We start from the raw sequence: 72,089 nt of genomic DNA on the forward strand, positions 1-72,089 counted from the left end.
GGGCTGATCTCCCACCAAGCCATTCGGCATCAATCCATTCAAGGGTTGTGGTGGTAGAACATCCCCCACAATGTCTACTACTACACAGGATCTGCGCTCTACACTATCAGCATCCAGATCTTCGATTCCACCTCAGTGATCAGTGGAACCTGGCCAGTCTCATTCAGGGAAACGTGTGTCAGCCTCCCCACCACCAAATCGGAAGGAGCTAACGCACGCCTCTTCCAGTCTGGAGCTTACTATGCGCTCAGGTTCACCTACTCGTTCCAGTGTTTCACGACTCAAACACCGTTCTAACTCACCAGGCCGCTCACATTTATTCAGCTTTTCCAGATCGCATTCCCGAACTGGTTCGCATCTCTGTAGTAGATTTCCTGTGCCATCTCGGTCATCACAGCGATCCATCTCTCACTGCAGTGAGTTATCATCCCGACTTTCCAGTTTTGCTGGCAGAACCAGTTCCCATCGCCATTCTGATTCACCACCCCACCGAACTTAATAACCACTTCAAACTGATTCACCCCTACACACTGATTCTTCAAGCCGAATGCCGAAACGATTCACACAGCCGAATCGATTCACCACAATGAACCGTTTCACACAGTTGAATTGATTCAACACACAGGATCGATTTACACAGCCGAATCGATTCACCAGAACAATCTGTTTCGCACAGCCGAATCGATTCACCACACCAAATCAATCCATACAGTCTAACTGATTCACCACACCGAATTTATTCCCATGGTCGAACCGATTCACCATCTCATCGCTGTGGTTGTATGAACCAGTTCGCCTTTCCGTACCAGATATCATCGCCTAACCAATTCTCCATGCCAAACCAAATCATGCCACCGGACTTATTGATTGATTCCTCAGGCTGAATTAATTCAACTGGATTGCATCAGCGTGTCAATTCACCCAACTGCACTTGGTCAGACCGTTTGCACTCACTGATTCTCTCTTCCTCATAGGATCGCCGCTCACCTACGCGTCGGCTTGCTATTTCTTCCGCTACCTCTAGGCCTGAGCCATCTTCGAACCCAGTGCTCTCTCATTCCTCGTTTAAACCCTCACATGATTTCTGAATCTTGGAGTCCAGCACACGACATCAGCGCTGGACTTGGACACAATGCTGTGTGCTATTACGGTTGCCAGGAATCAATGTCAGACTTCGTGTTTCTCGCAATCTGTTCCAGCTGCTTCGACTAGCCGTCTCATCTCATGGGGACATCCCTTCTCAGTCTTCTGGACATTCGGACATATCTACCCTGGAGGGTTGTTAAGATTTGGTTGAACCGTGTCACGTCTTAGCCTGGATTGTTGAAAAACTACATCTCCCAATGAGCAGATCACCGGATGATCTGTATTGTTCTTATGCCGTTAAGAATAGAGATTTGTGTACTATCACTCTACGTCCACGTCCGTGCATCTTACAGTTATCTGCCTCACTTCGAGAGTCCTCAAGGACGGGCTCTCAGTGCTTAGATATCCTCCAGCTGCTGCTCACACTCATGATATCACCACTCTGTCCCTCTGCTCCTCCAGTGGATGAAGATGTCTTCACGCTCTGTGGTAAACGTTCAACTTCACCAGTTTTTGTTGAGGATAGAGAATTAGTTCACATGGACTCTGCAGTGTGCAACACTCTGCTGTCGATCAACTGTCTAATCTCGATGCTGTTCCTGCTGCTTTTGGAGCATGCCTACATCAGGTGTTGTATGACGCTTATTCTGGACCAGATTATCCTCAACCAGCTGTCATATTTTTTCGGCAATACTCTATCTGTACGTCTCAATTTATCATCTTGGGATGAAAGATTTGAGGCGGAACTATTTAGACAACCTTGGTCTTCTGAGTAATCTGACTCCCTGTTTAGTGGCATGATCAGTCTGCACCAAGGTGGCCAAGGAGAACCATTTCCAGGTCTCTGTTGAACTCTTAAATTTACAGAAAACTCACCTCCAAAACTTGTTCAAGCAATGCAAGTTTCACCCCTACCAACCCTGAGTCGAAGGACCTTTTTCGTGGACCCCAAGGTCAAGGTCGAGGAAGGGGTAGAAAATCGAACCGTGGTGGACCATTCCATTGCCCTCCCTAAGCCGACCCCAAGGCTCGGACTTGCAGACATATTTGCACGACTGGTAACTCCCACAGCCCAGTAGGCGGGAGACTGAGTACCTTCGCCCCAAACTGGACCATACTGAACGATTCAGCACATCGCTATTCTGACAGCTGGCTACCAGATGCTTCTCAGTGGGAAGCCTCCTCTGACGTCCTGCCTGCCTCATCGAACCTACCTTCTGGACCAGTTGCAGACCCTGCGCTCGACTATAGGTACGCTCCTAGACAAATGTGCAATCAAGCCTCTCGGTCCGTTGCCTGTCACTCCAGGCTTCTACTCCCCTATTATTCTGGTACCAAAGATACATTCCAAAACTTCCGGCTCATATTCAACATGAAGCTATTCAGTGCCCAGTATCTGCAACCAACACCCCACTTCAGGATGGTGCTGATCAGTCTAATTCGCTCCATTCTGAAGAGTGGAGACTAGCTCATCAGTCTTGACCTACAGGACGCCTATTTTCACATGCCAATCCACCAAGGGCATCGGAAATTCTTCCGCTTTGAGTCCTGCCAATTGGAATTTCCACGGCTCTGTGGCTTTTCACCCATATTACCAAGCAGATCACGAGTTTCCTTCATCGGCAAGGTATTACATTCGAAAGTTACATTGACGACTATATTCAAGCTCCGCAGGATCTAGTCGTACTATTACATCAAGTCCAGTCCGCCACCAAGCTGGATCAGTAGTTAGGGTGGCTGTTGAACGTTGCAAAATAGGAGTTAACGCTGACTCAACGACTCCAATTCATTGACGCAGTGTTGGATACCCATCAGCGAATGATGTTTGTTCCCCTAGACAGGTGGGCCAAAATTCAGCAACAACCCTTTGCCAGAGGCAGGAATTGTTGGCCCTCTTGACGTCGGCACAAGCCCTAACCTACAGAGGCCAGCTACAACTTTGACCGATACAGCGGTTCCTCCGACCATTTCTTCAGACCAACAACCCTGCTGAGTTGATTCGACTTCGTCTGGTCCTTCACCGGTGGCTCGACAAACAGAATGTGTGCACCGGAGTCTCTATGATGCCCTTCTCTCTGACTCATCATCTGTTCGTAGACTGATTCGCCTTCCAGAACTGATTCGTCCAGTCCTTCAGTGGTGGCTTGACGAATGGAACGTCTGTGCTGGAGTCTCTAATGTCTCATCATTTGTTCGACAATGTATCCCTCATGTTTTGGGATGCTCACTTTTTCTACCACCAAGCTGCGGCCGGGCTGTGGTCATCCGGCGAACAGGCTCTGCATATAAACGACCTAGAATTCAAGGCTGTAATTCCCAGAGTGAAGAATGTAATGGGCAATACCCTGTCTCACTCCAACCAGGAATGGGAACTGCTACCTCAGATCTTCTAGTCGATGATCTACCCGTTATCATGGTCCCAAGTAGACCTGTTCGCCACAAGATTCAACAATTAACTACCAATTTTTGTGGCCCCAATTCCATATCCTCTAATGTGCGACCTCAACATGCTGTCAATATCATGAGAAGACCTAAGCGTGTACGGATTTCCCCCTCCAGCTCTACTGCTCTTCAAAGGTAATACAGAAACCAGACCACCAGCAAGATAGTCTGCTTGGGCTGGCCCAATTCTAATTGAAAGACTTTCATTTGGGGGGCACCTTGTAAATTGTGGCAAGGCTAGGCCTACTTGTAGAGTTGCATCCGTTGTCTAGTACAAGGTCGTGGCCGAACACCACATCGCTCGGGAGCACTCATCTCCCTGGAAGACATTGCGCTTAGTAAGCCAAGAGGTTCTGGAGAACCTATCACAAGCATAGGAGTTGTGTCCATGCATAACAGGCCTCCCTTGTGCATCGCTATCTACGGTTGTCATCAGTCCACACGGCTTGCTGTTCGTACTGTCCAGACACAGGGTAATCTGCGACCTGCCGCCCAACCGTGGGATAAGTGAAGTCTTGAGATAGGATAAGTTTCAGAAATTGAAAATTTTCACTATAAATTGCATATCTTGGTCGGAATCAATACTTCTATCCACAAAATGTTTATACTATGATCAATGGACATACATTTTGAAGACAATTTCGCAAAAATCGACGTAAAGAAGTTTCGTATCGCTCTTTCTCTCGTTTTCGTTGCTCTTCCCAAGCATTATTTATTGAAACTGGCAGGTATGCAGGTATATAAAAAGAAAACAGAATATGTTAATTATGTAATATGAATACTGTTGAGGATGAACTACGTTTCCTTCTAATCTGTCCTGTTCATACGACTCTACGAACGAACTACCTAAAGCCTATACAATAAGCTACCTAAAGCTCATACAATTATTAGCATCCAAGTGTAAGAACATTAATTTCACTATTAACAGGTACTACCACATCACTATTACAGAATCTGGCAATGTACATCTATTTTGCTATAAGTTTAAGAAAAAGTATTGTTACAGATAAGAATTTATAAATGACTTCTATCTACTCATGTAAACTCTAAATGTACTACAGGCCTGTGGCCTTTTTAAGTACTAAAATAAAGATTGATTGATATTTATATACTTATCCTGTCTCACGCAATGGATGCCCGCCCAGCCTTCCCACTACTCTGATAACGACATTGGCTCCAAGAACGAGTATAATGATTCAGAGGTAGTCACGTGGGCTGTTAGTGGAGCATGCTGCACGCTTTAATGGGGACGAGGAAGCAATCCAATAAGGAAAGCAGCATGGAGTGCACAGGCGAATGGACAAGGAGGTCTATGGGAAAAAGTTTACAGTCGAACCGAGAGAGAGAGGTGCAGTCGTGAGATGTAATAAGTATAAAAATATACCATTTATAGTTAAAATTTTCAATTTTGCACACATTGGTGTCAATGGAATTTTGTGTCTTTCTACAGAATATTTATCGTCATGCGTTCCTGTTTCTGGGCAGTCTGTTGTACCTGACCCATGAGTTTCCGCTGCCCAAAGAGATCTTCTCAGGCTCTGTGTGGACAGCCTTCCACACCTGCTGCAATGATGAGGGTAAGTTGTATAACAGTACAGGCAAATCTTGGTTAGCACCATGAAGCAGATTGACAGGGAAGTAGTAGAGTTGTATTAGTACTCCATGTTTGGGGTTAGTTGTGTGAATTTATAGGCAAATGTCAATTGACATTGTGAAGCAGATTGGCATGAATCTGTTACAGGGAAAAAGTAGAGCAAAATTGATACTCTTTGTTGGGAGTTGGTAGTCTAACGCTTAGTTTCTGAATATATGTATTTTTTATACAAACAAACAATTCCTTTTAAACTGAAAAGGAGCCCCAGTGAGAAGGGAGATTTAGAACCTGGGGAAATCCAGACTTTTCATTTAGCTTTTTAATATTTCTGAAACAGTTAGGCAGAAGGGAAAATAATGGAGCTCAAGGATCTGTAATAGGGAAGTAGTAGAACAGTACTGATACTCCATGTTTGAGGGCTGGTTGTGAGAAATTACAGGCAAATGTCAGTTGACACTGTGAAGCAGATTGGCATGAATGTGTTATAGGGAAGTAGTAGAACAGTACTGATACTCCATGTTTGAGGGCTGGTTGTGAGAAATTACAGGCAAATGTCAGCTGACACTGTGAAGCAGATTGGCATGAATGTGTTTTAGGGAAGTAGTAGAACAGTACTGATACTCCATGTTTGAGGGGTTGGTTGTGAGAAATTACAGGCAAATGTCAGTTGACACTGTGAAGCAGATTGGCATGAATGTGTTATAGGGAAGTAGTAGAACAGTACTGATACTCCATGTTTGAGGGCTGGTTGTGAGAAATTACAGGCAAATGTCAGCTGACACTGTGAAGCAGATTGGCATGAATGTGTTATAGGGAAGTAGTAGAACAGTACTGATACTCCATGTTTGAGGGCTGGTTGTGATAAATTACAGGCAAATGTCAGCTGACACTGTGAAGCAGATTGGCATGAATGTGTTATAGGGAAGTAGTAGAACAGTACTGATACTCCATGTTTGAGGGTTGGTTGTGAGAAATAACAGGCAAATGTCAGCTGACAATGTGAAGCAGATTGGCATGAATGTGTTATAGGGAAGTAGTAGAACAGTACTGATACTCCATGTTTGAGAGTTGGTTGTGTGAGGGCTGGTTGTGTGAGAAATTACAGGCAAATGTCAGTTGACACTGTGAAGCAGATTGGCATGAATGTGTTATAGGGAAGTAGTAGAACAGTACTGATACTCCATGTTTGAGGGCTGGTTGTGAGAAATTACAGGCAAATGTCAGCTGACACTGTGAAGCAGATTGGCATGAATGTGTTATAGGGAAGTAGTAGAACAGTACTGATACTCCATGTTTGAGGGCTGGTTGTGAGAAATTACAGGCAAATGTCAGGTGACACTGTGAAGTAGATTTGCATGAATGTGTTTTAGGGAAGTAGTAGAACAGTACTGATACTCCATGTTTGAGGGTTGGTTGTGATAAATTACAGGCAAATGTCAGCTGACACTGTAAAGCAGATTGGCATGAATGTGTTATAGGGAAGTAGTAGAACAGTACTGATACTCCATGTTTGAGGGGTGGTTGTGTGAAATTACAGGCAAATGTCAGGTGACACTGTGAAGTAGATTGGCATGAATGTGTTATAGGGAAGTAGTAGAACAGTACTGATACTCCATGTTTGAGGGCTGGTTGTGTGAAATTACAGGCAAATGTCAGCTGACACTGTGAAGTAGATTGGCATGAATGTGTTATAGGGAAGTAGTAGAGCTGTACTGATACTCTTTGTTGAGAGGTATTAAATGAAAATATGATTCACGAGTATTTGAGGATGATGTAACTGACATCCATTCTTTTGTTGACAGAATGGGATGCTGGCTGTAGACAGGTATCCCGAGATGCCCTGAAGCTTGTTCAGCACAAGATGGATGCTATCATCAGAGAGAAACGCCACATGATCAGATGCCTTACCGAGAATGTCTTCGACTTTGATGACAGTTACTGAAGTTCACCTCGTTAATGTCAGAAGATCCGACTTATGTTGTGTCACCCGGAAGCTCAGCATCCAAATACAGGTCTGACTACAGCTGCATCATCCAGGTGTATCCTGGTACTGTAGCGAGTGGAATGTTTGGAGTGAGCCCCTGGATTAAAAAAATGGATGCTGTTCTCAAAGCTTGATAAATATCTCATCTTCAATTACTTCCACTGCAAACGTCTGGAACTGGACAACGTGCCTCTATGTTGAAGAAACAACAACAAAAACAGGCCCAACTATGCATCTAGGTGTGGCAGGATGGATTCTTTGGCTTTTGTTTTGATGCTTGCAAAATGGTGACACCCTTAAAAAATGGATGCTGTTTAAATATCTCGTCATCAATCACTTCCATTGCAAATGTCTGGAATGGGACAACGTGCCTCTATATTGAAGACACAAGAACAAAAACTCCTTAATATGCATATAGGTGTGGCAGGATGGGAGTCTTTGGCTTTTTTTGTGATGCTTTAAAAATGGTGACACTCTTTGTACAGGATGATTGATTAGTTTGATTGAAGTTGTGACTGATCTCATTCACATTGTACATGCTTCTCCTTAAAAGTCATCATCAGCCCCCTAGCCATAAATTTTGAACGGTCCCTAAGACAACATTTTGAAATAGTGCGCCAATTTGGACACATTCTGTTTATGGTTGGGCTGGTGAGATGAAAGCACTGTCAAAGTTATCCCCCCTTGATTCCACCATTTGTTTTTTTTAAAGACAATGATTATCTGGCAGAAATGGCTGTGATGCTGCATTTTAACCACACATTGTCTGATTCACATAACCTCGTTCTTACCATCATCCAAGTTTAAAATACTCAGGTATTTGGGTACTATTTGATGATTGTCTTGTAAGAAGCAACATATTGATGAATGTAATACGTCGCTGTTGAAACTTATTTTTTGTTGTGTTGTCAATATTCTGTTTTGTTGTTTTAACAAGAAGTATCATTTAAACTGTTAAATAAGTGTGGTTACAGAATGTTTCTAATTACAAACTTATTCTTCTGCAAGTTCAGTAACTATTCAGAGAACCTAGGTGTTCATACAGCTGCTGTCCCTGGGAATCACGGATTCAGCTTGCTCAGCTGCTCAGACACGTTGACTTTCTGTTGCCCAGACTCCCATCACTAACATCATCATCATCAAACTTTATTATAGTGTGACCAAGTAATTAAAACACAACTGTGTATTGAGTTCGATTCAGTTTAGTTATTATCAGTGTGATGAGACACATGGAACATTCTCCCAAAACTAGCTCCTTTCACTTCTTCCTCTCACCGTTGTCTTTAACTCTCACACTATCTCTTATCAGTGGGGCGGTGGGGTAGCCTAGTGGTTAAAGCATTCACTCGTCATGCCGAAGACCCAGGTTCAATTCCCCACATGGGTACAATCACTGAAGCCCATTTCTGTTGTTCCCCCGCTGTGATATTCCTGGAATATTGCTAAAGGAAGTGTAAAACTAAACTTAATCACTCACTTTCTTATCAGAAGAGCTCTACCTCCAAACCAATGCTGGGTCAGTCTGTCTCTTATATGTAGATCTGTACCTCACAACCAAAGCTGGGTCTGTCCTTGTCCTGAGTGCCTTAAGCAAACCCCAGATGACAAGTATTTATTACTTTATCCCGATTGCCTTAAGTACTCAGGAAAATAAAGACCTTTAACACACTGGCTTTCCCCCAGTAATCATAATGTTATATTACCCTGTGACAATACTATAAAGAGACATTCAATATTTTCTCTCTCTTCAGTTTTCTTTGTTACAGTATATTTATCATTTGTTAATGGTGAGGCTCCAATACAATACGTATCCCAATAATATGGGTGCTATACTCTCCTGATACAGGATTTTCATTTCATTAAGTTTGTATTTGTGCATTTTTTTAAAGCGAATCACAACTCTGAATCATTTGTTTTCAAATCATTTGTCCACTCATCACAAGTTTCAACACGTCTACGTCACGTCACCACACCCGCGATATATGAAACAGATTCGGTCGAATAATGAATCATTTACAACATAGAAGTCTTCGGTACCACGCTGAATGTTTTTCACTTTGCTCAGTGTTATTGCTTACTACCTAGAAGATCACAACACTATCCTAGAGTCATGGCAACGAGCAGTACAAGCCCATCTCAGGGATGCACAAAGCAAGCAGTGGGTTCATCAGAAGAACAGAGAGACGATCGAGAGAACATGTTTCATATCGGCAGTAGTCGCTACATCAAGACCACCTGTTGGAGTGGAGACTGGAAAATAGACGTTCGTCAATACGAATGGAGTGCTGAAGGTTTACTCTATCCCACCAAAACTGGTATTTGTTTATCTCTCGATCAATGGACGCAGCTGAAGGTTATTGAAAACACTGTCTCAGACTGGTTATCTCAAATCCTAAACATGGAAGATTGTTCTGTCTGTCTAGCGTTAAGCCGTAACGTTTTCCTCACCATGAATTCACCCAACAAAGTCGTGGATATACGGCAGTGGTGGCTACCCGATGGTGAACGAGAATTAAAACCTACGCGTAAAGGCATAGCCCTTAAGTCGGAAGAATGGCGCCAGCTCCTCAAAGTCAGTGCTCTACTTGGATGATTGTATAGCATACAATCCATGAAGTATGTGTTAGTTATAGTTAACTCAAATAAGCTACAGAAAGTTATATTTTAGACATAGACTGTTTATGTTATTGTATTGATTATCCACAATACCACGCTTTGAGATAACAGTGGATTGAACTCAGCAATGTTATAATATAAGCGATGAACCATCAACGATCGCTTCATTAGAATGGAGGAGCGTGCAGAGGCACAACCTCTCACTAGGAGTAGCTCTGGAGAGCCTTGGAGACTATTCGGTAGGAAGACAGCCAAGCCAGAAACTGTATTTTTCTCTCAAATTTTCATTATCTATATCGTAGTGATTACCTGCATCGTGAATTTATCTTTAGACAAAGGAAACTCGAATTTATGGGCTGCGCTTTTAAGTTCCTCTCTCGGATATCTCCTTCCCAATCCGAGAATTAAGTCTCAACCGTCACGAGTTAGTTGAACAACACCTACAACAGACGTGTGTCGACATCAGATATCGAATAAACATTTAGGTGTACCCTATCCTAGAGCCATGCAAACGAGCAGCAGAAATCCATCTTTTGGATGACTGAAGAGCATACAATGTGTGAGTATGTTATAGCTGTGCAGCAGATGTTCTAAATATAACAGATATAAAAAGAAGGTACACCGTGCATAGCGAATCATTCAGGGATGAGACTTCCTTACGAGTCGCACCCATCCCTGCATGCTAGCCGAGAAAGAGAACTAGTATCCTATATAGAATGTCGAGTGAAAGAATGACTTTCTTCACCTGGAAGTATGTGCAACGCGAACCCGATCGTATCCACGAAACAGTCGTTATACAGTCAACTCAATGGTTTCACCATCGGGAACACTGTATACAAGATGCCGAGACGAAAGTCCCCAATGAGGATAAGAAGTTAAAACGAGTCATCATGAAGGAGATGAAGGCTATCGTCATAGAAGAAGTAGAATCTGTTGAAGTGACTGACTACATGTTGTCGTTACTGACGCTATGTTATACCTTGGAACTGTGCAAAATTATCAAACGTCTCAGCGTTCAACTGTGTTTTGGATGTATGTTTGAACAAACTGACAGTCAGTACCATACGTGTCAGGACTTGTCCGACCAACACAAAATACACCAATACATGCACACAGCCTTAGACGAAGCGAATGACGATCGTGTGATCGATCAATGGATACGACTCATTCACGAAGATCCGAGCCTAAACAGCGTGTCTTCCCATGTCATCTATCAGTATCGGTGTAAAGATTATCTGGACACTCACTTTAAAACAAGTGACTGGTTAAAAGACATACAAGACCGTGTATGGAAAATGTTGTATTTAGAAAGAGCATTCCGGTGAACTCACTGTATGTTGCTGTGTATCATTCAAAATTACAAGTTGTTATTTCAATACCTGTACAATCATGTTTGTCTTATATGTAATAAAACGATAGTATTGTACATTTCATGTGTCTGTTATCATCGACGTGTATATAAAAGAGAGTAGGTCTACACAAGGTTTACAGTTGAAATTACCTCACGAGATAGAAACATGTCATCGTCTCACCGGAAAGCCTTAGAGAGTTATTACTTTAACCCTAAGTCCCCAGGTGCGTATTACGGTGCCTCCAAATTTCAACAAAGTTTGAAAAGACTAGGGAATAAGGTTACCGCATCCAAGGTAAAAACCGAGTTGAGTAAGCACGATGCTTACACGCTTCATAAGCCGGTGAAACACACATTTCAACGCCTCAGAGTACTCGTTAACAGAATAGATCAACAGTGGGATGTCGATCTGATGGACATGAGTCGCTATGCTAAAGCCAACGACGGTATACGTTATGTGTTGATAGCCATTGACATATTGTCACGCTATCTGTGGGTAGCCCCTTTAAGAAACAAGAAGCCCGAGTCCATCGTGAAGGCATTCAAAGACGTTCTGTCACACGGTCGCAAGCCGCAAACCATCAGAGTGGATAAAGGTACAGAATTCAAAGGCGTTTTCAAGGATTTTATAGAGCGTCAGTCCATCAAACTGTTCGTCACTCAGAACGAAGACATTAAAGCGAATTACGCCGAGAGGGTCATTCGAACGTTGAGGTCGCTCATAGCGAGGTATTTAACACACAAGAACACACAGCGCTATATCGGTGTGTTAGCCGATTTAGTACATAATTACAATCACACCGTACACAGAAGTTTAGGCGAGTGGTCCCCTGCAGAAGTGAACCAACAAAACGAAGTCAAAGTATGGGGACATTTATACATGAATCCATCCACATTCATCACACACAAGTCCCGTTCATTTAAGTATAAAATAGGGGATATCGTGAGAATCAGTTCTTTGAGAAAGCCGTTTGCCAAGGAACACAACTTGCGATGGACGGAAGAGTTATTTAAAGTAGCAACGCGTCATCGCCGACAAACCATCCCATTATACACACTGAAAGATTTTCACGACGAGCTCTTAAAGGGGCGCTGTTACGAAGAAGAATTACAGCGTGTCGATAAAGATCTAGATGCCGCATGGGATATTGAAAAAGTGTTAAAGAAAAAGAAAGACAAAGGGAAAGTGTACTATTTGGTCAGGTGGGCAGGCTGGCCATCGAGTTTCGATTCCTGGGTAGAAGCAAGCGAAGTGGAGAATAAGTAAAATGGATAAATACATCGTGTTTAACAGTGCAGACTCACAGGAGTATTTCCCGGACAACACGCCTTACCGTTTCCGAGTGAAACTGTCTCAACATTTGAAACAAGAAGGCATGTGGATGGTGGCTCTGTTAGAAATGAAACTAGGCAAACTAGAGTTGAAAGATATCAATAATACCACCATTGATGTGATGTGTATCCTATGCGATAGTTCACACGTGGGCGAACATTATCCGCCTTTGTTGAGACGGCTCGATCTGAGAGACGGACCCAACTATTATTTTCATTATCCTTGGTACTTACCCATCATCGTGAGAGACACCTCGGAAATCGAAGTGTATATAAAGTGTGCAGAAGGAATCCCTCATTCATTTCTGAGAGAGACCGTGAACGTATCACTCGTGTTGCGACGGTATCCCTTTCTGAGCTAAGCACGATGGAACGGAAACTGTACATTCCCGACACCAAGAAGTTTGTGGACTTTTTAGTAGATCGCAAAAATAACCATGCGGGAAAACAGCTGATCAAAGGTCGACCCAGGTCGCGTATCATTCCCATCGCACCCCGAGTCAAAGTACCACCTAGTCGCGACTCTAACTTGAACATAACAATGACATCACCTAATCAGAACGTGGTCCAGAGAGCCGAGGCAGCTCAGAAGCGAACCAAGGCTATAAAACGCAAAGCAGGGGACAAGGTTGTCACTTCGAAGAAAGTACGTCGTGAAGGTAACAGCTCCAAACGATCCTTCATCGAGTTTAAAGATACTCCCGCTATCGACCCCAGAGACATCTTCAACCAGTAACCATGTCTGTACTGACGGAGAAAGAGTTTACCGAAGCCCTGCCAAATAGCTTAGATTTATTCGACTTGCCTCCCTATCAAACCAGCATTCTGCAACACTATTACGAAAACATTAGGCCACTGTCTGTCATCACTGATTCCAGTCCGGTGGAATTTCACATTCCCAACGGAGGGAAAGACTACATCGACTTGAGTCAGACTCGACTTCACGTCAAACTGAAGGTTACTCATATCGACAAAACACCCTTAGCCGATAAAGAAAAAGTAGGGCCCGTCAACCTCACTCTGCAAAGCTTGTGGAGTCAGGTAAGCGTGTTCCTACAAGGTCAACAGGTCAGCTCCAGCAATGGCGGTTACCCTTACAAAGCCCTCATGGAAACCATTCTCGACTATGGAACAGATGCTCAGACCAGCCAACTGACTACTCAGCTGTATTACAAAGATTCGGGTGTCACCGTAGACGAGTTCAACTCCGGGGACCCCTACGCCGGCGGGAATGATGGTCTCATCAACCGCGGAGGTTTTATCGCCGGAAGCAAGTCGCTCACCCTAACAGGACTGATCATGGAAGACGTGTTCGGTTTCCAACGTCAACTGGTGAATGGTGTGGACGTGCGACTCAAACTGTTTCGTTCCAGCACATCCTTTGTCTTGATGTCAGAAGAGACCGATAAGGATTACACCGTCGAACTGCAAGACGTGTACCTGAAAGTATGCAAACTCAGAATCAACGACGCTCTCATTGTGGCCCACAACAAACAGTTCGAGAAAGGTAATGCCATGTACCCATACGAAAGATCCGTGGTCAAGATGGCCTCAGTCGCCTCGTCCAGTCTGAGTTTTAACTGGGACGCCATGTTTCAAGATGAAGTTCCCAGTCGACTGATTGTCGCCTTGGTGAGGTCCAATGGGGTGAACGGATCGTACACGGCTAATCCCTTCTGTTTCCAAGGAGACATCATTAAAAGCATGGGACTGTACTTGAACGGTACCAGTGTACCAGGACGCCCGTTTGAGTCGGATTAACATGTTCCATGACATAACACGATCCTTGTTCCTGTAGAGTGGTAGATGAGCAAATAAAAAACAGAGAAAATGTCTAATGTGTTTCAGTTCTTTATGCTATGTATGTATGGATGGATGGGTGAATGATTATTTAAGACTGAAGTATCACGAGTAAGTTTCATTCTCGAGTGTGACAACGTTCGAGACAGTCATGGCCAGATATGTGCTGAGACATTACCCGTTTTACAGACAACTTCTTTCACTGAATGATTACGAAGAAACTTTGCGTGATATTCGTGCCATGAATAACGAACAAATCAAGGGTACTAAAGCCATTGTAAAGCGACTGCTCAATGCTCGCATACCAGTCACACGTGGAGAGCAACGCCGTTTCTTGCAGCCTAATCCCCACAATAATTATTTGAGGATGTTGCGACGTATCGCTCGAGCGGAGACAACGGGTAGAAGCATTAAGCGAACCCTGTTAAACCATACTCCCTTGATTCGGTTTATATTCAAGTATGAACATGTCAGACAGGTCAAAGACGAAGCCCAAAGAGCTCTCCAAAGGCTGGCTAGGCGTCGTCAGCAACAACAGCCACTCATACCGAGAGCTGCATAAAAAACCCACACCAGTGATAGAATGAATCAGTTTAGACAGGCACTCCGTGAGCTAACACTATGTCCGAGAAATGTTTGCTCCCTATCGTCACACCTACCACCTTATCCGTGATTGGGGGCACATGTAGCGGGAAAACCTATTGGACGAAACGGTTGTTACAGAATGCCAATACAGTGTTTGATAAGCCACCCAACCTAATCGTGTACTGTTACGGGGTGTGGCAGGATCTGTACGCCAACATGCAGCAATCGATCCCCAACATTCATTTTCACGAATCGTTGCCCAGTGAAAGCGATTTGCGTTTGTGGTCCAATCAATCGAGCAAAAACATGATTCTCGTGTTAGACGATCTCATGATGGACATATGTACCAGCAAACTCATGTTAAACGTGTACACCACTTTATCGCATCATCTAGGCATTACCGTACTCAACCTGCTACAGTCTGTCTACCCAAAAGGTCCTTGTTCACGGACCGTGAGCGTGAATACGCATATGTTCGTCTTAATGAGCAATCCCCGTTCCGCGCATGAATACAAGATTTTAGCCTCGCAAGTGTTTCCAGGTCAAAGCAAGTATTTTTCGGAATCCTATAAGGATGCCGTGGAAGGGAGGAAATACGGTTATTTAGTTGTGGATGCATCGCCGTATAGTGATCCGGAATACAGACGCTTACGCACCGGTATCTTACCCGGCGAACTTTGCACCCTCTATTTTCCCAAATAAAACCGATAAACACTCTTTGGTCGAGTTAGTCTTACAGCAGCGCTTATGAGCAAGGTCTACTTTTGGACGATCGTGTGTAACCCACCACCCTCTATCTTATCCGTAAGAGCTACCCCGCAGCAGGCTGAAGAGATCACCTTAAAGGAGAGCTCCCCCTTCTTTTCGTCGAAAGAGGCGTGCATAAACTCACTTCGACAAGCTTGGCGCACCGGGGTGGACCTAGCTTATTCATACGGGGGACCTACGTGCTACATTTACAAAAAGAATCGGTACACACCATGAGTGAGTGTATTCGAGACAATGTGGATTTTCTCCACGTACTGAGACAATCTAAGCCTGTACAGCGTAAAACGTTACTGTCTCATCTGACCAAACCCCAGTTTAAGGCGATCATCACGTTGTTACATAACATCATCATCGGTTACATTCCCGTGACGGATCAAGAGAAAAAGACCTTGTATCGGTACAGGAAGATTATTCGGCTACTGAACAGCAAACAAGGAGGATATCGAGCTAAAAGGGAGTTGTTGGTTTCTTTTCACTTTATATTACCACTTTGTGTACGAGCATTGGATCGATATTTCTATCACTCGGACCATGACGAAACCCATGATTCTGTTATCTCGCGAGACCTACCAACGTCTGATTCAAGCTGCTCCGAAGATGGAAAGCGGCTCCCATCCGATCCTGAAACCCCCACCAGCCCCTATCCCCCAGCAGGAGCAGACTCCAGTAGTCAACACTACAGCTGAGGAATCAGACGTGGAGCGTGACGCGTCCATCCACAATACCATAGCCTCACCACACGACCAGTTAACAGGAGGAGGAAATGCAACAGCAAGCCACCCCCTAAACGATGTCCTAACACCACTGTTACAACACGTCAAGACGGATGAGCAAAAGGGAAAATTAGTGTCCCTATGGCAGTATCTCAACCAGCAGAAAGAACTCGGTCGCATTAACTGGAATGCTAAACTCGAATGGTTGGATGAACATGGAAACCCTATAAAACATTCTAATGTGATTGACTGCATTCGACAGTTTGTGCTAAAGAGTGGCGATAGAAAAGATGTTGGATATCAAGCCTTTACCCGTCAACTGACACAACTACCCAACTCGCAAGCTTTTTACTCTTAGGTGGGAAAAGGCAAGAGAAAACGAACTCAGTCCATGTACGTGCGTGGCAAAGCGAAGCATGGTGTTCCCGGTGCGACGAAGCTCAAACCATTGGAAACTGCTTATTAAAATAGTATTGAATCTCTCATGTGATTACAAGTTGTTAGTTTCAAACGTGAATGGATATAAAGTTTGTCTCATGTTGCCACTGGAATGTATTAAAATGCCTATATTGTCTGAATATGTATCATCATGACAAGCTGTTAAAGTAATAAACACTGAATAGATAGAATGGTAGTCTCATGTTGTTTGTGTGAATGCTCTGCTGTAAGCAGAGTCGCAGTACGCTGAGGTCGCTCTTAAAGGGTCTGTCCCCATTGCGCCTACAATAAGCATCCTGCCTACACCCCAATTCATTAACAATAAACATAATAGCGCAAAGCATCGCTCTCGCGTCTTGGTACAGAATGGCTCCCATGAAACTTAGTCATAGCCTCGTTTCACCTACACCGAAGGGAACTAGTCTTATTTTCTCACAGTGTACTCTATACCGGAATCATAGACAGTACATTCCGTTCCAGTGGATATGGCTTGAATGTAAATTGCTGTATTATTATTTTTCTTTTTCATACACGACTTCTAGAAAGTAGACATACATATCATAAGACAGGACAACAAACACTTTCCAGAATAACATAGATTTATTCACGTATATACATTTGGCAAACATTAATTTAATTTATAGTAATATTAGAGGAAAATGGTTTGAGAAACCAAAATATCACAACTGGTAAAGAGAATACTTTTGATAGAAATACTTGATATGTTTAACACAATATGCTTCTAATAATAAATAAATAAAAAATAAATAAATAAATAAATAAATAAATAAATAAATAAATAAATAAATAAATAAATAAATAAATAAATAAATAAATAAATAAATAAATAAATAACTATAATATGTACACTACTGGAGTTGAGGGAACGCAAGAGGGATGACCTTTTCTTAATTTTCAGCTAAATTTTCTAAAAGTTGGGCTAAAAAGGTATCGGTGTCATCCAACCTATCATCGCGGGCAGGCCAGGGACAAAGCTCGAGGTCGAGAGGTGCCGTGTGAATGCCGTCGTTCAACACTCGACGTTTACAGTACAGATAACTCAACCCCTGACGTTTCTGTTGATAAGAACACATGATATTCCCCTTGAGTCGGAAACCTCTGTTCAACCCCTCGCCAGGTACTCGCGTACGTAAAACATCTCTAAACGCTCTTAGTGGTGTTTTCAATGTGCGTTTTGAGATGCCTTTACAGGAGAATTTTACCCTGCGTTCGAAATGACCGACGATAGGGGTGGTTGAACGGAGGCGTCGGACCTTGTTATTGACGGGCTTGATGCGACCGAGCCGGTGGCGAGCTCGGCATAGTAAACGTTGTGCCGTATGTACGCTCGAGCTCGGTGCTGGCTTGGAGTTTGCTGAAGACTGGACTGTGACACCAAGTACGTTTTACTACACAGTCAGATCATCTCATCTCCTTCGTACTCGAGTTTGAATAAACCCGGAGTACGTTTGTCGTGAAGGGCGTGGATAGAACAGCAACTGCGTGGAAACCAACGCGTGAGGTAGCTATCGTCCGGGTTATTGTCACCACAGAACCCCTTTAACTGGTCCTGGTACGCCAACTGTTTGCCGGGTTTAATGACATCGGACAGACATTTCGCGCTCAAAGCCATGTAAGCGCTGTCCGTGTCCATCTCCATGTATTCAAAATCGCTACGATCCACGTACACGTCCATGAAATCGTAGTAAAATTGAAGCATGCGCAGTTTAGCGTACTGCAGGATAAAATACTCCAGCTGCACGGGCGTATCGAGGTGTAAGACTTTCTTGGCTTTCTCTACCTCGAAATAACCCCCGCCCAGTTCCGTTAATTTCCTGAATTGAGGGAAATTGACTTGAGTGCTGGCCTCCGTTTGACCACACACGTACGAAACGGTCTGATGTTTTTCTTTATTGATCAATACCGAACCGTACGCGGAATTGCCCGTAAGTTTAGCCGTATCCCCGCGAATGGCTGCTGAGGGATCTCGGTCGGCTTCTCGTCTGGCTGAGCACACGTCCCGAACAAACTGTTGAAAACACGCGTTCGGGGTGTACTCGACGACTTGGTACACGCGATCAACCACCATGCCGTGCTGTAAATACCATTGCAACAGAGGGGTGGCGATCAGGATTTTCCACGCCTTTAACCCGCCAACGAGCATACGGCGCGGTTTTGTACTCAAGTCGTTCTCCCTGATGTACTCCTGCATGTGTTCCCCGAGAACCTTGAGAGGAACTTCTGCATTGCAGAATAGGGGAGTCATTTCTTGGAAGTACTCCCCCGGGGAGAGACGAGTGCCGTGAGGGTTCTGTCCGGGCATCCAGTGATCGGGGACGCGAATGTCCACTTCCACCATACCAAAGACTTCCCCCTTTTCCACAGCGTTCAACATGTCCCGTTCCGAGACCTGCTTCCACCCTTTCTTTTGAGAAAAAGGTGGTTGTCGACCTCGGATAAAGGACGAGAGCTGGGAATTAGTTTTACATTCGGCGCGAAAGTTACATTCCCACATTTCCACGACCGTGTAACCCAAATCACGGATATAAGCAATGCGCGCTCTGGTTGCCTTTAATTTTTGTTCCAATCATTCTCGTAATTTTTCCCGAGAGCGCGCTTTCGCCGTGAGGTGACAATAGTGGCCGTGGAAATAGCATCCATGAAACTCGTATACAGTCATGGAGCCAGGAATGAACCCATCAACCAAGTACGGCCCGACTCGTTTTTCCCGCCCCCAGTTTAACTTGTGCCCAATGTCCTGCCCTTCCTGCTCCCTCAACCAATCCATCCAGTCGTACATGCACGCGTACCTGTCCCTGCGTTCCGGCTTGAATCGATTCTCGGCTCTCCTACGCACGAAAGGACCGGTGTGCATGGGCTGATCTATAGCCCACAAGTTTAACGCGTTCGCGTCATACCCAACCACCCTTTTACACCATTTGTCGGGATAGTCTCTAATCAACGTTTGATTGGCTTTGTGGTACCTCGTGAATATAATAGAAGGACCGCCGACCACGTTAGCTTTTACGGTGTGATAGAGGTCTTCGTTGCGTTTATCGAACAGTGCAAAGGAAACCCCTTTCTTTTGACTCTCTCGGAACAATTTCTGTCGGGCCACACCGGGTACCGACATAGTGGTTTTAAAGAGGTCGATACCGTCCTCGAAATAAAACCGCTGCATGGCTTGTACGGCTTCCACAAAGGGACCCACGTCCAGATTGTTATACCACTCGAGGAAATCTCGAAACGTGGACATGCCTTCCAGTCTCCAAACTTCCTCGAGGTCGGCATAATTCTCCTCGATCGATTTCACACCATCGTCGAGGACGGACTTCTGTTTGAGACTGGAATACCATGCCTCACCCAGAGGGGGAAGCCGAGTCTCGTTTAGCTTTTCCGGAGTGTCGAGATACTCATACGGGAAAAATCCCTTTTTCTCTTGCACTCCGAATGCTTTCAGAAACTGAACATAACTCGTTCCGGGAGAGAGATATTGCGTGACGTCAAGAAATTTGAAACTTTGATTACTTTGACACAAGTAAGCATTGTTTTTCTTCACGGTGAAAGCCTGAGATTCCTTGTCGTCGAGAGAGAGATGTTTGGGTAGTTTCTCCTTAATGGTATTCAGGTCGTAACGAGCTGAATTAAATCCGAGGACGGGGACTTGAGAACAGTACCCCAGAAGCTTCCCGCAGAGATCGCTCACGTGCTTTCCCCACTTTGCCTCGGGTGTAGAGTGCGAGCGAGTAGGTTTGCCATGGGCGGGATGGTTGTCACCCTCCCTAATGTTGACATCATCATCATCATCGTCAACAGTCGTTTGGTCCTCCACAGGCAACGACTTTATGCACTCACGCAAGCTTTCTAACACCTCTTTATATTTTTCTTTGGCTAGCTTGTTAACGGCTTTGCCTATTTCCGTCATGTATGCCAACATGGCAGCAATCAATCGATCCGGATCGGAATCGACGATGCAGTGTGGTGAAGTAAACCCTTCCACATTGGAACACACGCTGACTGAGATGGGGTGGTGTTCTTGTGTCCATCTCAGTTTCTGGGTTCCGGTATTCATGGGTTTCAAAAAACACTCAAAATCAAATACCACGAACCACGGAAAATATCTGTCTCTAGCCTCGACGACGAAGTCGAACTCTTCCAGCTCGTCAAACACGGTCTTTGGAGTGTGGTGGAAACCACCCGGGAACCGCAAAGTCGTTTGACCCGTGCAACGACGTTGGTGTTCGTTGCAATGGTTTTGACGCCTGAAGAGACGTTCGCACATGGGACACTGGTAGCGTTTACAATAGATGTTCATACTGGTAATGAGGGAGAGGTGATTTTCAAATTGATTTAAGTGCATGTGTTCCTGATACACCCCTTGAGATTTATACACGGGTTGAGCTACTCCCGTCACGTCAAGAGTGAACACGCTCAGATTCACACGGAAACAGGTTTCAAAGTGAGGTAAGAGAGTTGGGTCGAGACCTTTATACTCTTCGGGACCAATCTTATAGAAAGACTGGAGATGATGGTCCCGACAGTACACGACCCACTGATAGTGAAGAGCTTTGGTAGGTTTTTCTAAAGCACCCCGACTTGTAGGATTTCGATGCAATGCCAAACACCGGAAAGCGCATAAGTGATCTTTATAAAGTTGTTTAGTCTTCTTGTTATAATCTAAAGAACGGATGGCTTTATGATTTTTAATATATTCAGGGAGAGGGGCTGGAGGGTGGCCGAGCGGAAAATTTGTTCTGTAAATAAAGAAATTCACATTGGTAATCAAAACAGGTTTCCATTTGGTATCGGGGCGTTGTTTGAGGAGTAATGACATGACATCTAAGCTTTCCAGTCTCTGACGCAGCCGTTCGAGATCCTCCAACTCGATGAAATAGAGAGGACTAGTAAAGAGAGGATCGACAGCATAAGGATGGAAATAGCGATAGCGTCCCGTCTCCACGTGCCGTAGGATGACACCAAACGCTAGATTCAATCTAAAACTATAATTTAACGATTGATAGATATCCCTAGAGCGTTCCATCAACTCACCTATGGAAAAGTTGTTGTTAAGGGGGAGGTTGTAGATAGAAAACACCTCCCCGGGTTGGTCCCGTGCGAGGATAAACGGAGCGTCCAGGTCATAGGCTTCCTGGAGTCCGGGCTCTGTCACCTCGCCAGTGCTCTCATCTACCCATGGGGCGGGACCTTCTCCCCATGGGCGTGGTTGGAGCTCACTGCCAGCAGCAGCATCGGTATCCCTACTCCCGCCGGATTGGGATGGTAGGACGCGGTGTCCCTCTATCATCTGATGATGGTAGAGAGACAACCGATCCTCGAAACGCCTATGACACATCCGGCAGGTACAACCATGCGATGCTGCGACGCGGGAAGACGAGGGAGCTGGTGATAGAGAAAAAAATCAATGTATGAATACTAAGTCTCATATAACAGCATCATTCACTCACTACGAGCTCTTATGCTTCACATAAAACTCATGACTAACACATGGTGTAATACTTCCAAAGCGAATACATATAAACACATTCTATGATACTTCCAAAGCGAATACATATTAACACTATGACGAACTGAATTAATACATAATTCAGGGCTATCTAAAACCCTTAGCATATAAAATACTATTCAACATCTACCTCCACTAGCACGAGAGTTTCCCGCCCTTGCAGCCTGACCCGAGGAGGTGGACGGTGTCGGCTGGCTTGTCCCTGAAATACAAAAACAATTTATTGAAAACATTCCCCGGCCGATGCTATCTACAAACACATCTCACTCACTCACTCACACACACGCACACGCACGCACGCGCGCACACACATACACACGCACGCGCGCACACACATACACACACACATACATTGAAACCCTATGCGGTACGAACCTCGGTAATACTAACCATCGTACATGGATGAATGAAGTGACAGAGAGATATAATAGAGCTTACCCCCACTAACCGGCACTCCTCTCGAGGTAGACGGGCGTGCGTGAACATCTGTTTGCGTAGTTGTGCCTGTAAATATACATCATTATCATACTAAACTAAAACACACTCGAAAATACACGGAAGCAGCACATAGACAAGATTAATTTCGGAGATGAACATAAACTCACCAGAAGAATGAACGCGCCGAAAATGCACGCCCAGCTCACGGGGAGAATGGAACACCTCGGGGCATTTCTGTATATATAGAAGTAACATTTTTAAGCAAATAGCTCTCAATTATAGGAAGTTTGTCGCTATGTCGCTGTAACATTTAACTTTTACTGATGATAACCACTGCGATACTATGTCAAAGTAACATTTGAAACTGTAGACAACATTGCTCACGTCTTTAAAATATACACCTTATGAAACAGTCGGTTAAAGACATAGGAAGATAATATCTCTACATATGATGAAATATATCTGATGATATTATAGCAGACAGAAGCGAGAACTTACACATAAATAATAAACACTACTCACGCTACATCGATATTCCGATAGACGTTGTTGCGACAAGGCACATTTGATTTGAAGCAAAAGATTTTGTGCATGTAAAGCACACGTAGAGTTCTCCCCGGTGGACTGATCGCACATGACGGCAAAGGTTATCTTTTCTATTAAAACCTTTCCCGCACTGTGGACAGGTAAATTGTCTGAAAGACATAACGTTTCTTTCAATTCACGCTAGGGATACAAAAATTGTTTCTACATGATTTCATAAACTTGGTCATGAAACTCTATACTAACATATACCCTTTTATTGAAATCAAAACATTTGTTAGCTGTAGCATTCTCATTTATAAAAATTAAATAGTGAGACCTCATTAAGAAGTATACTTACGCTTTTGTTGAGTCCATGTTCAGACTGGTCACGTAGAAGTTGATGAATTCTCGCTCGTTGTTGAAACTGAAATGACGCTCTGATATTCGGGTGGTGCTTATATAGCACGGTTCTGGCGAATGATTGACATATAGTAACTGATCATTCAACGCACCCGTGTATCTCGCTAGAAGACATGACTGACGGGTTGGGATAAGGACCACCCATGTATGCCCACACAGGAAAAGACATTGAACCTTTTCCTTCACAGCCCTCAGTTCACACACCGAATAGTACACACACCTGCCTGTTGCATTGACTGTTCAGTCATGCATGTCGTCCTCCTTGAGTATGCTTTGTGAACTATGGTTTTTCAGTCTGATCACGTTGCCTATAATGTGATGCTATCTACAACTGAAGTTGGATTTAGTTATTTTCAAAATGCCACTGATATTTTGCGAGTTCTTTTTTATTGGACTGAGGTATAACTATCTTTATTTTATACGAGCTAACATACGCATTTTGAAATGATGAGGTGGGAGGGTGTCACGTTCTAAATTTCTCAAATCTGTTCTCAGTCTGAACAGGGCACGACAGAACTGTTTCAATAAGCAGATTCCTAGCTTCTACATTTCTATTTCTTTCGTCTCTCTCCAAATGACGTGATTTTCATGGTATTATACGTGTGCTATATGATATTGATATGCTTCTATCTCTATCTAGCCTCTTTTTTTTCAAACATCTCGCTGTCTAGTAAAACTAAAACTGTATCCATTAGAGTACATGGCTCAAAATCATTTATTTCTCATCACGCTATATTTGGATGGAAAAAAACTAGTATGAAATATAAACCTACACCAACTTTCCATTACTTTGATAGTGTTATACTTGTACAGGACGCGTTCTGTATGAAATGTTTTTCAACTACATTTTACATGACTCGAAGATTCCGTCTCCGAACCATGTTGACACAACCCGTCTCTATTGTGATACGACGTACTTTCAGCACACACACAGCCTGCATCCATCAAAACAGGTCGCACCCTCTGTCGAGCGCGGGCTATTTGAAAACGACGGAGTCACGTGAGTTGTCAAGCGCGCTCAATTCAAAACCGGGCTGACGGGTACTGTCTGTCTGTCTATTCTAGGCAGCATGCTATACATAGCTCTATTCAGGACACTTTGCTTTTGTTTTTCGCTTAATGAAGAGTTTGCTGCCTTAAAACACCCACACCTTTCATTGAACTTTCCTGACCTGTGACGTGCTGTCTATATTTACCTATCAGCTATGATCACATGACTTACATCAGCCAATCCATGTCCTTACCCTTCCCTCAACCTCCCTCAACCAAAAGGACCGTCTGACGACCTGCTATATACTACTAACGTCCACCCCATGTCTCCGTGAAACGTTTCAAAAACTGCTTTGTATGTTGTAAGCCTCATCAAACATATCTCCCTCACGTTCCCGTATGTCCCGCGTGTATCTAGTTAGCGTACTGATGCCAAGTGTTCAACAAACAGATGATCTGAGGCCAGGTCCAGATCACTCTAGAGTGATCTCAGCCTTGGCCCAAGTCACTCTCTAGCGATCTCACCCTTGGCCCAAGTCACTCTCGAGCGATCTCAGCCTTGGCCCAAGTCAATCTCAAGCGATCTCAGCCCTGCTCAAGTCACTCTCGAGCGATCTCAGCCTTGCTCAAGTCACTCTCGAGCGATCCCAGCCTTGGCCCAAGTCACTCTCGAGCGATCTCAGCCTTGCTCAAGTCACTCCCGAGCGATCCCAGCCTTGCTCAAGTCACTCTCGAGCGATCCCAGCCTTGCTCAAGTCACTCTCGAGCGATCTCAGCCTTGGCCCAAGTCACTCTCAAGCGATCTCAGCCTTGGCCCAAGTCACTCCCGCGCGATCCCAGCCTTGCTCAAGTCACTCTCGAGCGATCTCTGCCTTGGCCCAAGTCACTCTCGAGCGATTTCACCCTTGGCCCATGTCACTCTCGAGCGATCTCAGCCTTGGCCCAAGTCACTCTCGAGCGATCTCAGCCTTGCTCAAGTCACTCCCGAGCGATCCCAGCCTTGCTCAAGTCACTCTCGAGCGATCCCAGCCTTGCTCAAGTCACTCTCGAGCGATCTCAGCCTTGGCCCAAGTCACTCTCAAGCGATCTCAGCCTTGGCCCAAGTCACTCTCGAGCGATCCCAGCCTTGCTCAAGTCACTCTCGAGCGATCTCAGCCTTGGCCCAAGTCACTCTCAAGCGATCTCAGCCTTGGCCCAAGTCACTCCCGAGCGATCCCAGCCTTGCTCAAGTCACTCTCGAGCGATCTCTGCCTTGGCCCAAGTCACTCTCGAGCGATTTCACCCTTGGCCCATGTCACTCTCGAGCGATCTCAGCCTTGGCCCAAGTCACTCTCAAGCGATCTCAGCCTTGGCCCAAGTCACTCCCGAGCGATCCCAGCCTTGCTCAAGTCACTCTCGAGCGATCTCTGCCTTGGCCCAAGTCACTCTCGAGCGATTTCACCCTTGGCCCATGTCACTCTCGAGCGATCTCAGCCTTGGCCCAAGTCACTCTCGAGCGCACTCATCAATGGCCGAAGCGACTCTCGAGCGATCCCAGCCTTTTCCGAAACAACTCTAAAGTGATCACAGCCTTGGCCCGAATGACTTCAGTGATCACAGCCTTGGCCCGAAATACTCCAGTGATCACAGACTTGGCCTAAATGACTCCAGAGTGAACTCTGGAAGTTTTGATTTTGATCTATGGACGTATTGATTCCAAATATGTAAGAACCAGATGCCGCAAAGTGCCATACATAAACGATAAACGAAAGCGTTACATATTAACATGAATATTAAAATGCATGAAAAGCTGCTGCATACACGATACACGCCACATCGTCATCCACGTGTGGCAACAATGAACCGCAGTCTCGTAATCATCGTCGCCTTCGCCATCGTCCACGTTGCCGATGTGTATGCGTTCAAATATGACCCCTCGCACTTGCCATGTAAGTACAATTTAGTGATGGTACAGCCATGTTTCCATGGTTCAGATCATTCCAGTTCATGTCGTGACGTGAACAGCCTTTCGTTATGTGTCTGTGTCATGCAATACCTTCATTGTCCAGGAAGCAATCGACAAAGACCGAGTGGTTAATATATTCCCGTCACAACTCGCCCCTTTCCGTAACCTAAAAGAAGATTCGGCTTGTTCCGGAATAACACCAGTTGGTCACACATTCGTGACCCACTTGTGTTATTCCGGGACAAGCCGAATAGCCTTCTTGGAGGTTACGGAAAGGGGCGAATGGTGACGAATGTGGGTCACTTATTCCCTTGTCACCCAAGTCCCGGGTATGGTCCCATCATACATGTAGGTACAGTGTGTTTCCCCTGCCGTGAGATTGCCGGAATATTGCTTAAAGCGGGCTGTTGCTAAAATCAACGCATTCACTCACTGTAATCGTGCAACAGTATATGGACTGAGTTCAGACGAGATCTCTATCACTATCACCCCGTTGATGCGACATCTGGCGTTATGTATCTTGATTGATCTCTATCAATATGCTTTCATCCTGCAACTTCTATTCATCTATTCATTGCAAATATTATTCACCGGAATTCTTAAAAACATACACATTTAAGGTGTACTGACACATCTCAAAGACCATCTACTTTGTTTCTAAATGCCAATGTGTAGGTTTTTATCTGAGTAGTCCCGTATTCATCCTCAATGCCTATTAGAACACACATTTAAATGGAGAAATGAAAAGGAGGAATTACACAAGCATCAATGGCAACATCACCAACATTATAACCAGCCGGGAAAATTCAAAACATTAGACTGACTGACTAAGTTTGGTTTTACGCCGCTTTTAGCAATATTCCAGCAACATCACGGCGGGGACACCAGAAATGGGTTTCACACATTGTGCCCATGTGGGGATTCGAACCCGGGTCTTCGGCGTGACGAGCCAACGCTTTAACCATTAGGCTACACCACCGCCCCTCAAAACATAAGAGCCACAAAATAATTTCCCAGAAATAGATAGTACCGGACGTAAAAGAAAAAAATAGCCTTTGCTGCTATCAACTAAGATGCCTTGTATAATACCTAACTGCTTTAAAGCGCCAAAACAGTACAGTGAGTGAGTATAATTTTACGCCATTTTTTGCAATCATTTGAGTGAGTGAGTGATTGATTGAGTGAGTATGGTTTTACGACGCTTTTAGCAATATTCTAGCAATACCACAGCGGGGTATACCAGAAATGGGCTTCACACATTGTAACCATGTGGGGAATCGAACCCAGGTCTTCAGCGTTACGGGCGGACGCTTTAACCACTAGGCTACCCCGCCACCCTTCACAATTTGACGTTCGATTAATAATTGACCTGTCTTTGCGCGTATTTGTGATGCGTGTTACCAGTAGAGCAGAATACTGTTCCAAGAGCACCTGGTATCAGACACATGCTCATTATATATTAGAATCGCGCCCTCGTACAACAAACAGATGACATATAAAAACTCCAAAAGAAATGTTGTCTCAGGAAACAGATTCCATTGGGAGTAGAACACAAATTAGCGGTCGATGTTTCATTGTTACTTGGAATTTTGTTTCAAAACCACTTTATGAATAGTTCATATGGTCAAATGCAATCCCTGATATGTTTATTTTACAACAATACCAGCATAACATGGTGCTCGCATTACACACCCACATGTCGACTTCCAAAAATGAAACTAAAAGCTAACCAAGACATCTACCTATAGATGCTAGCTATATTACAGGACATGCTAGCCATGGACACCTGGTGTTATCAGGGATCCATGTATGTAAGCTGTCATTGCATGTTTACGCACAGTAGAATGTTTTTGAGCGGATAACCGAGACTGGTTATTTCCGGATGTGACGTTTCATTGTGGCAATGGTTAATAATGATTTTGTACAACACTATTTCTGTCGTTCTTTCCATGGAAGACGCATTCGGCAATTTGGCAACATATATTGGATGACACAAGATGCCCTAATGCTTCAGCATAGCCCTCTAGTATGTCGTTAAACTTAAAAACTAACACGGCGGACTATACAGAATCTACAGTGTACTTCAGACTATCGTTGGTAGTTTTAATCACACACACGGACACTGCAGGCGAAGCACCACTGTGTGTGTTCATGTGTGTGTGTGCGTGTGTGCGTTTGTTGTTTACACCACTTGCGGATGTGTATCCTCTATATGGCGGCGGTCTGTATACGTAAATAATGAAGATTGAAGCATACAATCTAAAAATTGACACCATGAGGATCGATCTACACAACTTGGTTGACGGTGGGGTAGTGGTTAAAGCGTTTGCCTATCACACCGAAGACCCGGGTTCGATTCCCCACATGGGTACAACGTGTGAAGCCCATTTCTGGTGTCTCCCGCCGTGATATTGCTGGAATTTTGCTGTAATATTGCTAAAGAGGGCGTGAAGTAAACTCACTCACAACTCGGCTTTTCCCGGGTTAATTTCTTTGGAACTGATGCACTTTTATAGGATCAAATTGTAATTCACAGATCCCTGTGACCCGGAATATGGCGAGCACTGCATGCCTGAATCACAGAAAGATAACTGTATCAACGTTCTTCTCCCAGAATGGGCATTTTGTGAAGACCCGCAACAATTCTGTTGTAAGGACTTTCTAAGCACACACCACAGACTCCTGTAGCCGACCAATCCATGAAAGAGTTGTGAAATCCACACAAATACATGATGTTAATACACTAGTGCCGTCAAACTGTATAAATGTTCTCACTGTTACCCCTGTTATGGATAAAGGAATGTTCTATTTGGAAATGTAGATCCATCCTTTGTCGATCAGCTTTTGAAACAATTTGTGGTCATTGAAAATCGCCTCATATTTCTCTATTGCATTCTGAACGTAAAGCATGCAAGTGAAAGATATAACAAAGATCATGAATTTTGTTGTCTTTTTTTCTTACTTTTGTATGATTTGTTTGTTTGTTGTTTCACGCCACACTCAGCAATATTCCAGCTATATGGCGACGGTCTGTAAATAATCGAGTCTGGACCAGACAAGCCAGTGATCAACAGCATGAGAATCGATCTGCGCAATTGGGAACCGACGACATGTGTCAACCAAGTCAGCGCGCATGACCACCCGATCCCGTTAGTCGCCTTTTACGACAAGCATAGTCGCTTTTATGACAAGAATGGGTTGCTGAAGACCTATTCTACCCCGGATCTTCACGGGTCTGTAATCAGCAGGGTCGGATCGAGGATTTTGCAGAAGAGGTGCACATAAATCATAAAGTCCAAAGGTTAGGGGAGGAGAAATAAAACCGATAATTCGTTACAAATGCTATTTATTGGAATGCTTAATAAGGTCTACTGACGCCTATCAAAGAACATCTACTGCTTTTTTAAAATATATAAATCGATAATTTATAAAGGTGGAATCGATTTTATTCTATCAGAAATGCATAATGATGTCATCTTACAGTATGTATTTAGTAAAGATATCGGTCGCCAAAGTCTTAATTATGTTTAGGTTTATGAACCTTGGAACACAGGTTTGGGGCGGTGGGGTAGTCTAGTGGTTAAAGCGTTGGCTCGTCACGCCGAAGACCCGGGTTCGAATCCCCACATGGGTACAATAAGTGAAGCCCATTTCTTGTGTTCCCCGCCGTGATATTGCAGGAATATTGCTAAAAGCGGCGTAAAACCAAACTCAGTCAGTCAGTCAGTCAGTAGAACACAGGTAAGAGAGATGTGTTTCACGGTTTCTGAAGGTCGTCAGGAGACTTCGGTGATCTGACATCGTTCAGTAACCATCAAATAGCCTACCCTGATTTACCCACCAGAACTTGAAATAAAGGAGACAACTGAAACCGCCTCAACTGTTTCATAGATATATGCTTTAAGGGGCGATGGGGTAGCCTAGTGGCTAAAGGGTTCGCTCGTCACGCCGAAGAACAGGGTTCTATTCCCCACATGGGTATAATGTGTGAAGCCCATTTCGGGTGTCCCCCCGCCGTGATATTGCTGGAATATTGCTAAAAGCGGCGTAAAACCAAACTCACTCACTCTTTGCTTAAAAATTCAGAATGATAAACAAACACTCCACAAGACTGTATGAGTAAAGGGACGATACTAACTTCCCACTAGTCAACTTTACATTCATGTCGAGCCATAATTCCAACAGCTCCAGCCTCTGGTTTTTACATTTCACAACTTTGGAGGTACAACATGCTCTTTTCACCACGATTTCAAAAAGGGTCACACGACTCGAAGTTGCTCGATCAAGGTTACAACATTCAAGGCATCAGTAAAGCTTTCAAAAGGTTTATGCTGCACATCGAGGAAATTTAAAATTTAAAGGTTCAGTGACAAAAATGATATCTGATGCTTCTTCATCATCTCCATCGTTTATTATAACTTTAGGCCACCAATTACATGAGAAAATATATGTGTACAAAACAGTGCGCAGGCAATACGAGTCATTTTTACAAGATGTTCTAAGCATAAATGCATGATAGATATACTGAGCTGTGTTCTGAATTATATCATCATTGTTAGTGGTCATTAACTGAATGAAAATATGAAACAATGTTTTTAAAGAACTTTTAGGTGATATAAGTTTGTCTCAAATCTATAAATGCCTTACACAAGAACATGAAATGAAACACTTCCATCTTCACAAAGCTTACAATATCTTTCCTCTCTACAGATACCTGATGCCCTTCCCTTTTCAATTTCCAGTGGTGATACACCACATCTAACGTTAACCAATATACGCCTGAAGTTTGGAATATTCACAGCATTCAAATATCTCTCTGGTTCTAACATTGTTTTGATGCAATCCCCCTTTTTACATGTACTTTCCACGTGAACAATTGACTAGCCTTTGCATATGTTTATGACAGGTGTCACCGGTGGGGCATCATAGACTCACCTCTTCCGGAACACCTGGTGTCGTCACTAATAGATCATGCTCAGGATATCGTCGGAATTAGGCAATCGGCTCTGATATTAGCAGATATGGCTTATGGATGTGGAAAGGATTTTGTCGCTTTTATTTTCTCCAAAACTTTCTGTACATTCTAAACTGCTGTATAATTATTTACAACAACTTTTGGTTTCATCTGTTAGTTTTTCTTGTTTGTTCAGTATTTGAAATCGTTTGTCTCATTTGTATCATGACAATGACGATGTTTACAGCTCAGTGGGTATTTTACGGGTGCTTCGTAAAGATAGTTTTGGTTTACTTCTGGAGTGAGTGAGTTAGGATGGGTTTACGCTGCTTTTAGTAATATTTCAGCAATATCACGGAGATGAACAACAAAAAAAGTCTTAACACATTGTACCCATGTGGGGAATCGAACGCGGGTCTTCGGCGTTACGAGCCTTCGCTTTAACCACTATGCTAGACCATTCGTAACCAGCTCGTGTTATTCCGCGACCATTCATGACCAACTCATGATATTCCAGAACATCTGAATAGCGACTCGTTTTGCTCTGGAAGGCTTGGCGTCATTCGTCACCACTCGCCCCTTTCCGTAACCTCCAAGAAGGCTTGACCCGGAATAACACGAGTTGGTCACGAATGGGCTTGGCGTATGAAGCCCAGAACTACTTCAAGCAAGAACGTCACTATATTTACTATATTTTTGTTTATTTTCAACAGTAATGTACATTACAAAAGCACTCGCACATTGATAGTTTATATAAAAAAAACCGAAACCTCTACGAAAAATTCTACTGCAAATATAAATGATATGAATATTTTGTTAAAACATATTCTTGCGAAACTATTCTCAGCAACCAATGTTTTATTTCCAAATGTACATTTCTAAAATTAATATGGTTTTGAAGTGTAAACGAGTAAAATATGTCTGTTTAGAGTAATTTAACCTACTTCGGTCAACATTGACAGCCTTATTGTGAAAACAGTGAGTGAGTGAGTTTAGTTTTACGCCGCACTCAGCAATATTCCAGCTTTATGGCGGCGGTCTGTAAATAATCGAGTCTGGAGCAGACAATCCAGTGATCAACACCATCAGCATCGATCTGCGCAATTCGGAACCGATTATTGTGAAAAAGAGAGCTGTAGGAGTAGAATTGTTAGGGCTCGGAAGAGTGGGATTGTGTTTCCTGTGAAAATACGTATATAACATAAAGACAAAAGCTAAACGCAATCCCTTCATTCCGAACCCTGAAAATTAATTTTCCCCTCATAAACAGTCAGACACTATTATATATCCATAATAAGTTTGGAAGTTTAACGGTATATTACATGGAAACTGCATGTCCCAGAAACAAAATATATGCTATCAGTAATCTAGTATCAATATAATCAATATATCTAGCAAAGATCTGGAGAAAAAAACAAAACCCACACGCTTTAGGATATCTACCTTCGATATATGATGATTTATTACATAGACTGATTGTTAGGGCACCAATATCCTAATGGAGCGAAATGTACGCGCAATATCTAAGATAATAATTGATCAGTAATATATTGTTATGCTCGTGGCTGTATTATCAACTCTTATTGCAAATCAACTGGTATATTAAACCAAATATTCACCTAGAAAAATGGTAATTTGTACAAAGTTGTATGTTTCAGCTGACATCAGTGGTAAGCATGCACAGCAGGATGGTAAAACTGCATGTGTTTCTGTCTCGTCTTGACGTCGAGGTCGACAAAACATTACAAAAAAGATCAGCGTTTTCAATGGATATTGTACACAACACACAAATCACTCGTCCCCCTTACTCGTGAAGATCCCTACAGAATTGATCTTCAGTAATGTTATGTTAGTGAGTTTAGTTTTACGCCGCACCCAGCAACATTCCAGCTATATGGCGGCGGTCTGTAAATAATCGAGTCTGGACCACACAATCCAGTGATCAACAGCATCGATCTGCGCAATTGGGAACCGATCACATGTGTCAACAGAGTCTGCCCACCTGATCTCGTCAGTTACCGGGTTACTGAAGATGGTTACAGGTGAGGTGAGGTGAAATTGGGTTTTACGTCGTGCTTGAGAATATTTCGCTCATATGACGACGTGCATGCGCGTGTATGTGTATGTGTGTATGTGCGGCTGCTTGTACTAGTCCAGACTGAAGCTGGTTTTATAGTGCCAGCCCACTGAGATACCATGCCGCAGTGAAGTACGAATACCCCACTCAGTCACATTATACTGACTCCGAGCCGACCAGTCCTTGTTGTACTCATAAATGCCGAGCGCCAGGCAGGGGACCAACGAGTACCATATTTTAACGTCTTTTGGTATGACGCGGTCGGGGATCGAACCCGCGACCTTCCGCTCTCCGGGCGGACGCTCTAACCACTACACCACGGAGGCGGTCTCCTAACCCAGACCTTCAAGGGTACCCGAACGGTGAGAGAGTCAAATAAACACTCGTGCACTGTTTACATAACGGCTATCATGTCTTTGACGATCTTGCGGGCTTGCTTTGCATTTTTAGTGTGTTTTTCGACGTTGTTAGATGACGCCATTATAAATATATTAATATATAACTAATCAACTTAAACGTCGTGCTTCACTGAAGATATTTTATTTGAAGTTTCTGAGGTTCTTCAAATTCTTTTTTTTTTTATGGCATCAAGGTTACATACAAGTTCAGACAACTGGAAGACACCGTGTTCGCCAAATCAGGACGCTCCACGAATTCCTCAGTTTCAGATACAGTTTAAAGTCATCTATATATTTTTGGACTTTTTACCGCTGAAATAAACTGACGTACTAAAGAAAGTACACACCCAGTATGTGGGGATTATGGTCCAAGAAATATCATAAACATAACTATTTTGAAAAGTGCACTATTTAACTTTGTTGTGTATGTTTTTGACAAAACACCCCAGATATCCCTCAGAGTATAGGGCATGGGATATCATGTCCTTTGGAAAATAATCCCAAAGCACCAGGTGGGTACTTTCTTTTGTACGTCAGTTTATGATATTATTGTAATCGCCTATTTAAATATACTATGAGATAAGAGAGATCAGATCTGGAGACTATGAGGGCTATGGCAGTACTTTGATATTTCCAATTTTTCTATATATTTTTTTATGCAGAGTATAATATTGTCACATGTGACACATGTACATTTCATGGTGTTCCGTCTAATTACAATCGTCGAGTGATCTCGAAACAACCTAAATAATTGAAAGTGATTTTAACTGCCAATAATTAAACTCAGTAAGACTTGCCAAAGTACCAAAACACCCTGGCAGTATGGTATCTTTGGAGGGATATACTTTGCCAGACATTTAAACTGGCCGAGGTGTTGACATGGTGTTTGGTTTTTTTTATCCTGAATATATTTATCTGCACCTTCACACCAGAAACTAGTAATTTTACTATTTGGAGGGATTCCTCAGGTACTTCAGATACACTACCCAAATTCCAGAAATATTTGTTGCCATGCTAGGTTACCCTGGGATATAAATCTCAAATATTTGTTTCAATTTTGTAGTGCCCTGATAGCCATGGAAAGGTAGCTTTGGGTACTTTGGCCTGCCTGGGTAACCTTTCCTTCCTTCATAAGACGCCCTATTATAGAGCTGACGCTATTGAAATACGTGGAGTTTAATTAGATCTGGCAATATGTACGTACATGTACATATGTATTGTATAAGTATTTAGTTGGTTGACAAGAGATGTTATTGTGTTTGGTTGGAGAGTTATGATAAGTCAGGACTGAGCAATGACAATATTGACATGTGAATGTTTCCATCGCAAAGCTAGGTACCGTGGTTGTTCTCGAGGAGGCTTTCTCGCTTGAACTCCTTCACCGTGGGAAGTTGCGTCGCAAAACTTCAATACAGCACATTATATTGAATAAACGGCACGTATACTTCATGTTTACATATACATCATATGCATATTGTAGCTGTCACATTGTATAAGGCAATAACAGACGAAGCAGCATAGGTCAACTCCCTCTACTAGTTCCGCGGAAGATACTGTGCCGTGTATGTGACGTAGTGACATAAGCTCCGCCCACTCATGAATATTCATGATTTCTGTGCACTTAAGACCATTGTGCGTTTAAGGGCACAACATACGTAACTACATTTAACAAAATGTCCTCCAGAAACAAAATATGGCAAAATCTGGAGCAACAAAAACCGACAAAGCTGAATATTTCAAGATGGGGTAATTTTCTTTTTTCTAAGACTAACAGCATACACATTAAATAGTTAGATGTAACATCACATGTAAGACATTATTCACATATCATGAATTACACATATAAAACTTTCTTCGTTCTGGAAAAGGGCAACAGTTTTACATGCCTTCCATGGCAGACATGCAGAGACTTAGTAAAGCCTTAATTAAATACTAACTATCACAAAAGTAATATAACAGCCAGTATCATGAAATACAAGAAATATGGCATAACTTTACTATTCCATTGTTTACTACATGCCACATATACTAATATCAAACCATCAAACTATATCAAATCACACTTCTAAATCACATCGTCATGCAGTGTAAAAAAAATGTCACTGAAAAGGTGGTCCAATTGTTCAGCAGGACAATAAGTACAAATGGGGAACAGGAAAGCACAAAATGTTTGTGTGGGAAAATTAATGGAAACTTCTGTTCTGCTGGCAAAATAAATAGAAATTATTGCTGAGACTATTTTACTGCTTCAAAACAGAAGTTCCTTAATTTGTCTCCATTATGGAGGTGTTACTCAGCTGACATCAGAATGCCAAAACAATTATCAAAATACATCATACAAATCAGTAAACTGCACTTGAATTATTCCTGTAGTCCATCAAGATAACTGTCATCACTTGTCATCTACAGTGATGGGGACACCTCTTCCTGGTACTTGGTCAGCATCATATTCTGTTGATTTGCATTCTGGTTAACCTCTCGAGGTAATATGTGGCTGCTCTGAAGTACAAAAAGATAGAAGTGTTTTTATTTATTTTGAACAACTTTTTATGGATAACAACCTTTTTTTATTTTATAAGTGTGACGTTTTGATAAGATTTTTGTACCATTGTGAATGAATGCTTGGACAAGGTGAACTACCATAAATGTATATCATGTACCTGCATCACAATATTTGGTCATATTTGGGAAACTGTGTTATACATCAACCGAGATACATTAACTCAGTTAATATTTTATGCTTGTTAAAAAATAGCAACAGTCAGTTTCAATGAGATAATAATAGCATCAGCAAGCTAATTTTCTTTTGGCAGTACAAACTTAGTCCAACAAAAATCACAAGGGGGAGGGGGGAGAGGAGTTTGATGATTTTTATGGAGAAGCATGTACAATCTGAGTAACTTAAAATTTATGTACAAAGGAAGTGACCTCCCATGTAGAAATACAATTATGCCCTCCTCCCTCATCTTCACATTATTTTTATATTTATAATTTAAATATAATTATGTACAAAATTGCTACCCCGCCCTGGTACATGTGTACAAAATTCACGACTACCCCTACCGCCCAGAACAAAACGGGTGACCCCTCCCCTTAAAATCATAACCAACCAACCAACCAACCACCCAACCCACCAACCAACCAACCAACCCACCAACATTCCGCCACTCCACCCACCCTCTGTGCATCAAACCAACCAACCCACCCTTTGTGCACAACCAACCCCTTCTGTTCAACCAACCCACCAACCAACCCACCCAACCCACCAACCAACCAACCAACCCACCCACCAACCAACCCACCCACCCTCTGTGCATCAACCAACCCAACCAACCCACCCACCTTCTGTGCATCAACCAACCAACACCCACCCACTCTTCTGTGCATCAAACAACCAACCCACCCACCCCATACAAACCAACCAACCCACCCTCTGTGCAACCAACCAACCAACCAACCCACCCACCCACCCTCTGTGCACCAACCAACCAACCCAACCACCAACCAACCCACTCCACCTCTGTGCATCAATCCAACCAGCCCACCAACCAACTTCTGTGCCCAACCTCCAACCAACCAACCCACCCACCTCTGTGCATCAACAACCAACCAACCAACCCACCCACCCTCTGTGCATCAACCAGCCCACCAACCAACCAACCAACCCATCCACCAACCAGCCAACCAACCCACCTCTGTGCATCAACCAACCAACCCTCTGTGCATCCAACCCACCAACCACTCTCTGTGCATCAGCCAACCAGCACCACCAACCAACCCAACCTGTGCACCAATCCACCCCACCCCTCTGCCAACCAGCCACCCGGCCACCTGTGCATCAACCAACCAACCAATGAACCAACCCACCCACCCTCTGTGCATCAACCAAAACCAACCACCACCCACCCACTCAACACTCTCTGTGCACCAACCAACCACCACCCACCCTCTGTGCATCAACCAACCACCCACCCACCCTCTGTGCATCAACCAACCAACCAACCAACCCACCCACCCTCTGTGCATCAACCAACCCACAACCACCCACCCACCCTCTGTGCATCAACCAACCCAACCTGTGCATCAACCCAACCCACCCACCTTCTGTGCATCAACCAACCAACCAACCCCACCCACCCACCCTCTGTGCATCAACCAACCAACCAACCCACCCACCCACCCTCTGTGCATCAACCAACCAACCAACCAATCAACCGAGATAGAGAGAGATAGAGATAGGAGATGAGGAGAGATGGGATGGATGAGAGAGATGGGATGAGAGAGGAGAGATGAGATGGAGAGATGGGATGGGATGAGAGAGATGAGATGAGAGAGAGAAGATGGAGATGAGATAGAGAGAGAGATGGGATAGAGAGAGAGAGATGAGAGAGAGATGAGATAGAGATGAGATGAGAGAGGATGGGATGAGAGAGAGATAGAGGGATGGGAGAGAGATGGAGAGAGAGAGGGGATAGAGAGAGAGATGGGATGAGAGAGAGAGGGAGATGAGATGGGAGAGAGAGATGAGATGAGAGAGAGAGATGAGAGAGAGAGATGAGAGAGAGAGATGGAGAGAGATGGGAGAGAGAGAGATGGGAGAGAGAGATGGGATGGAGAGAGAGATGAGATAGAGAGAGAGAGACAGGAGGGATGAGAGATGAGAGAGAGAGAGAGAGAGAGAGAGATGGAGAGAGATGAGAGAGAGAGATGAGATAGAGAGGGGATGAGAGAGAGAGAGAGATGAGAGAGAGAGAGAGAGAGGAGAGAGAGAGATGAGATGAGAGATAGATGAGATGAGAGAGATAGATAGATGAGAGAGATAGAGAGAGATAGAGAGATAGAGAGATGAGAGACAGAGATGAGATAGAGAGATAGATAGATAGATAGATAGATAGATGGAGATTCCTATTTGAATTCGATGGCAATAACACATTCTTTAAATAAAACAACTATTTGACACAATCCAGCTTGATCATATAACCTTGGGAACATTGATAAGAAAGGTTACTGTCATAAAAACATTAGCCCTCTCAAAAGTAGTACATATTTTAAGCTCATTGCCTAATCCTCCAGATGGCTTTAGCAAGTTTCTTGAAAAGATATTTTTCAAATTCATTTGGAATGGTAATAATGATAAAATAAAAAGAATCACAATGGAAAGATTAAAGGCTGAAGGGGGACTGGGTATGGTTGATATAAAAACATTTATTGAAGCTCTAAAATTATCCACTCTTAGACAATAATTACTGTAAAAAATCATCCAAAAATAATCCTTTTAATATACCTTATAATGATAACTTCAAGTATGGAGCAAATATTCACAAAATACTTAACATTGAAAACCCTTATTGCAAAGATGTTTAAAAGCATGGAACAATTATTGCAAAAAGGTTAATGCTGATTCTGACAATACTGATCACATTCTTGCACAACCATTATGGCTCAATCATAATCATAAAAACACTTATATTAGACACTGGGCGGATAAGGGTTTATTGACAGTAAAAGATGTATGTGATGAGCATGGATTTATGCCTTTTGATAAGTTAAAGATACAATACAAAATAAGAGGGACACAATTAGACTATAACTATCTACTTCAAATCTGACCTGATATTTGGAAAAATGTTATTAAAAATACAGTTATCATTCCTTCCTACAATTCATACATCAATGTTTACCAAAGAATTGAAAATTGTATAGTGATATACTTATCCTATCTCACGGTATGCACCATCTCTCTCTTCTACGACCATGTGTGGAAACGTGCTGTCAGCTAAGTTGAGTCAAATCTAACTGGCCTCTGACCCGCCCTGACCTCTGCCTTCACCCTGACATCAATGCCTGTCAATCATCCATCAAAGCGTGGGGCTCGCCTAAACGATCACATGACCACCTCTACTTGTCATTCTCGTCTTGGAGCTTCCAGTAATCTGTGATGTGGGGCAGGTCGGGTGGGTCCTAACGCGTGAGATAGGACAAGTATATAAATATACAATTTATTATAAAATTTTCAAATTTTTAAACTTATCCTATCTCACGGTATGCATAATCAATGGTTGGTAGGCGGGTTGCAGATTACCCGGTTACTACTACCACCGGGAAAACGCATAACTCAAGGAGGCCAGGAGAAAGCAACCAACTCCCGATATGCAAACTCCAAACTTGAGATGTTTTTTTGTTGGGGATTTTTAAAAAAAAAATTCAGGTTTACACAGCACAAAAACTCTAAGGAGTGGGCGCTCCCGGGTTAATGTGGTTTTCAGCCACAACTTTTGACAAGCAAAAGGACGCAGTTTGGCAAGTAGGCCCCACCACCCCGCGATTTATCAGGTGACCCCAGTGAATTAAAGTCCAGGACCTTAATCTGGACAGTCCCTGCTTCGAAACTATCCCCCACAGACAGTGAAAGAAGGAATAGCCCGGTTGCTCAACTAGTTTAACGTTCAGTACCAATCTCCTAACTTACCAAAGGTGAGAAAGGACTTAGGAGCAGAGCGGCTTTGAAAACCATACAGGTGTCGGGATCAACACTTCACTGGCGTGATTGCTCAAAGAGTAGAGGTCAGTAAAGCGGAATGTCGACCTTCTCTACATGTAGTACAGGACTTGCCTCATAGTCTTCTCGCCATGGTGTGACAATACCAACACGTCCTAGTTCTCTAGGTGAGGAGGGTCTAGACCCAGGTCAAAAAGTACCAAGATAAGGATAACATCGATATCATTTATTATGTACAGAGCAGAACCGACCGAAGAAGGATTGCTTTATCTGCGAGCACGGGCCGAAGACAGTTGCTGTGCCAGAACCAAGGGGCCGAATTGATGTAGTCCTTCCACATCTGTCAGTGAGAGGTCCGTAGGTAGTGTGTGAGAACACAGTATCCGATCTCCAAAAACAGCCCTCCATGATGGACTGAAGGGAACAGTTCCTGTGAAGAGCCATGGTTGATGCAAGAGCTCGGGTCTCATGAGGCTTGGCCATTGCTGGCGGAGGTAGGTTAGCAAAGGTATAGGCACGCAGGATCATAGTTCTCATCCCAAAAGCCAAGGCAGTACGGGAGACTTCCAAAGTCGAGGCAGTAGATATAGGGATGAACAGTCTCTTACGTAGTCTTCGACGATCCTGCGAGGCAGCTAGATAAATCCTTTAAGTTTCCTGGAGGTCCGGAGATGTTGAAGATATTCTGCCACCATCTGCGGGGATGCCGTAGTAGGAGACAAGATGCCCTTCTTCCTGCAATAAGCTTCAAAACTTTTCCACAACCAAAAGCAGAGTTATCCTTCCAGTTGCACGCAATTTCACCAGAATGCGAGGAAGAAGGGCCACTGGCGGAAACGTGTAAGCGTTCAGATCTTCCCACGGAATGGCCAGAGCATCCAGGTCCCAAGCTAGAAGGTCCGGTATTGGTGACACAAACCGAGGTAGCTGATGATTGAACCTCGTAGCAAAGAGATCTACTGTTGGAAACGTCATTGGAAGGCAAAGAGTCTGAGACACCTGGGGATGTAATTTCCATTCCATTGGAGAGGGACGACTCGGTCGACACAGAGCATCTGCGATGACATTCTTCACCCCAAAAATGTGGTTGGCCCGCACCAAGATTTTGAGAGAATCCACCAGGTTGAAGAATCGTTGTGTCCACTGTAGACGCCGTGGAGACCCTGTTGACCCCATTCTGTTGATATGCTACACCACCCGCTGCGTTGTCCGATCTGACCATGAGAGAGGTTGATTGTAGAGCATTCTGCCAGTGACTGATTGCTAGAATCACTGCCCTGAACTCCAGAATATTGATGTGAGAAGCGGGATCTTCGGAATATGGGCTACTTCCCTAATCGCCCTGTTGAACAGAGAATTACCCGACCAGGGTGGGCAAAAGAGGTCTGTTCTGAATCTGTCTTCCAAGGATGAAAATTGTAACAGTCCTCTACGCCTCATAGCCGTGGACATAGAAGAAACGAGCCAAGATATCTAGGATGGTTTGGAATTGTTCCTGCAATAATACCATAGCCGCTCGGATGTATGCTTGCTGATGGGTTGTAGCATGTGCGTCAGACATGACCACCACTTCAGTAGTTGTCAACATTAAGTTCAATGGAGCCATAATCTTCCTTATGGACGCATCTAAATGTATCAGTTCATCGTCTTCGATCAGAAAGGGCGAATAATCTCTCTGTTTCATCCCCAACAGCGTGATATCATCATCTTCTGGAGGAGAGACAATTATAGATGACAATCCATGTACATGAGCCGATGCCAAGTTGAAGCGAGGCTCAGCAAAACCATCTTTAATCTTCCTCAAACTATCAAAAGCCTCATCCAGGGACGCAGTCAGCTGAGTGATGCCGCGGTCGGGGAGGAACATGATAGAAGCAAAGTCTCCAGTCTTCATATCAAAACTGGATAAAATGTCATCCTTCGAAGTACTACGCTGTAACTTGAGGTTATCAGCAATCCAGATAAGTAGCTGAGGTGAGTCAACAGCATCCACACTCACATCGAAGGAGACATACTTCCTGAAGACATAGACAGCGTTGTTGAGCGTAGAATCTCTTGCACAGGCACGCTAAGCGTAGTCGAAAACCCTGATGACTGAGTAACAGGAGATGACACTGGCTCCTGATGCTGTAGCTGATGCTACGACCAACACAAAGGCATCAAAGTCCATAGGTTGAGGCGTTGCCCCTCAGACACTGGATTCCAGGAAACTGGCAAAACAGATCTCACCGTCGAAACTGTAGCAGAAGGAACTGAAGATGAGGTATGTCACACAGCGAGGATGAACATACAGCTGATTGAGTCACGCCCACATGAGATGATGGCACTTGTGTGGTAAACGCTGAAACCTGAGGAAGCGTTGAACCATGAACCACTCCAGCAGCTTGAGACCGTACCGCACCAGGAACACCATAAGTAAGCGTTGAGCCAGGTGGCCCATAAGTGAAACTTCGCAATAGGAGTGGCGTTGATCAATAGCGCTTTCAGTAAGCGCCGAACCAGGACGGCCGTGAGAGTGCTGAATTAAAAGCAGCATGATGAAGCGTCGAACTAGTAGGGGGCGTCAAACCCGGAAACGCCAGGAGCAAATGCCGAACCAGGAGGAAGTGCCAAACCAGCAAAAGAAGGGTTAAGCGCCGAACCAGGAGGAAGCAAAAAATTGGGAAAACAAGGGTTAAGCGCCGAACCAGGACGAAGCGCCAAACCGGGGAAACAAGGGTTAAGCGCCGAACCTGGAGGAAGCGCCGAACTGGGATTACCAGGGGTAAGCGTCGCACCGGGGAAGAAGCGCCCGAACTGGTAGTGAAAAGCGCGCCGAATCCACCCAAAGCGCCACACTGGAAAGGCGGCTCTGAGTAGCCACCTGGGATCTGTGACAAGCGGCGCTCTGCCCGTATATAAATGTCTTAATGAGAGTGTCACTCCCGAGGAAAGTGCCGCACTGGTTGAAAGCGCCGCACTGCCTGTAACCGTCACTTGTGATGTAATAGTATGAGTAGTCGCCACCTCCAACCCATTAGGGCGTTGAGTCACATTTACCAACAAGGACGGCCCTGGTTGTATGTCAGATGTAGACAAAACAACAATATGTGGAGGTGACGAATCTTCCAAAGTAATAGAACTAGGCGAATGGGGTCAGAACAGTTGAAGCACAGAAAATCTTCTTTAGGAGATTTGGATTTAGAAACGTATTGCAGATTTTATTTGGCGATCTTATTTAGAACACTTCGGCTCCAATGGACCTTGCAATGGATTCCTCGGATCTCTATCTGCCTTGCACCTGCTAGCTACCCGACGATACTCTGAGAATGCATCGTCGTCCAGGTTAGCACATAAACTACAACGTTTAGACCAATCGCATCGTTCATGGCAATCCACGCAAGAGTTATGAGGGTCTGCTGCCAAATAGTTACTATTGCATCTATCACAATGTTTGCGTTTCTTTGAAGCGTGACGATTTGCTTTCCCGATAGTAGAAAACACAAACAAAAAACTCTCTTAAACAGCGTGGCGACAAGAAAGAGAATGACAAGTAGAGGTGGTCATGTGATCGTTTAGGCGAGCCCCACGCTTTGATGGATGATTGACAGGCACTGATGTCAGGGTGAAGGCAGAGGTCAGGGCGGGTCAGAAGCCAGTTAGATTTGACTCAACTTAGCTGACAGCACGTTTCCACACATGGTCGTAGAAGAGAGAGATGGTGCATACCGTGAGATAGGCTAAGTTATAAAATATATATTAAAACTCTCAAAGCGTTCAAGATTACTTAATGACAAGTGTATTTCTAAAAATGACAAACTTAAGATTTGTACTAAATGGGAAATGATATTCAATGATTGTGAATTTTCAATACACATTTCTGCAAATAGTTATTTATACTAAAATATAATTATTCAAAATGAACCTGACTGACAATGATTTGTCTACCGTTAGTTTGCAATGATGTTTCTGAGAGCAATTGTTGTGCTTATTAGGACTGTTGTGAAACCATAAAATTCTGGAATGATCTCGAAATCAATTAATAACTATTTACCATGAAAAATAAACATTACAAATATTTGATTTGGTTTGGTACATTACATAATGATGTATTACTAAATCAAATCATTATCTCTGCAAAAAACATATCAATTTATGTAAATTTAAAAATCAATTCCAAAATTCATTAAATATAAAATGGCATCAAAGAGATATTTTCTGTTCAAAACTTTATTTTCAAGGGAAACAATGAAATTGATAAATTCAGTCTTAAGTCTTAAATGGAATTCACTCATGCCAATATTCAGCAACAAATTATAATTACATCTTTACACCTTTTCTGTGTTTGTTGTTACTGTATACCTTTGACTATGGGAACAAATAAAAAAAATACATAAAAAACATGGGAATGTTAAGATACAATATGAATACACTTTGTCAAACTGATTTTTAAATCATAGCTTTTGTGCAAACAGTAACAAGAGGGCACAGAAATCTACATCCTTTTCCCTTTCAATGGTGCATAAAATCACCAGAAGTGTAAACATAAGAGAACATACCATTAATCCTAAAGCATATGAGCACAAGTTACATAATAATGACTTCACCGAAATCTTTCCCTCCTCCCTACTCTTAAAGCTTTCAATATCTTGTAATGCCATGAATTAGAAATGGTACCCTGGTACTTTTCAGTGACTGAGTTTTGCATTTGACAGCAAAGACTGAAGTCATACATTCATAATAATAATAATCATAATAATGTAGCATTCATCAGTCCTTTAATGTTTGTATGATGCTGTACCTTTCTTTTAATTGCCTCTGCATTATAATTAACATCCCAGACTACTCCAGCTGTACCATAAACTAGTTACCAAGACTGACTACCGCCTGGTCACCTGACTCAACATAGGGAGTTTTTCCTGGGGATCTATTTTCACCTATATAGATACAGCACTGTTGTATGACATGGGATAACAGATGTGCCCACTTGCCCTAATTAAATGATAAATCTAAAAATTCAACAGTGCCCCTGCATACAGTTCAGATTGCTCCTCTTCACAGCAAGAATAGGCATCAACTGAATTCCAAGCTTTTCCTCAACAAACTGTTGATCTGGACTGGTGGGCAACCCAACATGGGATGGTATGGTGAACAACCTGTAAACATATGAAGTTATTTATACACATAAACATTTGTTTTTAATGCCATAATATAAATAATAACTGCATCCATGCGTTGATGTTTTCTGAGTAACCATGAAGGGATGCACAAAATAGACACAGATGTTGAGATTTAACTTAAAAATGCCTTATTTGACAATTGAGGTTAAAATGTAACATCAAAACAGAAAACTCTAACTACAGTATATAACATTGCCAAAAAGGAGCATACCTGTTAAGTTGTCATGACAGAAAGATGTGAACTGTCAAATACATTGATTCACTTAATGGAAAAATAACAAATACATCTTCAGCCATGCATGTGCAAATGAAACTAGCAAAATATCTCTATAATCCTAACAAAAGTGGGGTCAATTGTCTGATTGTGACTATGGCATACAGTGTTCATGAATTACTACCAGTTTGTGGTGGTACCAACAGTTCACAAAGATGCCTTTACATCTGTGACCTTAACCATGGACATGACCTTTATAGATTACATATCATATTTCAGATCCCATATATATTATTTGTTATTTATCTCCTACTCTTCCCTGATATTAGGGATGGTGAGTTAAGACTTATGACAATTATTGTTCCCATTTCAATGCATAATTAGTAGTGTTGGGAATTGGTTAAAATTGATCATTGGTCCATTACAACCGATCAATCATCGAAAATAATTGGTTAGGATCATTTATCAAATGTTCCTGTTACCTTTGTTAATGCACAAAATAATTTACAAAAACAACATGTAGTTCTTTGGGTTTTGGGGTAAATTGCACAAAATGCATTTTCATACTTCACATATTTAAAGGATGGCTAGTATGTGAGGAACATAAATTTCCAGGAGTCTTTAAGATAAATTCAATCATGACTTGGAACAAGCTTGTAGTGCTTATGAAATGTAAATAAAATGACTCAGACAAACCAACCTTGTGAAAAATATTGTTAATGCAAACAAGTGTTCCAAAACTGCTTGTGTTCGATTATGAGAAAACATTTTCGATTGCTTGGTCATTTAGTCACTGCGACCAATCTTTGATTATTTCAATTAATCAGACCACCACTAATAATTGGTTGACTGCTCACTTAAACTCAGAGCCTTGGTCACATTGTGGTATTCTTGGATTTCCCCATCCATACTCAAGGTAGATCCTATGTAGTTGATCCACAAAGTCAATGGTATGTTGCCCCACTGGTGTTTTCTATATCAGGTTTCAAATTTGCTTCATTAGGAAATTTGGGATAACAATTGCCTGTCACCCTGCTTATCAATAAACTCCTGTATGGATTCCTAAGAATTTTTCAGCATAATACCGGTTTATCAATGTTCTTATATTTTTGGAATTTCGGATCCTGAACCCAACAAACGCTGTGTAAATTTGTGGATATGACATTATGAAGTCCAGACTGAGGAATCACTATTTTCCTGTCCCCATCAATAATTTCCAGTCTGTATTTTCCATGGACAGGGTTGTGGATTTCTTTCAAAGGTAAATCAAACTTGTTCATTTTCTGACAAAAATGATAAAACTTGACAATCTTACTTTTCTGGGGAATGTCACCTCCTTCAAGTTTTAATCTAAGGCAGTCGTGATGTCATTTGAAATAACACCAATGCTTCTATTTCTTGAAGGTTGAGCCTGAAATGCATCAAAATCCATCATTAGGTTCAATTGTACCTCATATGTTTGTTTCTATTTTATCTCACATTATGTGATTAATGTTAATAATGTTATATAATTTATTGAGTTATCTTACAAAAGTTATTAACAAATGTATACAATACAAAAGGTACACACAAGGACCCTCTTTATTCTATCTGGAGTGTTATTCCACAAAAAAAGAAAAGAATAAGACAAACCAAACTGAGGTAAAACATATTTTAATGTGGTTGCCTCATCAGCATTAAGATTACTCTGTAGAGTTTATTTGGGTAAACATACTGACAGTATGGTACAATGAACATATCACTGCACAATAGATTATAACATAATAAACACATATGAAACACATAAACAGTCACTGAACAATATATTAATGCACACCATTATTAACATACCATATCAAGATGTAATCGCACCCAAATAGTTCAGCTGCTGCCTATACTTAATATGTGGCTGATTATGAATTAGGGCAAATGAGACACTAACATGACTAACAATTATCTTCTAACTAAGAAACAAAGGCTAGGTTCTGTATGCATTACTGTTAGGATGGATTACTTGTTGAAGTGGTAGTACATCTCAGTGATGTATTAATGGTAATCATAATAATTATAAAGCCTTTTAAAATGGAAAAGAAACATATATTATCCAAGTCCTTCAAATCCATTAAATCCTTTCTTCAATATACATAATAATTGTCAAAACATATCACATTTATACAAGTTGTACACATGAAACCATGTTATATGCAAGATTACACTTTCGCAGTAAAGTACACATTCTAGACATGTTTGGGGTTTAGTCCCATCCAGGATTTGAACCGACTCTCTCCACCAAATCACCAACATACAAAGTCAGTTATCTAGCCAACTCAGCTGTGAACATAATTATATTGTCAGACTTTCACCGCACCTAGTCAAATACATCCAAAATGGCCTTTGGTCCAAAATGTGTTTTACATGCCCTAACATTGAACAGAGTAAATGACATGGCAACTAAATAATATTTCACATGTGGTAGTCTCCAAAGCAGTTTGCAAAAGAAAATTACTTAGGTGATAAACAGCTGGTGTTTCCTTTTAATATATTTTGCTGTAATCTTCAGGTTATTATAAAGATGAAATATGAAATGGATACTTACATGCACTTACATGTTGCATGAAATATCACTAAACTACATAAGTCAATAATGCCTTGTCTTCCTATGTGATGTTTATATGTGTACTTATGACCCTTCTGCAGCTGCCCTTAAACGTACAGAAAGGTCTTAATGTTGAAAAAAATGGAGACATCTGCACTAGGCAAATCTGTGTTTTATGTACTGTATGTGTACATGTGTGTAAGAGAGTGAATTTAGTTTTATGCCGCATTTAGCAATATTCCAGCAATATCACGGCAGGGGACACCATATATAGGCTTCATCCATGTGGGGAATCGAACCTGGGAAGCAAACTTAAACCAGTGGGCTACCCCATGCCCTGTATATGTGAACATGTCACTTAAAATTTTAAAAAAAGAATTGGATGAAGCTTCAATACTTTTCCCTGTCCAATATGTCTATATGGCACAAGATACAGAGATATTTGTTACACTGAAAAACTTGTAAGAGACAAATTATGTCTATTTCATTAATGTTTTGCAAAATGTATTTCTGCATTAATAAAGAATGTTTAATAATCATACAGATACCATGGGAGTTTATTCATTTGTCACATAAAAAGAGTGTCATGGGATAATTTCACGCAACATCATATTTAGAATGACAGAAAATCTTTAAACCTCAAAACTAGTAACTATGCAACTTCCTGTTCATTAATGGTCAGTTGTTTGCCTTCCTCTGCTGACATCATCAAATCATAGCAGAGTCTGCTACATTAATAGAATATGGTTTTGATATTCATGACCTGATGTGATTGAGATAGTTTAAAACTGTTTCAACACAACTGTCCAGGTTTGATAAACCATTTATGAGAGGGCTAACACCAGTGTCTGATCTTTAATTTATCCCCAAAGTCATTTGTGTAAGCATTTTGGATGTAGGCTGGTGATCTAAGTGGAGAGGAATCAGAAACATTGTTCAAAGTTAGAAAGCACAGAATTCAGGCCAGAAATTGGCCAGGGTCACATTAAACAGCTTTAAAGTCCTGACATATGTAAGGCTGAATAATGAATTTTGCCAGAAAGTATAAAGTAAGGGGTTGGAATATGCCTAGCAATGTGAAACACTGACCAAAGAACCCTACTGCCTGTTAAAGCCAGGAAATTGAAATTGAAACAGATGAAAGCTCTTTGAGACCACAGCATGAAACGAAATTACACATGAGTCTATCAATTCATCAAGCTAAGACTTTGAAATACTTCCATGAAATAAAAATTTTTCACTGTTTGCTGTTTTGAGAATGCTAGACTTGCCAATTTCATATATGAAAAACAAAATGAAAAAAATCCAGATAACTTATGAAGTTTATTAGTTACCCTGCCCAAAAGTGATTATTATTCATCAGAAATATCTAATGGCTGAGGTTGAGAGAGAGTTATGGAATTTGAGATACAGCCTTCACTGGACTGGGGCACTTAAATGTACTGTATGTACCTACATGTTCAAGTACCACAACTTGTTCAAGGTGGTAGAGGATATCAAGGTGAAAGGAGGGTGCACACACTGCCAACATCAGACAGACTTGTTGAAACACAACATTGGATGTGAAGGCTTCTGATTCTGCTGTATGTGCAAAGATACACCTCCCCAGTCACCATCAGTCATTCTCCAAGCTGAAAATAGTGTCAAGATCATATTAAATGTTCAATCATAAAGACCATAACAGCCATGAGACAGTTTTTGAGAAACTAAATAATTGTTTGAAAGTCATGAGAGAAAAAGTTTATTCATATGCAAAAGGGTGTAACAGAAAGAATGGATCATATGCAACACTGTTTACTTAAGATAAGAGGGTTTTGTGACATATTGTGCCATCAGCAGTGAACACATTTCATACTCACAATACTCATATCATATGACTTTACACACAGACACCCAAATTGTGTCAGTGGTGACTTTATCCTAATTTGTTGTCAATTCATCGGTTTCAACAAATTTAGAAGCCAGGTAACCATTACCATGTGGGCTCTTGTCACTGTTAGACCACAAATCGAGGCTACATTCAAATCAAGGCCACTAAAACAATCCATTCAACTCAAGCAGCCCTAGCTTCACTCCCTTAAATTAGTCTCTATAACAATGCCAACTTGTATCCATGGTGAAACATAAATAGGAAAGCATATACATGTAATGTATGAATTACTAAAATGTGCACTCACCTTTACATGTTGCACAAAATCAAATGTTTTCCCATTAACTTCCAAAGCAACATTAAAAAACAACCAGGCTGTTAACAGCCAATACATGTAGTACATATAGCCTCAGACCACTTTACTATCTACAGTGACATGCCATGGCCAGAGCACCATAATTAATATCTGTCCTAGGCTGTCCTGTGGCATGCTGACCAACCTATTACTTCTCACTTACCCAGCAAAATATCGGTCTGGATCGAGTATTTCAGTTTTGCTGTATCCACTGTCAACAACGGTCAGCGGAATTTTCTAGCTGAAATACACTAAACAGCCTTGAACTTGGGGTCAAATCATGAAAGGCTGGAGTCAATAGCATGTGCAGATTGAGGACAAAAACAAATGGCAATAAAGTAAAATGTCTGATCTTTCATTTAAGCTGTCACAAGTCACCCTGAATAAATTAGCACAGACAAATCAGTGCATTTAAACAAGGCACTACATTCTCCTATTTTCCTTCCGGGTCATGGTAAAACTTAGAGGAGTAATACAGGAGTGTGAAAAAAGCCGACCCCAGTTTTCAAGCATTAAAATGTAACCTACTTGAAAATATCTCTGCACACATTCTGCAGAAGCAATCAGGTTAAAAAGAAGCAACTACACATTGAAAAAATATGGTTAGTTTTAATTAGTGGATGAATGCACATTTTAACAACATAAAATCATCCAATCACTGCTGTCATTTGATTCAGTCAGCACTGAAGGCTCTCTACGATGCTTTAAAATAAAAAGGCACAGCAAAACAACATGCATTTCATTTCCTACCAGTCCCCTGGGGTGCTTGGGGCTGGATGAAGCTCTCCTGGGCAGCTGGCAGAACCTCTGTGGTGCACACTGACTGTCCGCCTTGACGCGCCGAGGAAGCGGCCCAGCTAGGCTGAAATGGGAGAGAGAGTGAATGAAATTTTCAGTCTAGAGGGGTTGTACATGGTCAAAGGGATCAGGTGGGGCCTCTGCACCAGCCAAAAACAGCCAAGAGGGTCCAGGGAGGGGCCAAGACATCATTGTGCATTTAAGGTTTTCTGTGCACTTAAGGACTGCTATAGGAAACCTTAAGTGCACAGAAAACCTTAAATGCACAATGGACCTTTTAAAAAGGCACAGCAAAACAACATGCATTTCATTTCCTACCAGTCCCCTGGGGTGCTTGGGGCTGGATGAAGCTCTCCTGGGCAGCTGGCAGAACCTCTGTGGTGCACACTGACTGTCCGCCTTGACGCTAGCCGAGGAAGTGGCCCAGCTAGGCTGAAATGGAGAGAGAGTGAATGAAATTTTCAGTCTAGAGGGGGTTGTACATGGTCAAAGGGATCAGGTGGGGCCTCTGCACCAGCCAAAAACAGCCAAGAGGGTCCAGGGAGGGGCCAAGACATCATTATTGCATTTAAGGTTTTCTGTGCACTTAAGGACTGCTATAGGAAACCTTAAGTGCACAGAAAACCTTAAATGCACAATGGACCTTTTAAAAAGGCACAGCAAAAACAACATGCATTTCATTTCCTACCAGTCCCCTGGGGTGCTTGGGGCTGGATGAAGCTCTCCTGGGCAGCTGGCAGAACCTCTGTGGTGCACACTGACTGTCCGCCTTGACGCCGAGGAAGGCCCAGCTAGGCTGAAATGGGAGAGAGAGTGAATGAAATTTTCAGTCTAGAGGGGGTTGTACATGGTCAAAGGGATCAGGTGGGGCCTCTGCACCAGCCAAAACAGCCAAGAGGGTCCAGGGAGGGGCCAAGACATCATTGTGCATTTAAGGTTTTCTGTGCACTTAAGGACTGCTATAGGAAACCTTAAGTGCACAGAAAACCTTAAATGCACAATGGACCTTTTAAAAAGGCACAGCAAAACAACATGCATTTCATTTCCTACCAGTCCCCTGGGGTGCTTGGGGCTGGATGAAGCTCTCCTGGGCAGCTGGCAGAACCTCTGTGGTGCACACTGACTGTCCGCCTTTGACGCCGAGGAAGTGGCCCAGCTAGGCTGAAATGGGAGAGAGAGTGAATGAAATTTTCAGTCTAGAGGGGTTGTACATGGTCAAAGGGATCAGGTGGGGCCTCTGCACCAGCCAAAACAGCCAAGAGGGTCCAGGGAGGGGCCAAGACATCATTGTGCATTTAAGGTTTTCTGTGCACTTAAGGACTGCTATAGGAAACCTTAAGTGCACAGAAAACCTTAAATGCACAATGGACCTTTTTAAAAAGGCACAGCAAAACAACATGCATTTCATTTCCTACCAGTCCCCTGGGGTGCTTGGGGCTGGATGAAGCTCTCCTGGGCAGCTGGCAGAACCTCTGTGGTGCACACTGACTGTCCCGCCTTTGCTGCCGAGGAAGCTGCCCAGCTAGGCTGAAATGGGGAGAGAGATGAATGAAATTTTCAGTCTAGAGGGGTTGTACATGGTCAAAGGGATCAGGTGGAGCCTCTGCACCAGCCAAAACAGCCAAGAGGGTCCAGGGAGGGGCCAAGACATCATTGTGCATTTAAGGTTTTCTGTGCACTTAAGGACTGCTATAGGAAACCTTAAGTGCACAGAAAACCTTAAATGCACAATGGACCTTTTTAAAAAAGGCACAGCAAAAACAACATGCATTTCATTTCCTACCAGTCCCCTGGGGTGCTTGGGGCTGGATGAAGCTCTCCTGGGCAGCTGGCAGAACCTCTGTGGTGCACACTGACTGTCCGCCTTGACGCGCCGAGGAAGCGGCCCAGCTAGGCTGAAATGGGAGAGAGAGTGAATGAAATTTTCAGTCTAGAGGGGGTTGTACATGGTCAAAGGGATCAGGTGGGGCCTCTGCACCAGCCAAAAACAGCCAGGAGGGTCCAGGGAGGGGACAAGACATCATTGTGCATTTAAGGTTTTCTGTGCACTTAAGGACTGCTATAGGAAACCTTAAGTGCACAGAAAACCTTAAATGCACAATGGACCTTTTTAAAAAAGGCACAGCAAAAACAACATGCATTTCATTTCCTACCTGTCCCCTGGGGTGCTTGGGGCTGGATGAAGCTCTCCTGGGCAGCTGGCAGAACCTCTGTGGTGCACACTGACTGTCCGCCTTGACGCGCCGAGGAAGCTGCCCAGCTAGGGCTGAAATGGGAGAGAGAGTGAATGAAATTTTCAGTCTAGAGGGGTTGTACATGGTCAAAGGGATCAGGTGGGGCCTCTGCACCAGCCAAAACAGCCAAGAGGGTCCATGGGGCCAAGACATCATTGTGCATTTAAGGTTTTCTGTGCACTTAAGGACTGCTATAGGAAACCTTAAGTGCACAGAAAACCTTAAATGCACAATGGACCTTTTAAAAAGGCACAGCAAAAACAACATGCATTTCATTTCCTACCAGTCCCCTGGGGTGCTTGGGGCTGGATGAAGCTCTCCTGGGCAGCTGGCAGAACCTCTGTGGTGCACACTGACTGTCCGCCTTGACGCGCCGAGGAAGCGGCCCAGCTAGGCTGAAATGGGAGAGAGAGTGAATGAAATTTTCAGTCTAGAGGGGGTTGTACATGGTCAAAGGGATCAGGTGGAGCCTCTGCACCAGCCAAAAACAGCCAAGAGGGTCCAGGGAGGGGCCAAGACATCATTGTGCATTTAAGGTTTTCTGTGCACTTAAGGACTGCTATAGGAAACCTTAAGTGCACAGAAAACCTTAAATGCACAATGGACCTTTTTAAAAAGGCACAGCAAAACAACATGCATTTCATTTCCTACCAGTCCCCTGGGGTGCTTGGGGCTGGATGAAGCTCTCCTGGGCAGCTGGCAGAACCTCTGTGGTGCACACTGACTGTCCGCCTTGACGCGCCGAGGAAGCGGCCCAGCTAGGCTGAAATGGGAGAGAGAGTGAATGAAATTTTCAGTCTAGAGGGGGTTGTACATGGTCAAAGGGATCAGGTGGGGCCTCTGCACCAGCCAAAAACAGCCAAGAGGGTCCAGGGAGGGGTTAAGATCATTGTGCATTTAAGGTTTTCTGTGCACTTAAGGACTGCTATAGGAAACCTTAAGTGCACAGAAAACCTTAAATGCACAATGGACCTTTTTAAAAAAGGCACAGCAAAAACAACATGCATTTCATTTCCTACCAGTCCCCTGGGGTGCTTGGGGCTGGATGAAGCTCTCCTGGGCAGCTGGCAGAACCTCTGTGGTGCACACTGACTGTCCGCCTTTGACGCCGAGGAAGCGGCCCAGCTAGGCTGAAATGGGGTAGAGAGTGAATGAAATTTTCAGTCTAGAGGGGGTTGTACATGGTCAAAGGGATCAGGTGGGGCCTCTGCACCAGCCAAAAACAGCCAAGAGGGTCCATGGAGGGGCCAAGACATCATTGTGCATTTAAGGTTTTCTGTGCACTTAAGGACTGCTATAGGAAACCTTAAGTGCACAGAAAACCTTAAATGCACAATGGACCCTTTAAAAAAGGCACAGCAAAACAACATGCATTTCATTTCCTACCAGTCCCCTGGGGTGCTTGGGGCTGGATGAAGCTCTCCTGGGCAGCTGGCAGAACCTCTGTGGTGCACACTGACTGTCCGCCTTGACGCTGAGGAAGTGGCCCAGCTAGGCTGAAATGGGGGAGAGAGAGTGAATGAAATTTTCAGTCTAGAGGGGGTTGTACATGGTCAAAGGGATCAGGTGGGGCCTCTGCACCAGCCAAAAACAGCCAAGAGGGTCCAGGGAGGGGACAAGATCATTGTGCATTAAGGTTTTCTGTGCACTTAAGGACTGCTATAGGAAACCTTAAGTGCACAGAAAACCTTAAATGCACAATGGACCTTTTTAAAAAAGGCACAGCAAAAACAACATGCATTTCATTTCCTACCAGTCCCCTGGGGTGCTTGGGGCTGGATGAAGCTCTCCTGGGCAGCTGGCAGAACCTCTGTGGTGCACACTGACTGTCCGCTTTGACGCCGCCGAGGAAGCTGCCCAGCTAGGCTGAAATGGGAGAGAGAGTGAATGAAATTTTCAGTCTAGAGGGGGTTGTACATGGTCAAAGGGATCAGGTGGGGCCTCTGCACCAGCCAAAAACAGCCAAGAGGGTCCAGGGAGGGGCCAAGACATCATTGTGCATTTAAGTTTTCTGTGCACTTAAGGACTGCTATAGGAAACCTTAAGTGCACAGAAAACCTTAAATGCACAATGGACCTTTTAAAAAGGCACAGCAAAACAACATGCATTTCATTTCCTACCAGTCCCCTGGGGTGCTTGGGGCTGGATGAAGCTCTCCTGGGCAGCTGGCAGAACCTCTGTGGTGCACACTGACTGTCCGCCTTGACGCCGAGGAAGCTGCCCAGCTAGGCTGAAATGGGAGAGAGAGTGAATGAAATTTTCAGTCTAGAGGGGGTTGTACATGGTCAAAGGGATCAGGTGGGGGCCTCTGCACCAGCCAAAAACAGCCAAGAGGGTCCAGGGAGGGGACAAGACATCATTGTGCATTTAAGGTTTTCTGTGCACTTAAGGACTGCTATAGGAAACCTTAAGTGCACAGAAAACCTTAAATGCACAATGGACCTTTTAAAAAGGCACAGCAAAAACAACATGCTTTTCATTTCCTACCAGTCCCCTGGGGTGCTTGGGGCTGGATGAAGCTCTCCTGGGCAGCTGGCAGAACCTCTGTGGTGCACACTGACTGTCCGCCCTTGACGCCGAGGAAGTGGCCCAGCTAGGCTGAAATGGGAGAGAGAGTGAATGAAATTTTCAGTCTAGAGGGGTTGTACATGGTCAAAGGGATCAGGTGGAGCCTCTGCACCAGCCAAAACAGCCAAGAGGGTCCAGGGAGGGGTTAAGACATCATTAGGTGCATTTAGAGGTTTTCTGTGCACTTAAGGACTGCTATAGGAAACCTTAAGTGCACAGAAAACCTTAAATGCACAATGGACCTTTTTAAAAAAGGCACAGCAAAAACAACATGCATTTCATTTCCTACCTGTCCCCTGGGGTGCTTGGGGCTGGATGAAGCTCTCCTGGGCAGCTGGCAGAACCTCTGTGGTGCACACTGACTGTCCGCCTTGACGCGCCGAGGAAGCGGCCCAGCTAGGCTGAAATGGGAGAGAGAGTGAATGAAATTTTCAGTCTAGAGGGGGTTGTACATGGTCAAAGGGATCAGGTGGGGCCTCTGCACCAGCCAAAACAGCCAGGAGGGTCCAGGGAGGGGTTAAGACATCATTGTAGATTTAAGGTTTTTCTGTGCACTTAAGGACTGCTATAGGAAACCTTAAGTGCACAGAAAACCTTAATGCACAATGGACCTTTTAAAAAGGCACAGCAAAAACAACATGCATTTCATTTCCTACCAGTCCCCTGGGGTGCTTTGGGGCTGGATGAAGCTCTCCTGGGCAGCTGGCAGAACCTCTGTGGTGCACACTGACTGTCCGGGCCTTGACGCCGAGGAAGTGGCCCAGCTAGGCTGAAATGGGGAGAGAGTGAATGAAATTTTCAGTCTAGAGGGGGTTGTACATGGTCAAAGGGATCAGGTGGGGCCTCTGCACCAGCCAAAACAGCCAAGGAGGGTCCAGGAGGGGACAAGACATTATTGTGCATTTAAGGTTTCTGTGCACTTAAGGACTGCTATAGGAAACCTTAAGTGCACAGAAAACCTTAAATGCACAATGGACCTTTTTAAAAAAGGCACAGCAAAAACAACATGCATTTCATTTCCTACCAGTCCCCTGGGGTGCTTGGGGCTGGATGAAGCTCTCCTGGGCAGCTGGCAGAACCTCTGTGGTGCACACTGACTGTCCTTTGGCCTGACGCCGAGGAAGCGGCCCAGCTAGGCTGAAATGGGAGAGAGAGTGAATGAAATTTTCAGTCTAGAGGGGGTTGTACATGGTCAAAGGGATCAGGTGGGGCCTCTGCACCAGCCAAAAACAGCCAAGAGGGTCCAGGGAGGGGCCAAGACATCATTGTGCATTTAAGGTTTTCTGTGCACTTAAGGACTGCTATAGGAAACCTTAAGTGCACAGAAAAACCTTAAATGCACAATGGACCTTTTTAAAAAGGCACAGCAAAAACAACATGCATTTCATTTCCTACCAGTCCCCTGGGGTGCTTGGGGCTGGATGAAGCTCTCCTGGGCAGCTGGCAGAACCTCTGTGGTGCACACTGACTGTCCGCCTTGACGCTGGCCGAGGAAGTGGCCCAGCTAGGCTGAAATGGGAGAGAGAGTGAATGAAATTTTCAGTCTAGAGGGGTTGTACATGGTCAAAGGGATCAGGTGGGGCCTCTGCACCAGCCAAAAACAGCCAAGAGGGTCCAGGGAGGGGATTAAGATCATTAGATGAAGAGTTTTTCTGTGCACTTAAGGACTGCTATAGGAAACCTTAAGTGCACAGAAAACCTTAAATGCACAATGGACCTTTTAAAAAGGCACAGCAAAAACAACATGCATTTCATTTCCTACCAGTCCCCTGGGGTGCTTGGGGCTGGATGAAGCTCTCCTGGGCAGCTGGCAGAACCTCTGTGGTGCACACTGACTGTCCGCCTTTGACGCTGGCCGAGGAAGCTGGCCCAGCTAGGCTGAAATGGGAGAGAGAATGAATGAAATTTTCAGTCTAGAGGGGTTGTACATGGTCAAAGGGATCAGGTGGGGCCTCTGCACCAGCCAAAAACAGCCAAGAGGGTCCAGGGAGGGGCCAAGACATCATTGTGGCATTTAGGTTTTCTGTGCACTTAAGGACTGCTATAGGAAACCTTAAGTGCACAGAAAACCTTAAATGCACAATGGACCTTTTTAAAAAGGCACAGCAAAAACAACATGCATTTCATTTCCTACCAGTCCCCTGGGGTGCTTGGGGCTGGATGAAGCTCTCCTGGGCAGCTGGCAGAACCTCTGTGGTGCACACTGACTGTCCGCCTTTGACGCCGAGGAAGCGGCCCAGCTAGGCTGAAATGGGAGAGAGAGTGAATGAAATTTTCAGTCTAGAGGGGTTGTACATGGTCAAAGGGATCAGGTGGGGCCTCTGCACCAGCCAAAACAGCCAAGAGGGTCCAGGGAGGGGAAGAACATCATTGTGCATTTAAGGTTTTCTGTGCACTTAAGGACTGCTATAGGAAACCTTAAGTGCACAGAAAACCTTAAATGCACAATGGACCTTTTTAAAAAGGCACAGCAAAAACAACATGCATTTCATTTCCTACCAGTCCCCTGGGGTGCTTGGGGCTGGATGAAGCTCTCCTGGGCAGCTGGCAGAACCTCTGTGGTGCACACTGACTGTCCCGCCTTTGACGCCGAGGAAGTGGCCCAGCTAGGCTGAAATGGGGAGAGAGTGAATGAAATTTTCAGTCTAGAGGGGGTTGTACATGGTCAAAGGGATCAGGTGGGGCCTCTGCACCAGCCAAAAACAGCCAAGAGGGTCCAGGGAGGGGACAAGAGATCATTGTGATTAAGGCCTTTCTGTGCACTTAAGGACTGCTATAGGAAACCTTATGCACAGAAAACCTTAAATGCACAATGGACCTTTTTAAAAAGGCACAGCAAAACAACATGCTTTTCATTTCCTACCAGTCCCCTGGGGTGCTTGGGGCTGGATGAAGCTCTCCTGGGCAGCTGGCAGAACCTCTGTGGTGCACACTGACTGTCCGCCTTGACGCGCCGAGGAAGTGGCCCAGCTAGGCTGAAATGGGAGAGAGAGTGAATGAAATTTTCAGTCTAGAGGGGTTGTACATGGTCAAAGGGATCAGGTTGAAAGGGGTGTTGAAAATGCCATGAAAATGATTTTATATTAATTCACTTTTAGAGGGAAGTTAAGTTGGAAATAATTGAAAGTGATTTTAACTGGCAATAAGTAAACTCAGTAAGACTTGCTAAAGTACCAAAACACCCTGGCAGTATGGTATCTTTGGAGGGATATACTTTGCCAGACATTTAAACTTGCCGAGGTGTTGACATGGTGTTTGTTTGTTTTATCCTTAATATATTTATCTGCACCTTCACACCAGAAACTAGTAATTTTACCATTTGAGGGATTCCTCAGGTACTTCAGATACACTACCCAAATTCCCCGAAATATTTGTTGCCATGATAGGTTACCCTGGGATATATATCTCAAACATTTGTTTCAATTTTGTAGTGCCCTGATAGCCATGGAAAGGTAGCATTGGGTACTTTGGCCTGCCTGGGTAACCTTTCCTTCCTTCATAAGACGCCCTATTAGGACCTGACGCTATTGAAATACGTGGAGTTTAATTAGATCTGGCAATATGTGCGTACATATGTATTGTATAAGTATCTAGTTGGTTGACAAGGGATGTTATTGTGTTTGGTTGAGAGTTATGATAAGTCAGGACTGAGCAATGACAATATTGACATGTGAATGTTTCCATCGCAACGCTAGGTACCGTGGTTGTTCTCGAGGAGGCTTTCTCGCTTGAACTCCTTCACCGTGGGAAGTTGCGTCGCAAAACTTCAATACAGCACATTATATTGAATAAACAGCACGTATACTTCATGTTTACATATACCTCATATGCATATTGTAGCTGTCACATTGTATAAGGCAATAACAGACGAAGCAGCATAGGTCAACTCCCTCTACTAGTTCCGCGGAAGATACTGTGCCGTGTATGTGACGTAGTGCCATAAGCTCCGCCCACTCATGAATATTCATGATTTCTGTGCACTTAAGACTATTGTGCGTTTAAGGGCACAACATACGTATTTAGCTTACCGTTATAAGGAGGTAAACATGGAGACGGACAAAATCCCAAGCAGACAAAATCTCAAAGGACAAAATTTCTTTGGACAAAATCCCACCCCAAAATGACCAACATAGGGCAAAACCCCATTTGTACATGTCATAAATATTTCTACCCTTTTTCACCAAGAGCCCCGTGAGTTAATTATCATATTTTCATGACATAAGTTGATTAGCATGTTTTCATAACATTTTTCACACTGTTGGGATTTTGTCGGGTGGGGTTTTGCCCTACCCTCGGTAAAGCACAAACGTTGATCCAAATTGGGTTTCAGACCAAAGGAGCCTGCTTACACTATGTCACACAGGATTGTTGGATTCCTCTTGATTGCTTTTGATTTACCTCATTGGTTCAAGGTCATTTTACTCCAATAAACAGATAAATACGAACAAATTAAGAATGAAAATGATAAAACTGTATCCAGTGTATGAAATAAGCCAAAACCCAGCCAGACATCAGGGCCTGGTAACTTCAAGATGTTACCAGACCAAAATGGATTTAACCAGACCAGACACCAAGATATGTATGAAATGTCAAAGGTTTTACCAGACCATAGGGCTGGTTAGCGGTAAATCTAGACCGTCCGTCAGAAATCTAGCCCGTCTCGGGCGGTCGGATCGGCACTTATTTCATACACTGCTGTATCAGTGTCGGGACCGTTTTGGGATCTCTTATTAAAGGAAGTGTAACTAGTTGTTGCACTATCTTTATATTTTATTAAGGCAAGTTTCGTATCCAGTGTGATGAAAACTATCGCATTTCATTATTTAGTTCAAAGAAAACATATCTAAGTTTGTTTTCATTAGTGATATGTACAGAACATTCTGAGGGATATATTTTTATCTTTATTATTTAGTACGACAATAGAATTATTGGTAACAGCTTTACTTGATAGCTTTGCGTTGATAAATGATTCTGCGTGGGTTGATCGGATAAAAATCAAATGTAAAAAGAAGGGTTTCCGGTTGTATTTGCATGAAATGGGTAAGAATATTTTTGGCGTATGTTTACTGTTGTAATGGCCAAGTATCCATGACGTTATATTTCAATGCATGAATGTTCTCAATTTTACCATAACGGTTCCGTCATATGGATCCCATCTGTGAGCGTTTCGGAAAAGATCTCTGCTAGGCTGTCAAGACAGGTGACGGTAGTCCGGTGAAATTTTGATGTAGTGATGAAGATTATATAACTTTTAATGCGGTTAAGATATCTTCATCAGTTGAAGTATATGTTCATGTAGTTGGTAGACATCAGCAATCTCTAATTTAAATCTGGACGGAACCGTATTTTTGTTTGCATATTTTTCCCCGTTAAACAATTCCAGTCCGTAAAGATATCATTTCACACGGGAATGCAAGATCAAAGATGCTATATTGGTTGGTCGCGCTGGTCAGACATCGTTAGCCAAACCAGCAACTGTCATACATGTATTAAATTTCATGATTACTGCCACTACATTATTAACTTCCAAGTGTTGTATTTCATGAGTGGTGTAACGATTCATCGATGATCGTCAACTACGCGATAATGAGTGCATGGATACAAAACACATTTAGGCAATATGTCCCGGTGTCGGGGGTTTTCGACGATGTAAGACAAAAACGTCATTTCTTTTATCTGCTGTAATATCATTTAAGGGTTTTGTTTTTACTAACCTTGAGTGATAAAGGGATATATTCATCTATTTCACCACAAAATATACCGCGTTTCCTACAAAAATAGCGTTGATGACATCATATCGGGCTTTAAACTGTTTGCCACTGTAACATATCGGGTATTTTGTATGGTTTTCTACGATGAGCCATACTTTTCGCCTCCGCGCACTGGGCGAGGGAGTAAGTTGTGATCACGGGATTCCTATTTATATATTGCCTGTCACCAGCAGACGCACTGATCTTACCGAATTTCGGCATATTTTTTGTTATAAAGGCAACTGATTTTGCATCTGAAGTGGGTATTAACGATCTCGGGTAAATGATATTGATGTTTATTTTGCTTTTTATATATACTTCCCGATTTCCATTGTCATCAAAACTTCCTCACGCACAGCCACTGGGCACCTGCTCTACCAGTAAAACTGCTTGTGTACTCCGATCGCACACGTGACTCACCCGGATATAGCGCCAGCAATGCAATCGCCGAAATCACCAGAACGTCAATTCAGCCTCGTGGTTGGGATATCATCAGATATTTATATTGTAAGGGTCCACGATACATCAATGTATCAGCCACAAGAGACGGAGATTCCGGCATACAACTTCAATACTAGTTAAAATGAGAGTTGACAGACGCCGTGTTTATATAGAGGAGGGCTTTGTTGACGTAATGTGCTTCCCCTGGAGATCGCTGATTGGCTGCTTTCAGTTGTCAGTTTCAGTCGTGATGCGTGACGCGCGCGGGGAGAATGACGGTTGCGTCACTCAATTACTACAGCGACGACAACACACGGTGAGTGAGGTGTGTTGTGTACGTTGTGTGTGTACATTATAAGTCGTGTGACTGCCTGTAACTTAAATGTCCTTTTGTGGAAAGCAAGCCTTAACTGTGAGATATAAAGACTGCTATAATGAGAAATGATGTATATAAACATAAATAAACGTTAAAGCTTCAATAGCTTATAACAACATTGAACAACTGATTGAATAGGATCGTTATCCGCAAGGTTCCACGTGGGAAGGTTTATACAGGTACAGACAGGTACGCAAATGTGCCCAGCGGAAAGTGCTTATACAAACACATATCCCTCGTTAATTTTGTGTTCCAGATTTGTATCCATCCATCCTTCCATTTAAATTTCCTTTTAATTCTCCGTTTCTATTTTTTTAGTAACACCATTCTTTTCAAAATTTCTATTTCTTGTCCCCCTCATTTCTTAATAAGTGTAGGGGCGGTGGGGTAGCCTAATGGTTAAAGCGTTGGCTTGTCACGCCGAAGACCCGGGTTCGAATCCCCACATGGGCGCAATGTGTGAAGCCCATTTCTGGTGTCCCCGCCGTGAATATTGCTGGAATATTGCTAAAACCAAACTCAGTCAGTCAGTCTTAATAAGTGTACTACCCTGTCACCGAAACACCTTAGTTGTGCGTGCGACGCTAAATAAAGTAAATAAATAAATAACTGTATACATGTAAGATTTTTTTGTTAGTTGTGAGTTAAGTTCTTGAAAGTCGTTCAGAAGTAGGACGAACATGAATGCATGACACGTTTTATGGATAACAGCTTCTTTCTAATTCTTGATCGCGGCATTTCAGAGCAAATCCGGCTCCGTCATTCACCTGATGAAGGAGCAAGGATTAGCTCTGATACGTTGTTATACAGAATTAAAAAGAAGCTTTTATCCATAAAACATGTCATGTATTCTTGTGAGGTGAGTTGAAATTGGGTTTAACGTCGTGCTTGAGAATATTTCGCTCATATGACGACGTGCATGCGTTTGTGTGTGTATGTGCGGCGGCTTGTACTAGCTGGTTTTATAGTGCTAGCCCACTGAGATACCATGCCGCAGTGAAGCATGAATACCCCACTCAGACACATTATACTGACTCCGAACCGACCAGTCCTTGTTGTACCCATTAATGCCGAGCGCCAGGCAGGGACCAACAGGTACCATATTTTAACGTCTTTTGGTATGACGCGGTCGGGGATCGAACCCGCGACCTTCCGCTCTCCGGGCGGACGCTCTAACCCCTACACCACGGAGGCGGTTCATGTATTCTTCTGAGTTAAGGTAACCTATATGAACTCTTTCATTAAATGTATGATAAGATTACCAAATAATGTTATCCCTCCTAAATCTATATATTTGTCAAGTTTTGTCTCAAGTCTGGAACGACGGGTGACATAATATGACCTAATGCCCGAGATTGTTCTACAGGTGATTATTGGTATAAATACCTGTCCTTTCGGTATGTCTTGTGTACTATCGTTTGTATCATTTTGTTGTGTATGAAAGCAGAACATTTTGTGGGGGTAAGCTGATAAATCGACCCACACGTTCCCACGCTCTCTCTCATATATATGTATCTCCGGTATCCTTGCACTAAGTGAAATCAATGTAATTCGTGTCCCAATAGAACACAAACACAAAACACTCTTGCGTGTCCTTCTTTGTACTGCGTTACTTTATCGTTTGAATGACATCCGCGTTGAAAGATATTATTCCGTGAAGTGTAACAGCATGACTATGAAAATGCATAACTGAGAGAAACAAACAGCGCCATTAAAATTGAGGAGCCCCTTTAAGATGGGAGTTTCAGATCTGACTTGAAATCTAGACGTTTGCATTACAAACAGTGTTGGGCCGAATTGGAAATAATATCGTAAGGGACTGGGAGAAAGAATACTTTGTTTTGCAAATTTAAAATTCTAATTGTATCTATGTTCATACAGATGGAGGCATTGGGGGTAGCCTTGTGGTTCAATCGTACATTCGTGTTACGGGCGAGATTCTCAACGTAGGTGAAGCCAATTTCTTGGTGTTCCCCCAACCTAGTGGTACATAACTACATACTTGATGATAAATTCTGGTGCATCAAGATTAACATACATATGCGTACTGGTACATGACGATGAACGTACAGATACGTATTGCTACATGACGAAGAACATACAGATACGTACTGGTACATGACGATGAACGTACATATACGTACTGCTACGTGAGGATGAACGTACATATGCGTACTGCTACATGACGATGAACATACAGATACGTACTGCTTCCTGACGATGAACGTACAGATACGTAACTGGTACATGACGATGAACGTACAGATATACTGTACATGACGATGAACGTACATATACGTACATTCGACGATGAACGCATATACGCAACTGTACATATACGTGCTGCTACATGATGATGAACGTACAGATACGTACTGCTACATGACGACGAACGTACATATACGTACTGCTACATGACGATGAACGTACAGATACGTACTGCTACATGACGATGAACGTACATATACGTACTGCTACATGACGATGAACGTACAGATACGTACTGCTACATGACGATGAACGTACAGATACGTACTGCTACATGACGATGAACGTACATATACGTACTGCTACATGACGATGAACGTACAGATACGTACTGCTACATGACGATGAACGTACAGATACGTACTGCTACATGACGATGAACATAAAAGTACGAACTGTCACATGTAAATGACCATACAGGTCTGTATTTGTGCATGACGATGTATGAATAGATACGCATTGTTACGCTAATGTATTAAAATGAGTCTCTGAATGCGTGATATTGTTTTACTTTGATTATAATAATGCATATTCCATACTTAATTATGCTTTGTTAATTACTAGAGACTCTAACGTCTTCAGCGATCCATGCTTGTCGTAAGAGGCGACTAACGGGATCGGGTGGTCAGACTCGCTGACTTCGTTGACTCATGTAATCGTATCCCAATTGCACAGATCGATGCTCATGCTGTTGATCACTGGATTGTCTGGTCCAGACTTGATTATTTACAGACCGCCGTCATACAGCTGGCATATCGCTGAGTGCGGCGTTAAAAAAACAAGGTTTTAACACATATGTGCGAAATAGGGCCACACTTAACATAGAAGGTTGTCTGTTGCCAAATCAGTATCTGCTCCTTTGTGTATAGGTATATACGCACACGATTCATTAGTTATTGATAAACAAACTAATATTGCTACACAATTAATGTGTTGGAACAGAAACCGTCGGGGATGTGTTGGTATAGGATGTTCTGCCAGACAAGATAGGTGTGGTGTTATAGAGATAGGTACGGCTGTCTGTATCCCCGGGGAAGCCACGTCTGTATCCGCGGGGTCATATATGCATGTTTCTGCCAAGCGGACCGTGACGGGTATGACCGCACTGATGACCATCTACCTGACCGACAGGTGACCCTAATTAACCCCACTGTACACCTGCATCCTCTTCCGACCTTAAATCGCCCTCTCAACGCCTGCTGGATACAATGTCATGTAACTGGAACACACATATCCTCCAGAACACACATATCATAACACATATATTCTTCCTGGGCACATTCCCTAATACGTGCTTCTCTCATACACACAACATACACACTCATATTCCCTAATACGTACATCCCTCACATATCCTTCAGAAAGTCTGTTACATACACACTCACATCTTCAGAACGCCAATATCATGCACACTCATATTCCCTAATACGTACATTACTCACTCACTCTCATATCCTTCAGAAGTCTGTTCCATACACACTCACATCTTCAGAACGCCAATATCATGCACACTCATATTCCCTAATACGTACATCACTCACTTACTCACTCACTCTCTCATATCCTTCAGAAGTCTGTTCCATACACACTCACTCACATCTTCAGTTCCATACACATTCACATCTTCAAGACCAATATCATGCACCTTTCACTCACTCACTCATATCCTTCAGAAAATCAGAACGCCAATATCATGCACACTCATATTCCCTAATACGTACTCACTCACTCACTCACTCACTCTCATATCCTTCAGAAGTCTGTTCCATACACACTCACATCTTCAGAACGCCAATATCATGCACACTCGTATTCCCTAATACGTACTCACTCACTCACTCACTCTCATACCCTTCAGAAGTCTGTTCCATACACACTCACATCTTCAAAACGCCAATATCATGCACACTCGTATTCCCTAATACTCACTCACTCACTCTCATATCCTTCAGAAGTCTGTTCCATACACACTCACATCTTCAGAACGCCAATATCATACACACTCATACTAATACGTACTCACTCAATCACTCACTCACTCTCATATCCTTCAGAAAGTCTGTTCCATACACACTCACATCTTCAGAACGCCAATATCATACACACTCATACTAATACGTACATCACTCACTCACTCACTCTCATATCCTTCAGAAGTCTGTTCCATACACACTCACATCTTCAGAACGCCAATACCATACACACTCATATTTCCTAATACGTACTCACTCACTCACTCACATATCCTTCAGAAAGTCTGTTCCATACACACTCACATCTTCAGAACGCCAATATCATGCACACTCGTATTCCCTAATACGTACTCACTCACTCACTCTCATATCCTTCAGAAGTCTGTTCCATACAGTTTTGTCATCTCTACTTCTATAGTCTTTTGCACAGGAATGGAAAGAATATTTCTACTGATGGTAAATTTTGATTAAAAAATCCCAATTATAATTACAATGATGTAATGTGTTGTTGTTTCAGTTTGTGTACGTTACGTGGACAGAAGAACGTTCACAGCTGGCAACGAAATCAGACAAGTGCAAAGCCTCTGCCTCTGTACCTATAAACGTCGCTGACCTGTAGCCCCTGAAATCATCCAACTTAAGTCAATATTATTCTGTTTTGTTTTATTTGTTATGTTTTTATCTGTCAGATCAAAGCATTTAGGATTTTTAATGTTTTCCCTATCATTTCAAGACCCATGTAGCTTAATCTGAATTCAACCAAAGAGAGTTTAGCGAACGAAAATATAGATAGTTGCTCTCGCAAAGACGAGTAAAACTTGGCAGCACTATAAACGTTTGAAGGTGAAGGGTGTATAACAATGTGTGTGTAATAATTACTTACGGTATTTACTTCATACTTGTTGTAAGATATACTCTTTACTGTCTTTAGCCGTGTTAATTTTGGTTTTGTTATTGCCAAATAACTTGACAAGTTGGAACGAATCAAATTAAACACTGTGAGGTGTATTTTGATATAAAGTGTTGGGACAGTTTACCCTAAGCCAATAAAGATCTCATCATCACCATCGCAAATAGACAGTTAATAACAGGTATTACTTTGTCAAGGTTTCGCCTGTTTTTTCACTTCAACTTAAAATGCATGCACAAGCATGCTCTTTTCTAAAGAACAGAATATCGAGCGTGAAAACTAGGCCACTTATACAAATAAAAACTTGGGGTGTTAAAAGTTGAATTGCTGGCTGGCGATACAAACACAGTGAGTCTCTCTACTGAGACACGGTATTAAGTGTAACTCTGGGTAGAAATATGACCCTTAAGTCGAGTGATTCGATGTATGTAAATAGAAAATACACTCAAACCCACCATATATTTACGAACGGAAACTATTAAGAATACATTACTGAATGAATATAAAAGATGTCATTTAGTAAACAGAAGAACTGCATGGGAAACATACAGCGATTCACTCGCCGTGGTGCCTTTTTATGTTAAGTTTGAAGTGGCGTTGAACAGAGACGTGTTCTCTGACACTGTCTGCTTGTGTGTGTGTTGATTGTTCGAGTTGGGACGATATCGACAGCCCGACACAGAGAACTGTTGTTCTGTGTCTGAGATGAACAACGCAGTACAGAGATGGGTTGTCACATTGAGGAGACAAGCGGATTCCACGCTCCTACTGACCTCGTCACACAGGTACATAGGTCTGTATACCCTGGGGTGGATGTACAGGTTATTCGGGTAGGTGAAGGTGTACAGGAAATTCAAACATATGGAAGTTTCAGTGCGTGAAACTGTCGAAATGTGTAACGAAGATGGGTGTATTAACATAATTACTGGTTGTTGAAAGACATATATGTGTAATAATGTAGGTGTACAGGTAAGGCAGATAAGCGTAAGATAAAACGGGTAGAGAGACCAATGTACAGCTATAGGTAGATAGGTAACATAGGTAAACAGCAACTTGTACAGGTAACACAGGTGAGTGTGCATAAAGCATAATACTTATAGACAGATGGATATATTATATCGCAGGTGGAAAGGTAGGTGCACGTGTAACGCAGTTAGACACATAAATGTACATATAACCATAGAAAACAGATAATTGTACATATTACACAAACAGACAGTTAGATAATTGGACACATAACACAGGTGGGCAGATGAATGTATCATTACACAGATGGACAGATAAGTGTACATAAAACACAAATAGGCAGATAAGTGTAAACATAATACAGGTGGACAGATAAGTGTACATATAACAAAGGAAGACAGATAATTGCACATGTAACACAAATAGACAGATAAGTGTACCCATAACACAAATAGGCAGATAAGTGTAAACATAACACAGGTGGACAGATAAGTGTACATATAACAAATGGACAGATAAGTGTACATATAACACAAATAGACAGATAAGTGTACACATAACACAAATAGACAGATAAGTGTACCCATAACACAAATAGACAGATAAGTGTACCCATAACACAAATAGACAGATAAGTGTACATATAACAAAGGAAGACAGATAATTGCACATGTAACACAAATAGACAGATAAGTGTACCCATAACACAAATAGACAGAAAAGTGTAAACATAACACAGGTAGGAGATAAGTGTACATATACACAGACATAAAGGTGTTTATATAACTCAGACAGATAAGTGTACATCTAATACAGTTACACCGATAGGTTTACAAGTAACACCACCCGTCCAACTATATAACATGGGTGTCCAGTCAGGTGCTGGCGTGACCCTGCCAAGGTGAGATATCTACATGTATCAAACATTACAATAAAACGAAATCCCTTCCGCACCAGCACTGACGTCAACTACCTCTCTGGTTAGCACCAGCTTCACTGTGCAGGCTGAGTTCACCTTGTTCAGTTTTTATGTGCACATTAACCCAGATATTATTCATCTTGGCTATTTTGATAGCAACACTGTCAAAACTAAATTCAAATTCGAATCAAATTAACAACCCTCTCATGAGTTCAAAGTAACACGTTTTCGATTACATATATATACTCATGCCAATAATGGTTGTCAACCCCTCCCCACCCCAACCCCCATACACCTCAAACCCCACCCCACACCCCCTCTCTGATTAAAAAAAAATGAAGGGGGTGACAACCATTATTTGCATGAGTATATATGTAGAGCAAGGGTGGTTCAGTGGTCTAATGTTACGCCAGTTCTCTGACAGAGTTAAGTCCCTTAAAACTGAAAGGATCCTCTATCGGTAGACCGACATCGTAGTTTGGTCATTATTGTGATTCTTGGTTTATTCTTACCATATTCTAGTAGATTATTCATATTGCTACGCGTCTACGGCCTGGGGTGGAACTACGGTTCAGGGCAGAGTTAACTTCAATTATGCACTCATCAATTTACTACCTAACAGGTCTGTTTAAAGCTTGTTTACAGGAATCTGAAGTAGTTACGTTTTCTTTGTGGGATCATTTTGTTGCCAACTGTTGTATAAGTGCACATCACTGGGTTTCATGATTTTATGCTTACTGTAAAACTATTGTAGACATCATATATTCAGAATACACTGTGTATAACTCTAATACACACACACACACACACACTTTCCATAGAAAGTGACTATACCTTAAAAAAGTAATTCATGCGAATGAAAATGTCACATCCTTCTATATAAAACTGTTGCGTGAATGAAAAAAAAAGGTATAAGCATTGTTCTTAAACAATTGAATTATTTGGAAAAACCCTGCTTGTTGAAGTAAATGTCAGTGTTTCTTCGATGCTTCTGGCAAACTTTCAGCAATATTCAAATTAATACTGTGAACACAGCATAGCAGATTCACATATGGTACCTCTGTTCCTGCATCGGGGGGCGGCGGGTAGCCCAGTGGTTAAAACATTCGCTCGTCACGCCTATACCCACGTTTGATTCCCGACATGGGTACAGTTAACTACTTAGGTATCACTACAGTCCCTATTGAAATGTGTGAAGCTGACATTTGTCAAACCGCACTAAAATATGTATGAATTAACGTATAATGTTAATTTAGTAACTTTTTGAAAAGATGTCCTGTGAACAATGACGATTAGTGTTCCGGATTAACCGGTGTATGCTGTACAGAAAACATAGTTATGAATACACAATGACATTGTCATTTAGAAAGTGGTCAGATGCAACATATGATATATTTGGGATTACCCTTTCGCAGTTAGGTACAGATTCTAGTACTTTTGTTGGGTTGAGTCCCATCCGGGATTCGAACCCACACCACAGAAAATTATTGTTTTAATTGGTATATATCTGCAAAGAGCGGATACAATCAGCTGGCGATCCATGTAACACCTGTCAACTGATCGTTAGTACTGGACTGGTCAAGGAGACGCAGGGGTCAGTGTATGTCAGGATACAACACACTGTGGAGGAAGTACTTCGTGACCCCACAGTCCGTACCCCGCAGGTCACCTGGTGACTGAGTCAAACTATATACATAATATTCTACGTGCGATTACGCCGTCATGTAGACATAGCCTCGGGCGAGGGAAACTCTTCATAAACAAATCATTAATCAAGAAATAAAAACACCAGCGCCGGACTTCATCAACAAGTATTGCGACTGTATTGTGTTTACAAACTTTCATCAAATTGTGTCGGTGCTTAGTTACGGATGAGGGGGTGGGGAACGGTACCCTCGGGGTGTGGGGCTACAAGGGCACCTGTCCCCATTGTGTGTTCTCCCGTCGCGTGTGATGTATCCCGGTGATCTGGCGTGACGTCACCGGGTGACAGGTACACAGGTGCCGAAGCAGCATGGTTGAGTGACCCCCTCACCGCACTCGTTATTCCGGTGTCGCGGTGATACTGATAGCTTTGTCACGTACAACAATATGCAATTACAGGTGACGTAGTGTACAGGTATTGTCAACCTTCTCTGCCATGGCCCCACGAGTTGTCAAAAGGTGTTGATTTTCCTCTCACGTAAATACGAAACAAATCATTTCTGGATGATCGATGGTGTGATTCAAGTCAC

General features: G+C 43.0%; 3 protein-coding genes and 2 long non-coding RNA genes across 6 annotated transcripts in view; 2 read left to right on the forward strand and 3 right to left on the reverse strand.

Annotated features, from left to right (window-relative positions):
* LOC124280291 overlaps positions 1-8,844 on the forward strand; it is a 59,742-nt gene extending 50,898 nt beyond the window's left edge. For both annotated transcript variants that reach the window (XM_046716205.1, XM_046716195.1), the window contains exons 7-8: positions 4,979-5,105; positions 6,925-8,844. In XM_046716205.1, coding sequence (XP_046572161.1) covers positions 4,979-5,105; positions 6,925-7,064 — 267 coding nt within the window. In that variant the 3' untranslated portion in view covers positions 7,065-8,844. The remainder of the gene's footprint in view (positions 1-4,978; positions 5,106-6,924) is intronic.
* A 4,299-nt stretch (positions 8,845-13,143) lies between these two features.
* Positions 13,144-14,166, forward strand: LOC124280346. The gene has a single exon (XM_046716255.1). The coding sequence runs from the start codon at positions 13,144-13,146 to the stop codon at positions 14,164-14,166; it is 1,023 nt and encodes a 340-aa protein (XP_046572211.1).
* A 3,382-nt stretch (positions 14,167-17,548) lies between these two features.
* LOC124280373 lies at positions 17,549-19,068 on the reverse strand. The gene is given in 2 exon segments (XM_046716284.1): positions 17,549-17,933; positions 18,098-19,068. Coding segments are annotated over 2 exon segments (1,287 nt in total). The 3' UTR covers positions 17,549-17,617.
* A 2,988-nt stretch (positions 19,069-22,056) lies between these two features.
* LOC124280383 lies at positions 22,057-22,885 on the reverse strand. Its single transcript, XR_006899670.1, has 4 exons — positions 22,839-22,885; positions 22,672-22,737; positions 22,364-22,435; positions 22,057-22,109 (listed from the first exon to the last, which is right to left on the reverse strand). It is a non-coding gene; the product is annotated as an uncharacterized LOC124280383 (long non-coding RNA).
* A 12,829-nt stretch (positions 22,886-35,714) lies between these two features.
* On the reverse strand, positions 35,715-49,929 carry LOC124280313. The gene is made up of 4 exons (XR_006899648.1): positions 49,884-49,929; positions 47,168-47,263; positions 45,496-45,614; positions 35,715-36,479 (listed from the first exon to the last, which is right to left on the reverse strand). It is a non-coding gene; the product is annotated as an uncharacterized LOC124280313 (long non-coding RNA).
* Positions 49,930-72,089: the final 22,160 nt, after the last annotated feature.

Source organism: Haliotis rubra, unplaced genomic scaffold, assembly GCF_003918875.1.
Source record: "Haliotis rubra isolate DU_JTF1 unplaced genomic scaffold, ASM391887v1 Scf1076, whole genome shotgun sequence".
Taxonomy (NCBI): Eukaryota; Metazoa; Mollusca; class Gastropoda; order Lepetellida; family Haliotidae; genus Haliotis; species Haliotis rubra.

What these genes read in the sequence shown, in the direction of transcription:
- LOC124280346 (XM_046716255.1), top strand. Translation starts at nt 13,144, where the DNA reads ATGTCTGTACTGACGGAGAAAGAGTTTACCGAAGCCCTGCCAAATAGC.